General features: G+C 50.5%; 3 protein-coding genes and 1 pseudogene across 3 annotated transcripts; 2 read left to right on the top strand and 2 right to left on the bottom strand.

Moving 5' to 3' along the window:
- Positions 1-6,518: 6,518 nt before the first annotated feature.
- LOC131560188 (olfactory receptor 14A16-like) lies at positions 6,519-7,502 on the bottom strand. Its single transcript, XM_058808856.1, has one exon. The coding sequence runs from the start codon at positions 7,500-7,502 to the stop codon at positions 6,519-6,521; it is 984 nt and encodes a 327-aa protein (XP_058664839.1).
- Positions 7,503-26,645: 19,143 nt separating this feature from the next.
- Positions 26,646-27,578, top strand: LOC131560187 (olfactory receptor 14C36-like). Its single transcript, XM_058808854.1, has one exon. It carries the CDS (start codon positions 26,646-26,648, stop codon positions 27,576-27,578), a length of 933 nt encoding a protein of 310 aa, XP_058664837.1.
- Positions 27,579-41,528: 13,950 nt separating this feature from the next.
- LOC131560186 (zinc finger protein 239-like) lies at positions 41,529-46,475 on the bottom strand. Its single transcript, XM_058808853.1, has 2 exons — positions 46,344-46,475; positions 41,529-42,128 (listed from the first exon to the last, which is right to left on the bottom strand). Exons 1-2 carry the CDS (start codon positions 46,473-46,475, stop codon positions 41,529-41,531), a joined length of 732 nt encoding a protein of 243 aa, XP_058664836.1.
- Positions 46,476-48,007: 1,532 nt separating this feature from the next.
- LOC131560185 (zinc finger protein 239-like) lies at positions 48,008-49,085 on the top strand (annotated as a pseudogene).
- Positions 49,086-70,501: the final 21,416 nt, after the last annotated feature.

Here is a 70,501-nt window from a genome sequence, read left to right as displayed (position 1 = left end):
GCCTGTCCTAGACCTCTGGTGACTGCAGTTCAACAGACCCTGAGATAATGGGGCTCTGTGGTTTCCTTCCTGTGGTGCCACTGCAGGGAACCTGTGGAACCATGGAGACCATTGTGACACTGTGGGGCCTGGTGAAATGAAGGTGCCACTGTGACACTGTGAGGCCTTGTGGCACCAAGACCATCACTGTGGCTCTGTTGGCCAGCATGGTCCCAAGGGGCCAGTGTGAAGTAGCAGGGCTTTGTGGAATCAAGAGGCCATTGCTGCATTTCAGGGCCTCATGGAACCAAAGGGCCATTGTCACAGATATCTTTTGTGAAAAATCCTTTCTTCAGGATTTTTCCCTCTTCTGGGAAGCTGAGGCCCGAGAAAGAGAATGTAAACAATGGTTATCTGCTGCTGTGGAATGTAACAGGTGCACCTGTGATTGGCCCATGTTCCATGTTTACAATTAAGAGCCAATCAGGGGCCAAACTCTCTCTGGGACAGATCAGAGAGACCTCGTTGTTGATTCATTCTTTTTTCTATCCTTAGCATAGCAGCTTCTGAACTTTGCTCTCTATTCCTTTTAGTATCGTCTTAATGTAACATATATCATAAATTAATAAATCCAGCCTTCTGATCATGAAGTCAAGATTCTAGTCTCTCTCTTCACCCCTGAGGAACCCTTGCAAGCCTGGTAACAGGCCGTTGTGATCCTGCAGGGCACCGTGGATCCATGGAGAGCATTGTGGAATTGCAAGGCCCCATGGAATCATGGAGACCATTGTGACACTGGGGCCCCACGGAACCAAAGGGCCACTGTGACCCTACAGGGCCTCATGGGAGCACGAGGCCATTGTGACACTGCAGAAACAAGGAGAACATTGTGATACTGCAGAGCCTCCTGGAAACAAGGGGAGATCGAATAGATCTGGCCGGTTTGGCCTCCCAGGGGCCAGCTGATCTTGAAATATGGGGGGCTGATTCTCATCAGTTCTTGAAGAACTGAGGCTCTGTGCTTTCCTTCCTATGGAAAAGAACCATCAGTCTATCCAAGTGCCCAAGGCCAAAATTGATACTCCCCTTGAAAAATTCCCTATATGCAAGGGTTCTCCCAGACAAAAGCTGGCAGGACAGAGAGCTCTGGCTGACCTTGGCCTCTGGTGGTCACCTCTCATCTCAAGGAAGGCCTGAGGAAAGTATTTGAACAGGTTTGACTACTGCAACATCAATAGGTCTCTCATCCTCTGAAAAACTCAGATGCTGTTCTGATCATATGTGTCTTTTTTTCCTCAGTGTGTATTATGCATGAAATATTATTTTCAGCTAAATACTATTATTCTTCTCACTCTACCAGTATTATCTGAAACAAAACACCTCCTCTGCATATGGATCCATGTCACCTGTACAAGCAAACACAAGAAAGAATGCAGCAGGAATGATTTGTCCCTACTCCCATCTGTCCCATCTCCTCTGGAGCTGGAGGTGCAGCCCCAGCACTTGGCAGGGCTCAATGGCTCCCAAGATCAGCTCCCACCCATAGAACTTGCAGACCCTGGGGTGCTCTTCTTGGCCTCTGCACGCTTAGCCAGGCTGAGATGGACACTGATGGTTTCTGTGCCAGGCTCTCTGAGCCCAGCCCAGCTCTCTGCAAGCTCTGCCAGCTGCCCTGAGCTCTGGGCAGCACCAAGGGCCTCTCCCCAGCCCAGCCCAGCCGGCTCTGGCCCCACAGCTCTGCTCAAGCCCGGCTGCTCTGGGCACTGGCCCCACGGCCTCAGCCCCTGGCAAGGGCACAGCAGCAGCTGCAGCTGCCACAGGACTCAGCCCCAGCCATGGGTGAAGGTGCTTGACCAAGGCCAAAGGAGGCTCCCTGGCTGCCCTGTTCCACTCTGCCTGAGGTGCTGAGAGCTCTGCAGCCCCTGCTGCCATCCCATCTGCCCAGGGCAGCACAACAGCCCCGGCCTTGGGGCCCTCAAGAGCTGCTCCTGCTCCAGGCCCTGGGCCCATGCCAAAGCTGGGCCAGCCAGCTGTGCCCATTTCTGTTCATCCATGCTCTGATCAGGATGGATTCGCAGCCACTTACAGGTTGGTGATGAATTTTACTTTTCCAGAGGCCTCTTCTTTCTTGAGCTTCTCATTTGAGAAATTCAGTGACAAAGGCTCATAAAGATTTGTTCAAAACACCCAAACAACAAAAGCCTATGGGAATAATTCAAATCTTCAGTACTTCTCTGGTTAATTGGACAGATTTCAGAGTGTCTTCAAAGTGAATCTACTATATTGAAAACAATGAAAAGAGAATTCTTTTGTCCTTTATAGTTTCCCTGTTTATAGATCGATATCAGCAATCCCCAGTTGATATTGATCCCCAGCCCCTCCTCATGCAGTCTGAACAGATATGAAAATCAAGACCCTTCATGGCTGACAATCAGTCACACTTTGTCTCTACCCCCACCTCAGCATTTCCCTCATCCAACCCCTGGCACTCAGAGCAGCTGAGGAATGGAGTCACATCCAGGGTTGTCCCCAGGGCTCAGGATTGGGGCCAGATCAGTGAAATCTCTTTATTGCTGATCTGGACGAGGCCATCGAGGGCACCCTCAGTCACTTCCCAGGTGAGCCCAAGCTGGGTGGCAGTGTGGCTGTGCTGGAGGGCAGGAAGCTCTGCAGAGCTCTGCAGAAGCTCTGGGCCAGGCTGGAGCCATGGGACCAGGACAATGGGATGAGGTTCACCAAGGCCAAGGGCTGGGTCCTGCCCTGGGCTCACAACCACCCCAAATCCCTGGCTGTGCCCTGCCCCTGATCCCCACAGCCTGTCCTGTTTCTTTCATCCCTGCATTGCCAGGGACTCTCTGGGACAAGGGAGCTCTGCTCTGGGTGTGGAAGGAGGTGCAGGCGCCACCACTGGAGTGGGAACCAGAAATCACCAGGTTTGTGTCCTTTGGGCGTCAGGAACTGGTGGGACTCAGAGGCATAGGAAGTTTCTCTTCATGGCGAAGAGATTGTGGTTGAACCGGATATAATTCAATAACAACCACGCTCTTCCCTGAGCCATATGCAATGTCCCAGCAGTGTCTGACATGTCCACCATCCACAAGTGATTTCCATACTAAAATTAATTTTAAAAAAATATGGTTCTGTGATAGATATAAATAGAGTTAAGTTGTTGTATCAGGATGCTCGTCTGGAAGTGGGATAAAATAGCCTGAAAAATTCCTGATTTGCAAAGCTCTCAGTGGTGGATGGAGAAGGGGGTCAAACTGCTTTTAGTGTAGAGGAAATGCTGAAACCAGCCTGACTCATTTCATCTCCTCCTGTCCTGGCTTATCTCCTCTCTTTCCACTTCCACCCATTGGCTTTTGTCTCCCCCCAGGCCCCGGTGAAGATCCTGGCTCTGTGTTCTCCATCCCCTCCTCGCTGGCACTGCCAGGCTGGCATGAGGAGCCCCTCAGCCTTCCCTGCTCCAGGCTGGACAAGCCCAGCTCCCTCAGCCTCTGCTCACAGCCCAAGGGCTCCAGCCCCACTTTGGAGGCCCTTCCCAGACCCTGCTCCAGCTGCCAGACATCTTTCCTGTCCTGGGCAACCCAACCCAGGCCACAGTGACCTGGATAATCCACATCCTTGATGTCCTGGTCACACAGCCCTGGCCCCTTGTCCCCTGTCAGGCTCTGGGATGGATCCTGTGGAACATACTTTGGTGGAGTCTGTGGCTCCAGGTGGGCTGGGGGGATCCCCGGGGACAGGGACCCTTCTGGGCATGAACAGCTTTGGACTTGTTGGGAGAAACTGTGACGGGGAGCTGGGGCAGAGCGACCAACCCAGTGACCTGACACAGCCCTGCTGGGATGTCACACAGCCCCTCTGGGATGTCACAGTCTGCTCTGTGATGTCACAGCCCCTTCTCTAATGTCACAAAGCTGGTCTCTGATGTCCCACCAGAGTCTGTGATGTCATAGTCTGCACTGTGATGTCAGACCTCTGCCCTGTGATGTCACGCGTGGGTCTGTGATGTCACAGAGGCAGTCTATGATGCCATGGCTGCTCGATGACCTCACATAACCCACTCTGTGATGTCATAGCCCACTCTGTGATCTCATGCTACCAGATGATAAATTGTCTCCACCAGCTGAGGTGACACCTGGAGCTTGTTCTCCATAACCCCAGGCCTGTGGAAACCACACAATGCCCATTGTGTGAGAAGGGGAACTGGAAATCCGCGAGCCTCAGTGTCCTGCCAGCTCAGCCAGGCCCATGGGAACATTGGGGTCAACGAGCACCGGGGACCACCAGAGAGACCCCCAGGACAGAAGAAAGCATGGGTAAAGGGGAGGGGAAATCTTAATGATTTTGGAGAAATGATTATCACATGTGTGAAAAAGAATAGAAAATCACCAAATTTGCAGATGACACCAAGCTGGGTGTGAGTGTGGATCTGCTGGAGGGTAGGAGGGCTCTGCACATCGCCCTGGATAGGCTGGATCCTGGGCCAAAATCCAACAAGGTGAGGTTTAACAAGTCCAAGTGCCGGGTCCTGCACTTTGGCCACAACAACCCCTGCAGCATTACAGGCTGGGGACAGAGTGGCTGGACAGCAGCCAGGTAGAAAGGGACCTGCAGGGACTGATGGACAGCAGGCTGGACATGAGCCAGCAGTGTGCCCAGCTGGCCAAGAAGGCCAATGGCTCCTGGCCTGGATCAAGAATGGTGTGGCCAGCAGGAGCAGGGCAGGGATTCTTCCCCTGCACTCAGCCCTGGTGAGGCTACACCTCGAGTGCTGTGTCCAGTTCTGGGCCTCCAATTTAGGAAGGCCATGGAGGGGCTGGGGCGTGTCCAGAAAAGGGCAACAAGGCTGGGGAGGGGTCTGGAAGACAAGTCCTTGGAGGAGTGGCTGAGGGATCTGGGGTTGTTTATCCTGGAGAAGAGGAGGCTCAGGCGAGATAGGGCAGTGTCAGGGCACAGGGTGGACTTGATGATCTCCAAGGACTTTTCCAACATTGCTGATTCTGGGATTCTCTGGAACCACCCTTGGAGCACTGCAGGATGAGCCCTGGGTCTCCTCTTCAGAAGCTCCAGCAGCCCAGGTCCCTCAGCTTCTCCTGCCAGCCCCAAAGCCCATCCTGTCAGTCCTGCAGAGCCTCTGCAGCTCCTCCTCACTGCCCAGAACAGAGAGCACTAGAGCCAGACACAACAGCCCAGATGTGCCCCCCTGGCCTGGGATGCCTCTGGCAAGGGAGCAGCACCAGGCACTGCAGGAGCCTGCAGACAATTCCTGCAGCACATGTAGGATGATCCTGCTCCCCAAGGGACGTTCTCATGGTGCCAAGTCAGGAACTGCAATGGGGAGTGGGGCCAGAGAGTAAAGGGCAAACAGGGATGGGCTCCTTGGAGGGGAGGAAACAGGGATGGGCAAGAGGGAGAAATCTGGAACAAGAAAGAGGAGAGAAAGCAAAGGTGAAGCATAGGAAATGCTCAGGGCAGTTTGGGGGTGGCTGCCAGGCAGCCCTGGCTCTGACCAACAGCGTCTGCAGTGGGATAGGAAACTCCCAGCTGATGGGAACAAACTTTCTGGCTGACTGCAGAGGCCAGGACAAAGCTGAGTGGTTTCCCTGCTGTCCCCCAGCCCTTGCTGGCCCCAGGGGCTGATGGCATTTGTGCTCCCTCACGTTCATGTCCCCACACCAACAGCATAGGGATGCTCCTGCCTGCTCTGTGCAATGCAAACAGGGGCTGCTGAGCCAGTGCTGCTGTGTCTGTGCCTACAAGGATGGGGCACCTGTGTGAACTGGGGGAGAGGCCAGGGCTGCAGAGGGGGGATGTTGTTGGCAGCTCCATGAGGATGCTCTGGGACGCTGCCCTGGGCTGTCCAGCGCACTGGGGATGGATCAGCCCCTGCTCTGCTGCTCCTTCCCGTCTCCCCCAGGGCCCTTGCAGAGCACCAGCCATGCTGTTTGCGACCACCCTGTCCACGGCCAGCCTGGGGCTGCTCACGGGGGTTTTCTGTGCTGAGCATTGGCCTGGATGTGTTCTTTAGAGAGCCTGGGCAAGGAGCCTGGAGCCCCCAGGGCCTGGCCTGAGGTGTCAGTGCTGCACCAGCAGTGCCTATGGCCTGTCCCTGCTGCAGCCCCGGCACTGCCACCTCCAGGACTGTGCCCGGCCCCGAGAGCACTCAGGCCCTGCAGCAACACCAGGGCCACCAGGGCAGCGGGGCAGGGCCACGGCAGCAGCACTGGCAACACCAAGTGCTGCTGCTGCTGGGCACAGCTGCTGGGCCAGCACTGATCTGCCCCCAGCTCTGCACACAGACATTGCTGCTGCAGCTCCAGAGAAGGCAACAAAAGGGCATCTCTGCAGGAAACTCTGCTGGGAGATCCTGTAGAGGCACCAGGGATGCAGCCCCTCATTGATACAGTATGTGGCCACAGAGAAGGCAGAAAGAAACAAAATGAGAAATGGCACGAACAATGATATTTATCTGTAGACAATATGATGAAAGTAAAACAAAGGAAAAAACACCACAACCAAAGCAACAAAAAGTATCAAGGATGACTTTTATTACAAATGATTTCCAGAAAGTGGCCAGCATTTAAATGTTTTTGAAAGCATCCAGTTATCAGTGTCCACACTACAGCCTTGAGCTCCTGGTTCCTCAGGCTGTAGATGAGGGGGTTCAGGGCTGGAGACACCACCGAATATAGAACCGACAGGGCCAGATCCAGGGATGAGGAGGACATGGAAAAGCATTTCAGGTAGGCGAGCAATGCTGTGCTTACAAACAGAGAGACCACAGCCAGGTGAGGGAGGCAGGTGGAAAAGGCTTTGTGCCATCCCTGCTCAGAGGGGATTTTCAGCACAGCCCTGAAGATCTTCACATAGGAGAAAACAATGAACACAAAACAGCCAAATGCTAAAGAGGCACTAACAGCAATGAGTCCCAGCTTTCTGAGGGCGTTGGTGTGTGAGCAGGAGAGTTTGAGGATCGGGGGCACATCACAGAAGAACTGGCCCAGGGCATTGCCATGGCACAGGGGCAGGGAAAATGTATTGGCTGTGTGCAGCAGAGCATTGAGAAAGGCACTGGCCCAGGCAGCTGCTGCCATGTGGGCACAAGCTCTGCTGCCCAGGAGGGTCCCGTAGTGCAGGGGTTTGCAGATGGACACGTAGCGGTCATAGCACATGACGGTCAGGAGGAAAAACTCTGCTGAAATGAAGAAGAGAAAGAAAAAGACCTGAGCAGCACATCCTGAGTAGGAGATGTTCCTGGTGTCCCAGAGGGAATTGTGCATGGCTTTGGGGACAGTGGTGCAGATGGAGCCCAGGTCGCTGAGGGCCAGGTTGAGCAGGAAGAAGAACATGGGCATGTGCAGGTGGTGGCCGCAGGCAACGGCGCTGATGATGAGGCCGTTGCCCAGGAGGGCAGCCAGGGAGATGCCCAGTAAGAGACAGAAGTGCAGGAGCTGCAGCTGCCGTGTGTCTGCCAATGCCAACAGCAGGAAGTGGCTGATGGAGCTGCTGTTGGACATTTGCTGTGCCTGCACATGGGGACCTGTTCATGAAGAAAGGACAGGGATAAGTCAGGAGAGGGTGCTTTGAACCAAACCTGGGCCATTCCCTCTAGGCTGTCCCACTGGGACTCACCCAGCCTTGTTCCTGCTCTGGGAAAACCTTCACCCAGGTCCCTGCCGAAGCTCCAGCTGGGCTGGCTGAGTGTGCCAGGAGCAGCCAGGCCTGTGCATGGGGGCTCTCGAGGAGTCATCCTTGCCCCTCTGCCCTGGGTTTGTGGCCATGTGGCAGAGGGATAAAGCTGGATATTCAGGATTTGTCAGGGGAATCACTGCTAATGCAGAAAGGCTTTGTAGCATCTGCATTCACAGTCCTATAAGATACAAATGGCAGGAGTTTGTTTTAGGAATTGTTTTCCTACTCACACATCGTTCCTGGCTCTCTGAGGTCAGCAATCCCCAGCATTTCTGCTGCACTCAGAGTTTGCCACTGAGAGATGAGAGAGGCAAAGGATTCCCTGTCGCTGAGGGAAGGTGAGGGGCTGTATGGGCTTGTTCCCAGCTGCTCTGGCTTTGCACCTTAGGCTGCAATCAGAGCACAATCACACTCCTGGATCACCCTGGGATAAACAAGACCCTGCCCAGATCAGAGGATCCCTGAATGTCTCACACTCTCTAAAGGTCTCTGGGCAAGGTCTCCGCACCCCCTTGTGCCAAGGACACTCACAGCTCCCTGGGAAAACCCAACAGCATTTCCTCAGCTGAGGCAGCTCTGCCCTTCCCCAGGGGACATTCAGGGAACTCCCAGAGGCTCTGGCACAGATTTGCACCTGCCAGGAGGGCAGCTCAGAGCTTGGAAGGGCACAGCAAGGAGATCCCTGGCTGTGCCCATGATGGGATCTCAGGCAGGGGCTCAGCTCATTCCCCTTTCCCATGGACTGCTTTGCCCACAGCCCCACAGGTGCCAGTGAAGTTTGGACTAACCATTCTCATGGACACACCCCTGCCTGGCAGGAATGCCAAGGGCAGTGCCTGACTCAGCTGCTGCAAATCCCAGAGCCTCCCTGAGATCAGCAGATAACAGGGTCAATATCAGGGCAGGGCAGAACCAAGAGAAGATGTTGTGGTGCTGTGCCTGAGAGGGCAGGGCAGAGACAGCCAAGCACTCAGGACAGTGTTCCCGAGCCCAGCTGTGCCCGGTACCTCCCACACACCAACAGTGCCCTCATCCTGCCCCCAGCACTGCTCTCTTCAGCCCCCTCTCCTTCTCTGAGCATCTCCCTGGGCCTGGACATTCCCTCCTGAGAGGAGCCTTGTTCCTGCCAGCACTCACAGAGCCCATCCCAGCCTGTGTGCCCTGGCTGGGGCCCTACAGAAACCTGCCTGTGTGCAGGGCCCTGGCTGGGGCAGGCTCTGTGTGCAGCTGGGCAAGGGCAGCTCAGGAGAGCCCTGCTGGGCCCTGCAGAGGTGATGCTGGTGCTGCCCAGAGCTGAGGAGTGGCTGAGGGCCCTTTGGGAGGCTCCCAGCAGAGAGACTGACCACCCAAAGTTACAGTTCTGGAGTCTGTGTAAATGTTCAACCATTCCTTTGATGATCCTGTGTGTCCCTTTCAACTCAGAATGTTCTGTGATTCTGGGATTACAATTCCTGTTCTGCTTCTCTTATCCCCCTGTTGTCTATAACCCAAAGAGGAAAAAACCCCCTTGCAGCAGTGTTAGAACAGTAAAAATGAGACATGTTTTGGAAGCTTCCAGGTGTCCTAGTGAGGAAGGGGCAACCCAGGGCCTGATTTCAACAATTTATTAAGGTTGATTAATTAGGATATTTAACAGGAACCTCCAAAAGGAGATTCAGTTTCCCTAGTTACACATCCCTGGGTCAACCCATTGGAGTAGGTCCAAAGGCTTCTTTGCCTTCACTTTTTGTGACTGCTCATATTCTGCTCATTCTCAAAACCCAAAATGCTCCTATATGTCCAGTTCCTAGAAGACTATATAATATTTCAGGACTATATAAAAGAATAGGACTATACCGCCTTTTAGCAATATATTTAGACAGTCAGGTTATTAAGAGAAAGGTAAGGAAACATACTAGAGTTAATTCAGGATTAAAGCCATATAAGAATATAATAGTGGTTTAATACAGTTAAGAGTTTATAGAGTTAAGTAAGGATTATAGAATTGTAACTATATAATAGTAATTCAGAGAGCTATGAATATATAAAAATGTAAAAAACACAAAAATCTTTTTGTCACCACCCCAACATTCCCATCTTTGTCCAAGAAGGAAATTGAAACACTCTCAGGAAAGCTCCTGATCTTTACAGCAATCCCTGGCTTACCTTCTTTGGGAAGTGTCCTCCGGAGCTGTGCCCAGGCTGGTCTGGAGCTGGGAGCAGCCCTGCCCCACCCAGCCCCTCTCAGCAGCAGCCCCTGCCCTGCTCAGGGTGGCTCCTTCCCCCCACAGCTTCTCCCCAGTGCCAGGAGCAGCTGCCAGGGCTGGCTGAGAGCTGTCCCTGGCAGGCAGCAGAGTCCCTGCCCCAGCACAGCGCCCTGGGCTGCAGGACCCTGCTCTGCAGGACAGCCCTGGGCACCCCTGGCTGCAGCCCCGGCTGCTCGGCCCTGCAGCAGAGCCTGGCAACAGGAACTGCCTTGGGCTGTGCCTGGGCTGGGCAGCAGGGAAAGCCAGCCCTGCCCTAGGGCCACAGCCCTGCCCTGGAGCAGCTCTGAGAGTCCTCCTGAAAGGTCCTCAAAGCTGTGGGATGTGCCAGCTCCAGGAGATCCCTGCAGGAATGGCAGCTTCTCTTTCCACAGCCAGGGAATGACTGTTTCAAACCTAGGATGCTTCCTGCTCTGGTGAGCCCTGAGTGAGCTCTGCTCTGTGCTCCCAGCCCAGGCTGAGTTTAACCCCTCTGTGCTGTGCCCGGGGTGGCTGCAGGCACTACCCCAGCCCTGCTGGGCTGTGCACAGGAGCTGCTCCTGGCCAGAGCTGTATCTCTGCAGCGCTGCCCTTGCCAGGAGCTGCCTCTGTGCGGGAAGCCTCTCTGCAGGTTTTTCAAAGGACTTTGGGTTTTGCTTTTGTCTTGGAGTCTCTGAGAGGTTTGTGCAATCATGGCCTCCAATTATCTGCTGTAGTTAGTCCCTGGAGAGGCTTTGTCAGTAACAACACTCAGTGGGGCTCATTAATACTTCAGGATACTTCAGATTTTTTAAGGTACTTGGTGTTTCCCTTTTGATACAGACTCTGTGAGAGCTTTGTGGAATCATGGCCCAATTTTCTGCTTTAACGAGTCCCTTGAGAGCTTTGTACTGACACCCAGTAGTGCTCATTAATACTTTGAGATACTCAAGGTTTTTAAGGTACTTTGGATTTTCCTTTCTGCACTGACTCTCTGAGAGGATTTCGTGCCATCCTGGCCTCCAATTCTCTCCTCCAAGGAGTTCATGAGGAGACTGTGTTGGGGATGGACCTCAGAGGGACCCATTCATGCCTCAAGAAACTTTGGGGTTTTTGTCCATCTTTGACTCCTGGAAAGGCTTGTGCAATCTCCTCTCAGGCTCTGAGGTTCCAGGGCTCAGCTCCAAATGCACCATGAGGCTCATTATGATCAAGCACTCCTGACAAATCATGGTTTTGCTTTGATTTCCCTCAGCTGTAGTGCAGTTCACTAGGAAGTTCTTTTTCTATTGTTACAGAGAAATATTTCAAATAGCTTCTAATAAATCCACATTCCTGTTTTAAGGGTGTATGGTTCTCTTTAGAGAAGAAATGATAACAGCATTTTGTGACTGATAGACCCAGGGGCTTTCCTAAGGAGGTCTGGCCTGCTCTGAGAAGCTGTGTCTTGAGATCTGACCCAGTGTGGAGAGCCTTGCTCCACATTTCCAAACCCCATCCTGTCTCTCCTCACTCACCTGGGGTCAGCTTATCTTGGAGAACTGGCTGCAGTCAGGCAAAGAGGGGATTTTCTTCTTTTATTTTAGCAATCCAAAACTCCTAAGCTCCCTGTTGAAAACAGACACCCTCCTCAAGTGTGTGCCAAGCCCAAGCTGCCACCAAGACCACTCTAGACCTGCCCTGGGCCAGCTGTGAGGATGTGTGGAGGCCCAGAGCCCTGCCATCAGAGTCTCAATCCCCTAGACATGGAGGACTGGTTCCAGATAAGAGGAATAGGCTTTCAAGTTAGGGTGAGACACTTTCTTCTCCCATAGATCTTTGCATACACCTGAGTTATGTCACGTTATGTTATCCCATTGGCCCATTGGCCTAATCACCCTAGTTCAACTCCTATTGCTCATGTTTGTTTGGCCCTTAGAATGTTCTCTCTCTGTCCCTCAACTGGCCCTAGTTTGCTGCATTCCTCCACCCTTGTTTCCTATTGGCTGACCTGAGCTCTGACCCCTCCTCTGCACCATTTCCCCCCATATCCATTGGACTCTGACCCTCAGCTCCGCCCTCACAACCCCATATAAGTCCCCGTTCCCTCAGCCTACATTCTGTTTTCATCCCTGGACCGTGTTCAGCTGTGTACCCTGTTCCTGTACCAATAAACCCAGTTTGCTGGAGATCATATGAAGACCTATCCTGCCCATTCTGTCAGCTTTCTAAGGTAGCAGTGAGCTTTGGGCCCATGAGTCCTGGACGCTCCAAGGGCCTTAGTAGTACCACCTGGCACCCGAACAGGGACCTGATTCATTGAGGTCCCTGTGAGTGTCTCCAGTGGTGATCCTGCCAGTCAGACATCACTGGAAGCTGTACCCCTTCGGGTCAGCTGCAACACTGAAGTTAGACTCGAGTTTTATCGAATCTCACTGAAGAAGAAGTCGACAATCCCTTCAACATCTGTGGGACCAGGTTCTCTGACAGCCCCATAAACCCCACTTTGGCTGGAGATTGTGCCTGTGAGACTGAGAGTGAGTGACTGAGGGGCAGAGAGCTCCCAGGGGTTTGGGCTTTTGATTTTCTGTTCCTGTGGGTGGACATTCCCTCTTCTACTGGGGGGAGCTATAGGAAATAATCAGTCCCAAGCTGCAAAGGATGTTTTTGTTAAGTTTTGGAGAGTTTTAAATTTAGAGGGGAGTTCATTTTCTGAGGGGAGTTTAAAAGGTACTGTTCATGGTTATTTGAGGAGCTTCCTGATATCTCTGTTGCTTCTATCTATCAGTTACCATTTTGGGATGCTGTTGGGAAAAAGCTTTATATTTTACAAACACAAGGGGTTTTAAAAGCTGGGAAGGTTTTGCTGTTGTTTCATTCAATTTATGGGATCATGTAACGAGTTCATGGTTCCAACCCATTGTCCTGGTTTATTCAATCCTTCCCCCAAGTTCCTGAACCCATGTTCCCTGAGAACAGGATGGGAGATGTCTGTTTTCGGCACAGACAAGCCATCTGCCATCTGCCATCTGCCATCTGCCATCTGCCATCTGCCATCTGCCATCTCCCCTCCTTTTCTGTCCTCTTCTCAGGGTGGTAGTGGCCATGCTGCCCTGAGATATTCCCTCGCCCACATTCCTTCATCCCCTGATCCTAATCCCCCTTCCTATAAATCACAAGATGGCAATGCTCCTGTTAGAGAGACGGCCATTTTAGATTCCCTCCGGCCTTCATCCCCATTTCCTGCCTTTGCTCCAGGTACCTCCCCTGTGACAGGTCCCACTTTGACATTGAGTTCCACCCCCAGAACTGGAAATGGGGCCAACTGGAAGGAAGCCATTTTTGCTACCAAAGGCCTTCAACACAGAGTGTTGCCAGTCGGCCAAAGCCCTGTGCCTCTGCCAGCAGACCTTCTTCCTCTACAGAGGAAGAGAGCGATAGCTTATCCAAGAGTGAGAATGAGCCCAAAGGCAGAGGATGCAGAGAAAAGCCACAAAGGAGGGGGACTGGGAGGTGGTATCCAAGATTCAGGTGGCACATGTGCAGTATAAACAGGGGCCAAAACCTCAATGGGAATCTATTCCCCACAGGGAAATGAAGGATTTACTTAGGGATGCAAAGGATTATGGTAGAGTTTCTCCCTGTTTTAACCATTTGCTGGACACGACATTTTCTGCCCACCTGATGGTACCTAAAATTTAAAACAGTGTATGAAAATTATATTGTCACCTGCTGAGTTTATTTTGTGGAAAGGACTTTGGATAAATAAACTTAATGAATTTCCAAAAGGTTATGTTAAGGAAGAAGGGCGAAAACGCCTCACAGTGGACCACATTACCAGGGAAGGAGACTATACTAGACTGCAGTATCAGGCTCAAGTCCTCCCCTGGTCAATACTGGAAGATCTCAAAGGTGCTGCACGGTCCACCCTCCTCCAAACACCTGATGTTTCTACACCCCACACTGACTTCACTGACATTCGCCAATGCCTGGACAAGAGCTATATCAAGTTTATCGATCACCTTATGAAAGTGCTGGAAAAACAGGTAGATGATGAAAAGGTCTGGGATTATTTTATTAGGAAATTAGCTTTCTATAATGCCAGTATTGACTGCAGAAAGGTTCTGCACACCCTCCCCCTTACCCTGAGCCGACCATAGCTCAGATGGTTGACGCTTGCATTTGCCAAGCGGACTCAGACCGTGACTCCAGCCTGGCCAAGGCCACCGGCCAGGGTGCAATGGAAGCGCTGGTTGCAGCAAATATTCTTCCCCACAATACAAAATGTAATAAAGGCAGTGGAAACTGTTATAACTGCGGTGTTAGCATTCAAAAACACATAATCACGGAGCGATTATATGCGGTGTTTTTTATTAAGAGCTCTGGGAATCGGGGTATATTCAACCCAAATCTGACTCCAACCATACATCCGAAATGATCATGTTTTATACTCTATCGTTACATAACTTTCATGTTAATTATTAAACTTATATTGTTCTATTGTATACATAAATTTAGCCCCTCTCTGAATTTCCAACATAGTTTCTCGCTATTCTTCTTATGGTTATATAATAATTACATTTAATTACTAAATGATCATCACATCTAACAATTATATAATTTATCATACTGCTTACACAGGTGCAGTTGATCTGGGAAAGCACAAAGCCTAACATTTTAGACTCTATCTTTAACTTTTTCCAGGGTTCCACTATCAGCGGGAAAACTGGACATGTAGCAAAAGACTGTAAATACAAGTATAATAACTGTTCCCGTTTTTCACCAAGCCCTCAATCCCACCGCCATTGCCCAAACTGTTCCTCTAGCCAACAGCACTACCAGGCCATTTCTGTTTAATGGACCCACCCCATGACTCTCAGAATGATATCACTCCAGTGTGAGATGCTCTGCCCAGGGGGGGGAGCTAAGCATCCCCACCTGGATATAATCTGGGGTTTGGGATGGGATGGAACAAGCTGCCTTTCCACTAGATTTCCCAGAGGAACAGCTGCTCTTTCCACTGGATTTTCAGAGAAAGACTACAGCCTTCTACAGGATCACTGCTCCAAAAGAACCACATCTGCCACTCCAGGAGGACTGCAGCCACCATTCCAACTGGACTGCTAACAACACTGACCGACAGGGTATCAGGTTGTATTCTGACTGTCAGTGGTATTTCTATTGTATTATGGCATGTATTTTGTTTTTGTTTTTTTCCTAATAAATTGTATTTCTGACTTGGAGTCTCTCACTGGTTTTGCCTTCAAACCAGAACATAAATTTTGGCACCCAAGGGGAGGCAGGAGGTACTGAGAAAGGTCAGAATTAAAATTTTGTATTGTAGAAGCCACCTTTTCGCTATGATGCTCAACATGCTTACATGGGTCTTATACCTAGCTCTCTGTATTTTTCTGCACATGGGGAATTACCTGCTGATTGTAATGCTCCTGTGTAAACCAGGGTATGGTTTACACAGCAAGAAAAATTGCTCTATTGGTCTATTATGTCTATTGCATGATAACCTCCAAGGCAATGAACGTAATTTGGAATATGTACTCAATTTTGTTTGATTGTCCTAATCTAGGCTGCTATGCCTGGGCCCTCATCAATCACACACCCAGCTCCTGGGGGGAGGGGTAAATAATTACTTTTTCCAGCCTTTCAGGTTTGACACAGCACTTCCTGAAAATATTGAATTCCTCTGGATGCCTAGGAGAGCAGTCTTGTTTTTCTACTTTGTCTTCTCTGCACAGCCTGCAACATGCTTAGAAACAAAACACTACATGGGATGGTGCAGCGTTTTCTTGAGGAAGAGGAAAGGAGAAGCAAAGCAACGGCGTCTGTGTCTCCACAGAATGCCACAGAGGAGGAAAGAACCAATGCCAAGCAATGGCATCTATGTCTACACAGACTGTCACAGAGGAGGAAGAAACCAAAAGCAAAGCAGCAGTGTCTGTGTCTATATAGACTGTCACAGAGGAGGAAGGAACCAAAGTGCCATCAGCATCGCCACACACCATCACCGAACCAGAACAGCCTGAACCAGCAGCAGTTGCCCCCATTCAGAAGAAGAGATCAAAGAGCAAATGAGTCCACATAGTGACTGATGAGGATGTGGCAGGACCCTCACACCCAGTGGAAGAGACAGAGCCAGAAATCATCACTCGCTCTCTATCCCTGGGTGAGCTGCGCGTCCTGCAGAGGGAATTCACCCGCCAGACGGATAAGTCCATCCTGACTTGGCTGCTCCACATTTGGGATGCTGTAGCCAATGACGCCATTCTGGATGGAAGTGAGACCAGGCAACTGGGATTTCTGTCCCGGGATGTGATCATTGACCAAGGGATCGGGAGAACCCAAGAAACTCTCAGCCTCTGGCAGCGACTGCTGACGAGTGTGAGGGACAGATGCCTTTGTAAAGAAGACCTCTAGGTGCACCATGGAAAATGGATCACAATGGAACAAGGTGTCTGATGCCTGAGGGAATTGGCTGTGCTGGAGATAATTTTCTCAGAAGACGAGAGATTTCCTAAAAGCCCAGATTGTGTACAGTGCACATGGCAAATGTGATTGAGATTTACATGGCTTGGACCAGAGATGTACTCCCATTACCTGGCACCACTACAATGGAGGGAAGGCAAGGATAGGGTGGGTGTCTTGGCCAATAAGCTAAGAATTTACGAAGACACTGTCACCACCCCATTTCGTACCCATGTCTTGCCTGTGGAAACAAGGCAGGCTGGGCGAGTCTGGAGCTTGGTTGAAGAGGGCCATCAGAAACTAAAAAAGGAACTTAAGGAAGAAGTCTACCACATCTAGACAGAACCAACCACAGTCTCTGCCATTAGAAGCCAGCATCCCTCAGCCAAGGAGAGAGGATACACTCCATGAGGTAACCTCTGTTTTTTTCTTCAGGAACATGGAGAAGACATGAGGAAGTGGAATGGAAAACCCACCTCCTCCTTAGCAGCCTGGGTACATGAACTGAAAAGAGTTCACCTTTTCAAGGTGAACACCTAACGCAAGAAGCTCATCTAGAGTCAATGCTGCTCCAGTCTCTCGCACACAGAATTCCAGACAATCTATGAATGGTGATATGACTGATCCTCTTGAAGGAACCTCAGGAACCTATTGACAGGAAGAGAGCAAAGTGTGCCACGACCAGGAATAGAGGGGCCCTGCCTCTAGCCAGGTAGAGGAAAGGGACAATCGAATCTATTGGACTGTGTGGATTTGATGGCCTGGCACATCTGACCCACAAAAATATATGGCTTTTGTTGACACTGGTGCCCAATGTACCCTGATGCCATCAAGGTACGTAGGAGTAGAATCCATTTCTATTTCTGGGGTAACAGAAGGATCCCAGCAGCTGACTGTATTGGAGACCAAAGTGATTTTAACTGGGAATGGGTGGCAGAAACACCCCATTGTGACTGGCCCAGAGGCCCCATGCATCCTTGGCATAGACTATCTCAGAAATGCTTATTTCAAAGATCCAAAAGGACATCGTTGGGCTTTCAGGATAGCTGCGGTAGAGACAGAAGACATCAGAAAACTGAATACCTTGCCTGATCTCTCAGACGACTCCTCTGCTGTAGAACTGCTGAGAGTTGAAGAACAACAGGTACGAACAGCAACAGTACACCGTCGGCAATATTGTACCAACAGAGACTCTGTGATTCTCATTCATGAGATGATTTGTAAACTGGAGAGCCAAGGGGTGGTCAGCGAGGCTCATTCACCTTTCAACAGCCCTATATGGCCAGTGCGTAAGTCCAGTGGAGAATGGAGACTGACGGTAGATTACTGTGGCCTGAATGAGGTCACACCACCACTGAGTGCTGCCATGTAAGACATGTTGGAGCTTCAGTTCAAGCTGGAGTCCAAGGCAGCAAAGTGGTACATGACCATCAATATTGCCAATGCCTTCTTCTCCGTTCCTTTGGCAGCAGAATGCCTCAGTTTTCCTTCACCTGGAAGGGAATGCAGTACACCTGAAACTGACTGCCCTGGGGGTGGAAGCACAACCCCACCATCTGCCAAGGACTGATCCAGACTGCACTGGAAAAAGGCAAGCCTCTCAAACGTCAACAGTATATTGATGACATCATTGTATGAAGGAGCACAGCAGGGGAATCTTTGAAAAAGGAGAGAAGATTATCCAGATTCTGCTGAAAGCTGCTTTTGCCATTAAGTGAAGCAAGGTTATGGGACCAGCTCAAGAAATTCAGGTTCTAAGATTCAAGTGGCAAGATAAACGTTGTCAGATCGACAGAGGTAATCAACAAAATCACCACGATGTCTCCACCAACTAGCAAGAGGGAAACACAAGCTTTCCTAGGTGCCATAGGCTTTTGGAGAATGCACATTCTTGAGTACAGTCAGATCGTGAGCCCTCTTTACCTGGTCACCTGCAAGAAGAACAATTTCCACTGGGACCCTTAGCAGCAACAAGCCTTTGCCCAGATCAGGAGATTGCTCATGCAGTAGCCCTTGGCCCAGTCAGGATGGGACCAGAGGTGAAGAATGTGCTCTACTCTGCAGCCGGGAACCATGGCTTGTCCTGGAGCCTTTGACGGAAGGTGCCAGGTGAGACTTGGGGTCAACCACTGGGATTTTGGAGCCACAGCTACAGAGGCTCTGAAGCAAACTACACTCCCACAGAGAAGGAAATCTTGGCTGCCTATGAAGGACTTCAAGCTGCCTCAAAAGTAATTGGCACCAAAACACAGCTGCTTCTAGCCCCTTGGCACCCACCAGTGCTGGGGTGGATGTTTAAAGGAAAGGTTCCTTCCCCACATCACGCCACCAACACCAGATGGAGCAAATGGATTGCCCTCATCACCCAGCACACCCGTATTGGAAATTCAGATGACCCTGGGATTCTGGAAATTATAACGAACTGGCCTGAAGTGGAATCTTTTGAATTATCTTCTGAAGAAGTAGAGGAGCAAGTGGCACGTGCCAAGGAAGCCCCATCATATAATGAGCTACTGGAGCCTGACAGACGATATGCCCTCTTCACTGATGGTTCCTGCCAAATTGTTGGCACTGACCATAAATGGAAAGCTACAGTGTGGAGCCCCACATGACGAGTTCCACAAGCTAGTAGGGGACAAGGAGGATCGAGTCATGTTGCAGAGCTTAAAGCTGTCCAGCTGGCTTTGGATACTGCCAAACAAAATAAGTGGCCGAGGCTCTATCTCTACACCGACTCATGGATTGTAGCTAATGCTCTGTGGGGATGGCTGAATCGCTGGAAAAAGACCAACTGGCAGCACAGAGGGAAAACCATCTGGGCCGCCGAGACTTGGCAAGACATTGCCACCAGAATAGAGAGGCTGACTGTAAAGATTCGACATGTGGTTGTGCACATACCCAAGAGTTGGGCTAATGAAGAGCATCACAACAACGAGCAGGTGGACCAAGCTGCCAAGGTGAAAGTATCACAGGTGGATCTAGACTGGCAGGACAAGGGAGAATCATTCCTAGCTCATTGGGCCCATGATGCCTCTGGTCATCAGGAGAGAGAGGCAACATACCGATAGGCCCCTGACCGAGGAGTGGACCTTACTATGGATAGCATGTCACAGGTCATCCACGACTGCAAGATGTGTGCTGCAATCAAACAGGCCAAGTGAATGAAGCCTCTGTGGTATGGTGTGTGATGGTTAAAGTACAGGTATGGAAAAGCCTGGCAAATTGACTACATCACGCTTCCCTGAACCCAAGGCAAGCACTACATACTGACCATAGTGGAAGCAGCCACAGGATGGTTGGGAACCTACCCTGTGCCTTATGCCACTGCCTGGAACACCATCCTGGGCCTAGAAAAGCAAATCCTGTGGAGACATGGCACCCCTGAGAGAAATGAGTCAGACAACGGGACTCATTTCAAGAACAGTCTTATCAACATCTGGTCCAGAGAACATGGTATTGAATGGATTTATCATATCCCTTACCATGCATCAGCTGCCGGGATAGTTGAATGGTGGAACAGATTACTTAAGATGACCCTGAAGACAGTTGGTGGGGGAACTTTTAGAAATTGAGAAATGAACTTAGCAAAAGCCACCTGGATGGTCATCACCCAAGGGTCCATCAGTCAAGCTGGTCCTGCCCAGTCTGAACCCTTGCATACAGTGGATGGAGATAAACTCCCTGTGGTTCATATGAAAGGTATTTTAGGAAAGACTGTTTGGATTACTCCCACCTCAGGAAAAGACAAACCCATCCATGGGATTGTTACTGCTCAAGGACCTGGTTATACTTGGTGGGTAATGCAGAAAGATGGAGAAAGCTGTTGTGTACCACAGGGAAACCTAGTCATAAGTGAGAACTGTGTGTAAGGTTTTTCTGTGATGCAGATGGAAATAGAATAAGGGGTGGATAATGTCCTGGATTGTAAGGCAATGTGTTTGTTCTGTTCCCATCTGTTAGAGGTGTGGAAGTTATCTTCTGTTAATTGGGCAGTTTTCTTTATCTCTTCCACAAATCAATCCTCCCTCTTGAGAGACATTTGCTGTTAATGGGCTATTGAGTGTCACTGCATGACTGATCAAAATTACATTATCCCATTGTGAGATGCTCCACCCAGAGGGAGGAGCCAAGCATTCCATCCTGGATATAATCTGAGATTTTGGGACACCAGTACAGCCTTTTCACTGGACTCCCAGAGGAGCAGCCTTTTCCACATTGGATTTCCAGAGGAAGACCAGGCCCATCTATACCACCACTGGGTCTTCAGAGGAAAACTCCACCCTTCTAGAGAATCCTTGCTCCAACAGAACCACATCTGTCACTGCAGGACCATGGCAGCCACCATTCATTTCGCTTTCCTGAGAGCCTCTTAATTTCAAAATTAAAATAATTCAGAGGGAGGGAATTTACATTTTCCATTTCAAGGGAGGCTCCTGACTTCCTTAGCAGACACCTGTGTTTTCAAACCAAGACATTAACGTTTAGGGGAAATTTGAAAATATACACTCCACAGTCAGTTAGAAGTATCCTAAGCCAAAAGGCTGAGAAATGGCTCAAAGTTCCCTGTATGTTAAATTATGAAGTGATCTTAATAGATAATGATTTAGAGCTAATTGTGAGTAACCAACTCAACCCTGCCAAGTTCTTGTATAAAGAACCAGATGAGGAATTAATACATAATTGCCTAGAGGTTATAAACTATCAAACAAAAGTAAGAGAGGACCTAACAGATCAACTACTCCAAGGTGGAAAGTGATTGTACATCGATGGATCTTCATGGGTAATAAAGGGGCACAGGGTATTGGGGTACGCTATATTGCATGAAGGGTTAGAGGCCATAGAAAAGAGAAAGTTACCTTCCAACTGGTCAGCCCAAGGTGTGAGTTGTGTGCCCTAAAAAGAGCTCTGGAAATATTAGCATGGAAAAGGGGAACAATATATACAGGACTCAAAATACACTTTTGGACTAGTGCATATCTTTGAAAACATTTGGGAAGAGAGGCGGCTATTAAATTCAAAGGCAAAGGGGCTGATTCACGAAAGATTTGTTTTAGAAGAGTTAGAAACCTTACAACTACCAGAGGAAGTAGCAGTGGTATATTTTAAAGGACATAAAAAGGGGCAACTCAGGAGGCATGAGGGATTATTTTAGCCAATGTAGAAGGTAAAAATGCAACTGAGTCAGAGACAGAAAAACTAATAATAGTATTAGTACACATGAGAGAAATGCAAAAATTCCTGATATTCAGTGGGACAGAAGAGGAAGAACAACTTAAAATAGGAGCCAAGAAAGATAACAAAATGTAGTAGAGATTAGCAGATGGGAGGCAAATGATGAATAAACCCCTTGCCAGGAAAATGTTAGAAGGCATACAAGGAACAACACATTGGGGTAAAAAAGCGGTAAGTGATCAGTTTCTAAGGGATTGGGGCTGCATAGGAATTTTCAGAATAGCTAAGCAAGTAACTGAACAGAGTGTGATATGTCAAAAAGTGAATAAGAAAATCGTGAGGAAAACACCCAGGGGAGAGTGAGAACTACCCTTAAGGCCCTTTCAAAAAATCCAAATAGACTTTACTGAGCTTCCCAGGTACAACAGTGGAAGTTTGTGCCAGTGATAGTAGGTCACTGACTCATTGGGGAGAGGTGGTACCCACTGTGAAAGCCAATGCCAGTGTTGGGAGTAAAACACTTCTAGAATCAATCATTCCCCTGATATGAGATGGTAAATAAGATTGATTCAGAGGGGGGAATTCATTTCACATTGAAGATATTGCAGAAAGTTGTTCAGGCCCTGGGAGTAAAATGGGAATTACACACTCCATAGTATCCACAGAGTTCTTTCAGGTTGAGAGAATGATCAAACATTTAAAAGAGCTCGAATTAAGCTAATGATTAAAACCCAAATGTCATAAATAAAATGTCTCCCTTTGGCCTTATTAAGAATTAGAACCCAACCCCTGTCAGATCTGGGGGTGTCACCCTATGAAATGATGTTTGGGTTACCCTTCCTGACCTCACCCCAGAAGGTTGCCGCCTATGAGGAAGGGGAAGCCAATGCCAGAAATATGTAATGTCTATAGCACAAACCTTAGATGGGCTAAGACATAAAGAGGCAATATTACAGCAACCTAAGTGGGTTGCTGGAGGTGAGAGAGAGACGAGAATCTTGTTTCTTGATCAGAAGGCTGGATTTATTGATATATGATATATAATACATTATAGCTATACTAAATAGAATAAAGAGAGAAGTTTGCAGAGGCTGCTAAGCTAAGAATAGAAAGAAAAAGAATCTATAACAAAGTTGTGTCCAGGGACTCTGTCCCCAGCTTGTTCCTGTGATTGGCCCTTAATTATAAACATGGGAACATGAACCAATGACAGGTCAAAATAGGTGCATCCTATTGCATTCCACAGCAGCTGATAACAATTGTTTACATTCTCTTTCTGAGGCCCTTGCTTCCCAGAAAATGCAGAAATCTGAAAGAAAGGATTTCTGTGAAAAAATGTCTGCGACAGGGGCAATTCCTCAAACTACCACCCTGGATTTCAGAATCCATAATATTAATTCCGGGAATTGGGTGATGATTAAATCATGGAGAGATCAGCCTCTAACTTCTCAGTGGGAAGGTCCCTTTCAGGTACTGCTCACCACTGAATCGGCCGTGCAAACTGCAGAGCGGGGATGGACTCATGGCAACAGAGTCAAAGGCCCAGTAGAAGTACCCAAAGAGTGGATTGTAACATCCAGGCTGGGTGAAACAAAATTGACTCTCAAGCAGAGACTGAAAGACAATCAGAAAAAAACACCAAGACACCAAAAAGTAGAGTCAAGCTCCCACAGACCAGCTCGAGAACTGTCTTCCTGTTTTCATGGGTGAGAATTACCAGTATCTGTTGAGGGGAAGTACACATGGAGCTGTAAAAAGTATTGGGACAGCTTCCTTAAGAAAATAAGACAAAGGAAGGAGAGCAAGCCCAGGCTAGCCCTTTTGTTTGCTACCAAGAAGGCTCCATAACCCTGCTGTGGGCAGCAACCCCATAGGCATGGTAAGGCAGGGACAAAAGGCAATACCTGACCTCTGTCATTTCTCAGTTGTCTTTTAATTCAACAGGGACTGAAGGGCTGGACCGAGTTGCCCTTTGTACTCAGCCCTAAGATACACTGATTCTGGGTAGCAGCCACACAGGCACGGTAGATGGGAGTCAAAGCCATACTGGACCTCTGGGATGCCCTTTTGTCCATTCCAAATAAGTGTGTATAAGGAAAGCCTGAGATTTTTTCTCCTCTTCCCACTGTCCTTGGCCATATCAACAGATGCTGGTATGACTCATTCAAGAGACACAGAAAGTTTTACACCTAATTGTTCAAGCAAAATGACTTATAGTAAAAGAAAAATGGGTTTGTTATAGATGAGTAATCCTATGGTTGACTCTCACAATTAAGGGTTGAATATTAAATATATGTTAAGAGAAGTTCTGTAGATGTATAGTTATCCTTCCTGTCCCCTTGCACTGTTATCACAGGATGGCCTCAGTAGTTGGGGTATTTGGGAGGGTCGGCTTGTTACTATGGCAGCACCTGATCTCCAATCAAGGTGTAAGGCAGTGATCTCCACCACTGGACAGAGAAGAAGGGGTTGATTACCAAGACTTTGGGAGGGGCTAGAGGTATAAAAGACAGAACATCCATTATTTAGATGAGCACACAGTGACTGAATCCTTTGCTCCAAGTGCTGTATCTTTTTCTTTATTCAGTCTTCTGCTGTATTTTGATAAGGTCTTAAAAATCCATTTGAATTTTGGAAGTGAAAATAGTTTCTCACATAGGATTGGGGAATGTGGGGCAAGGTTGTCCACACTGGGTCAGCTCCAAGGTACAACTTCACTGACCTGGCCAGCTCCTCAGGAGCTGCCCTACATCACTATCAATCACAGAATGCTGCAATCACCTCCTATATAATAAGAACAGCAAAAAACCACACCCTCTAATAAAGGAATACATATTACTTAGAAGCTCTTTGAAATATTTCACCATTAACTGTAAAATGAAAACTTCCTAATGAACTGCATTAGAGCAGAAGGAAATCAAGGCAGAGCCGTGGTTTGTCAGGACTTGCTTGATCCGGATGAGCCCTGTGGTGCATTTGGAACTAAACCCTGGAACCTCAAGCCTTGAGAAGAGATTGCACAAACCTTTCCAGGAGCCAGTCAGACGAAAACTCCATAGTGTCTCAAAGCATGAATGGGACCCACTGAGGTCCATCCCCAACACAGGATCCTCCTGGACTCCTTGGAGGAGAGAATTGAAAGCCAGGATGGCAAAAAAAAAACTTCTCAGAGACTCTGAGTAGAAAGGAAAATCCAAAGTACCTTAAAAACCTTGAGTATCTCAAAGTATTAATGAGCCCAACTGAGTGTCAGTACAAAGCTCTCAAGGGACTTGTTAAAGCAGATAATTCGGGCCATGATTGCACAAACCTCTCACAGAGTCTGGATCAAAAGGGAAACACCAAGTACCTTAAAATAACTAAGTACCTTGAAGCATTAATGGGCCCCACTGAGTGTCATTACTGAAAAGGCTCTCAAGGGACTAATTATAGCAGATAATTGCAGGCCATGATTACACAAACCTCTCAGATACTCCTAGGCAAAAGCCAAATCCAAAGTCTTTGAAAAACCTGCAATCCCTGCAGGGAGAATGAAGGAGCCCCCAGGGCCATTCCTGAGCAAGGCTCCCCAGGGACTCCTTCCAGCAGATCCTTGAGGCCACTGGGATGTGGGCTAGGGGGGGGATGCTGATGGCAGGACAAGGAGCTGACAGTGCCCGGCCTGGCTGGGGCTGTGCCAGGAGGCCCCAGGGCCTCAGGACAAGGTGTCTCCTCACAGCCCTTGGTGGCACAGACCCTGCTGCTGTGCCCCAGGGCACCAAGTCTTGGCTTCTCTTTGTCTCCACCTGTATCACTGCCTGCAGTTCTCTGCCCTGCCTGGGGCCTGGGGAAACTTTCTCAGTTGTGTCCCTCAATGAGACCCATTAAAAGTCCAAGAAACTTTGGAGTGTGATTCTGCCTTGGAGCTCTGGAGAGGTTTTTTCAGCTCCCTCTCAGGGACTGATGTTCAGGGCCTGAGCACAAAGCCCCAGAGGCTCATTAATGTCCTCGTGCTGTGTCTGTGCTGCTGAGCTGGGCTGGGCTCCTGGCACAGAGGCAGCTCCTGGTAACCAAGAAGAGCTTCAAAAGCACATTTCTCTTGATGAGCAGCTCTTCTGCCAGCCCAGCAGGGCTGGGGCACTGCCTGCAGCCACCCCGGGCACAGCACAGAGGCACAGAGAGCTTCAATCTGTCAGGGCTGGGAAGGTGCTGAGAAGTGCCTGGGGCACAATCACTGCCAGCCCTTGGCACAGGAACCTCTGGCTGCAGGAAAATGCAGCTGCAGCTCCTGGAGCCATCTCCTAAAGCTGGAACATCCCAATGCCTACAGACTCTGTGAGTACATTCTCTGATTTTCTCTTGTGCAGAGCAGCCAGGGGTGCCCAGGGCTGTCCTGCAGAGCAGGGTCCTGCAGCCCAGGGCGCTGTGCTGGGGCAGGGACTCTGCTGCCTGCCAGGGACAGCTCTCAGCCAGCTCTGGCAGCTGCTGCCAGTACTGGGGGACAAGATCTGGGTGGGAGGACACAGCTGGTAAGGCTTTGAAGTGTTCTCCTTGAGTGGGGAGGATGCTGCATTGTACAGGACTGCTCCCAGCATGGCATTTAACTGCAGAACATTTCAAAGTAGATTATACAGGAAGCACAGCAAGGTAGGGGCTGCATAAAAGGGAAAATCCTGCTTTTTCAATCCACTGCTCTGGGTTGCCACGATGGGAAATTGCACATCAATATTTATCTCCCAGATCAGGGTGAGAATTTTTTTTTTCCTCAAATTTTATGAGACCAGGCAGTGACAGAACTCAGCACAGGGCCCCTCCCAGGCAAAATCAGTGTCACTTTTCCAGGCTCCTCAGGGTTGCTCTGACGTCGCCATCAGAGCCTGCAGAGCCAGAGCTGCCCCTGGGCAGTGCCAGAGTTGGGAGGGGTCTGCAGGGCAGAGCTGAGCCCCCAGGGCTGGGCTGGGCTCTGGCAGCACTGGCAGGGCCCAGCCCTGGGCACAGGGAAGCAACTGCTGGCAGGGACAGCTCCAGACAGCAGAGCCCTGGGCAGGCAGTGGGGGGAAAGTGCCCCTAGATTGTGGTGGGATATTTAAAGTCCTCTCCAAACCCAACTATTCCATGATTACTTTTTTCACAGGTCCTCTTGCCAATACACAGCCAATGTCTAACAGCAGCTCCATCAGCCACTTCCTTCTGCTGGCATTGGCAGACACGTGGCAGCTGCAGCTTCTGCACTTCTGCCTCTTGCTGGGCATCTCCCTGGCTGCCCTCCTGGGCAATGGCCTCATCATCAGTGCCGTAGCCTGCGGCCACCACCTGCACACGCCCATGTTCTTCTTCCTGCTCAACCTGGCCCTCAGCGACCTGGGCTCCATCTGCACCACTGTCCCCAAAGCCATGCACAATTCCCTCTGGGACACCAGGACCATCTCCTACAAAGGATGTGCTGCTCAGCTCTTTCTGAATTTCTTCTTCATCTCAGCAGAGTATTTTCTCCTGACCATCATGTGCTATGACCGCTACGTGTCCATCTGCAAACCCCTGCACTATGAGACCCTCCTGGGCAGCAGAGCTTGTGCCCACATGGCAGCAGCTGCCTGGGCCAGTGCTTTTCTCTATTCACTTCTGCACACAGCTAATACACTTTCCCTTCCCCTTTGCAAAGGCAATGCCCTGGGCCAGTTCTTCTGTGAAATCCCACAGATCCTCAAGCTCACCTGTGCCAAATCCTACCTCAGGGAATTTGGGCTCCTTGCTGTCAGTGCCTGTTTAGGTTTTGGTTGTTTTGTGTTCATTGTTTTCTCCTATGTGCAGATCTTCAGGGCTGTGCTGAGGATGCCCTCTGAGCAGGGACGGCACAAAGCCTTTTTCACCTGCCTCCCTCACCTGGCTGTGCTCTCCCTGTTCCTCAGCACTGCAGTGTTTGCCTACCTGAAACCCGCTTCGATCTCTTCCCCATCCCTGGATCTGATCCTGTCAGTTCTGTACTCAGTGGTGCCTCCTGCCCTGAACCCCCTCATCTACAGCCTGAGGAACCAGGAGCTCAAGGCGGCAGTGTGGAGTCTGATGACTGGACGGTTTCAGAAACATTAAACTGCTGACCAAGTTCTTCAACTTCTTCTTACTCTTGTAATAAAATTTATCTTTAATACTTCTTGTTCCATTCTGGAGGTTCTTTTTCCTTCTTTTACTTTAATAATTTTGTCTGATACTGTTAGGCTGGATGTGACCTACACACATGTCATTAGGGTCAAAGAAGAAAAAGTGTTTATTTTGCATGTTCCCCAGCTTACATACTTTATAAAAAACGTGATCTTAAATCATTAATTATATCAAAACAACTTATTATATAAATTATTGCAAAGTTATTAGCATCAATATAATTGGCAAAAGTTTTACAGGAAATTTATAAGGTCTGTATATACTTTTAATTATGCACATAGTCTAGCTTTAAAAATTTTTCATGTACCTTTGTTGGAAAAGAAATGAAATTTAGCAAAATATTTAATTATAGTGAGTTGTGTGTGAACTGGTTTGTTAAAAAGTAGTTTTGTAGCCGTTGAAAGTGTGTTGGGTTTTGTGTGTAACCTAGCAGGTAGTCTTAGGGATTTAATAAATAATTAAACTAGTGCAGGAAAGTAAGAATGCTAACCTGTCTAGAGGCAGCATACAATGCTCTTAGAATAAGATAAGCAGAAGATTAATGATCTTGTTGTGAACCAAGGAATGTATCACAAGGGGTCTGTGACCAGGCAAGGGGAACAGAGGACTGTTTTTTTTTAGAGACTAGGCAAGGGGAACAGGGAACTGTTTCTTGGAAACTTTGTTGTGAATCGCATGTATAAGAGGGAAGCACCCATACGCGAATTTGGGGGCTCGGACTTTGGGACGTGAGTCCCCCAGTTCCCCGGGCCCTTAATAAAGCACCCACAAAATTTATCCGAGTTTTGTGTCATTTATCAATCGGGCAACACCTTTACTAATCTGTTCCCATGCTGACCACCTTGTTTTCTTCCTTGCTATGGATAAACTCTAAAATAATCAATTGTTACTTCTTCAATTAACTCTGCTTTGCTTCCAAGCTAGCTGTAAAGCCCTTCTTATTGTCCACAGTGAAAGGTCATTGTTTGTGCCATTCCTCATTTAGTTTCCCTCCACCTACCCTGTGACCACAGACTGTGTCAGTGAGGGGCTGTGCTGTCCATGGCTTCAAAGAAACTAATAGATCTCCCAGCAGAGTTTTCTGCAGAGATGCCCTTTGGTTGCCTTCTCTAGAGCCACAGTAGCAATGTCTGTGTGCAGAGCTGGGGGCAGATCAGTGCTGGTCCAGCAGCTGTGCCCAGCAGCAGCAGCAGCACTTGGTGTTGCCAGTGCTGCTACCGTGGCCCTGCCCTGCTGCCCTGGTGGCCCTGGTGTTGCTGTAGGGCCTGAGTGCTCTCGGGGCCGGGCACAGTCCTGGGGGTGGCAGTGCCAGGGCTGCAGCAGGGACAGGCCATGGGCACTGCTGTGGCAGTGCTGATACCTCAGGCCAGGCCCTGGGGGCTCCAGGCTCCTTGCCCAGGCTCTCTCAAGAACACACACAGGCCAATGCTCAGCACAGAAAACCCCCGTGAGCAGCCCCAAGTTGACCGTGGGCAGGCTGGGGGCAAACAGCATGGCTGGGGCTCTGCAAGGGCCCTGGGGGAGACGGAAAGGAGCAGCAGAGCAGGGGCTGATCCATCCCCACTGCGCTGCACAGCCCAGGGCAGCGTCTCAGAGCGTCCTGATGGAGCTGCCAACAACATCCCCCCTCTGCAGCCTTGGCTTCTCCCCCAGCTCACACAGGTGCCCCATTCTTGCAAGCACAGACACAGCAGCTGTGGCTCAGGAGCCCCTGTTTGCATTTTACAGAGCAGGCAGGAGCACCCCCATGCTGTTGGTGTGGGGACATGAACCTGAGGGAGCACAAATGCCATCAGCCCCTGGGGCCAGCAAGGGCTGGGGCACACCAGGGAAACCACTCAGCTTTGTCCTGGCCTCTGCAGTCAGCCAGAAAGTTTGTTCCCATCAGCTGGGAGTTTCCTGTCCCACTGCAGACGCTGTTGCTCAGAGCCAGGGCTGCCTGGCAGCCACCCCCAAACTGCCCTGAGCATTTCCTTGGCTTCATCTTTGCTTTCTATGCTTTTTCCTGCTATAAATTTCTTCCTCTTGCCGACCCCTGTTCCCTGCCCTGCAAACAGCCCATCCCTTTTTGCCCTTTGCTCTCTGGCCCCACTCCCCATTGCAGTTCCTGACTTGGCACCATGGGAACGTCCCTTGGGGAGAAGGATCATCCTACAAGTGCTGCAGGAATTGTCTGCAGGCTCCTGCAGTGCCTGGTGCTGCTCCCTTGCAAGAGGCACCCCAGGCCAGGGGGGCACATCTGGGCTGCTGTGTCTGGCTCTGGGGCTCCCTGTTCTGGGCTATGAGGAGGAGCTGCAGAGGCTCTGCAGGACTGACAGGATGGGCTTTGGGGCTGGCAGGAGAAGCTGAGGGACCTGGGCTGCTGGAGCTTCTGAAGAGGAGGCCCAGGGTTCATCCTGCAACTGCTCCAAGGGTGTCTTCAGAGAATCCCAGAATCAGCAAGGTTGGAAAAGACCTTGGAGATTATCAAGTCCAACCTGTTCCCTGGCACTGCCTGGTCTCCCCTGAGCCTCCTCTTCTCCAGGATAAATAACTCCAGCTCCCTCAGCCACTCCTCACAGGACTTGTGTTCCAGACCCCTCCAAAGTCTTGTTGACCTTCTCTGGACACGCTCCAGCCCCTCCATGTACTTCCTAAATTGGAGGGCCCAGAACTGGACACAGGACTGAAGGTGCTACCAAACCAGAGCTGTGCACAGGGGAAGAATCACTGCCCTCCTCCTGCTGGCAACACTATTCCTGATCCATAGGAGTGCCAGGGGTTGGATGAGGGGAATGGTGGGGAGGGGGTGGGGACAAAGTTTTATTGATTGGCAGCCATGAAGGGTCTTGATTTTCATATCTAGTGAGACTGCATTAGAAGGAACTGGGGGCCAATATCAACTGTGGATTGCTGATACCAACCAATAAACAGGAAAAGAAAACAGGACAAAACAGTTCTCTCTGCATTGTTTTCAGTATAGTATATTAACTTTAAATACACTTTTGTAATCTGTCTAATTAATAGAAGAATAAATATCTTGCATTATTTTCAGAGAATTTTCTTTTTTGGGAGATTTGAACAAATGTTTATGAGCTTTTCCTATTGAATTCCTGAACAGAACATCTCTAGAGAGAAGAGGCCTCTGGAGTAAGAAAATTCGTTACCAAACTCCAAGTGGCTGAGGATCCATCCCCATCCGAGCAGCAATGAACAGAAATGGGCACAGCTTTGTGGCTGCCCCAGCTCTGGCATGGGCCTTGTGCCTGGAGCAGGAGCAGCTCTTGAGGGCCACAAGGCCAGGGCTCTTGTGCTGCCCTGGGCAGATGGGATGGCAGCAGGGGCTGCAGAGCTCTCAGCACCTCAGGCAGAGGGAAGCAGGGCAGCCAGGGAGCCTCCTTTGGCCTTGGCCAAGCACCTTCCCCCATGGCTGGGGCTGAGTCCTGTGGCAGCTGCAGCTGCTGCTGTGCCCTTGCAAGGGGCTGAGGCTGTGGGGCAGTGCCCAGAGCAGCCTGGCCTGAGCAGAGCTGTGGGGCCAGAGCCGGCTGGGCAGGTGAGACCCTTGGTGCTGCCCAGAGCTCAGGGCAGCTGGCAGAGCTTGCAGGGAGCTGGGCTGGGCTCAGAGAGCCTGGCCCAGAAACCCTCAGTATCCATCTCAGCCTGGCTGAGCGTGCAGGGGCAGGACTCAGGCCAGGCCTTGTGGGGCAGGGCCAGCGCCTGTGCAAGGCATTGCAAACAGGCAAGTGGCCCACAGAGGAGGCTGCTCTGTGCCCTTGGTGGCATGGACAGAGCAGGGAGGGGGCCCAGGACATTTGTCAGTGCCAGCCTCTGTGCCCAGCCCTTGGCAGCCCTGGCTGCTGAGCCCAGCTTTGGCCTGGGCTGAATTTGGCTGTGGCCCAGTTCCATCCTCCTGTGGGGCTCAGAGCCTGTTCCCAGCCATGGCCAGCCCTGGCTGCCTCTCTGCTGGCCCAGAGGCCGGCAGAGCCCAGGGCAGGGCTGTCTCTGAAGCTCCACAGGTGCCATGGGCTCTGAAGGAGCTGGCAGAGGCTGCCCAGCAGGGAGGCCATGGGGCACAGAGCCCCAAGGGTGATGTGGGCACCGCAGCATAGGAGCCGTTCCCAGCCGCAATGGTCCTGGCCTGGGCTGGGCCTGCACAGGGGCTGGGCCACCATGGCTGGGCCAGCACAGGCCACAAAGGGGCCACGCAGCCGCTGCTGGGGCTGACAGCAAGGCCACACACACAGAAGCAATTGCTGAGCATGGCCTGCACTGGCCAGGCCTGACTGTGCCAAAGGCAGAGCTCAGCTGCCCTTGGGGGCTGCAGGAACAGTCCAGAGCTCAAAGAGCCTCCATGGCTGTGCTGGAGACCAAGGCTGCAGGAGGGAAATGCAGGGCTGCTGCAGGGTAGGGACGGCATTTAATTCCAGCACACACCTCAGCTCTCTGATGATGCCGGCACCAATGCTGGGCCTTGTTTCAGACTGGAGAAGTGCAGACTGGGGACATGTCAGATGCTGCTGGGACATCCCAGAGAGCTGAGGGAAGAGCTGTTATGGATTTTAAACTGTTCAAATGTTTAACTTGTGTTTGTTGGCAAGAAACCTTTCTGTGCCTCTGAGTGTCACCAGGCCCTGAGCCCAAAGGACACAAACATGATGAGTTGTGGCTCCCACTGCAGGGGCACTTGGACCTTGGCTCTGCACCGGAGACCTCTTCATCCCATTTCTCTCTTTTCTCCCTCTGGGCATGGAGGGAGGTCCTGACTTCAGCCTATGACTCGTGTGTGTAAAGAGCAATTCCGGTAAGAATTGGGGCAGGAAGGTTTTCGGGGACCTTGGCATCTATGCTGGGCACAGAAGGTGTTTTCCTTTGCTCTGAGACTGTCTGCTGTGGGAAGTAGATTTAATATCCAGCAGAGGAATCACTTTTGCATTTGATGGAGCTGTGCCTTCCCTTGGCTTTGTTGGCTGACAATAAATGAACATCCCTCTGTGTCTCGGGCAGCTACTTCTCCAAGGAAAGCAGGTGGCAGTTGGAGCCAAGGAGCTGAAAGCCGCAGGTGCAGCCCGGGCTGGAGGGAGCTCAGATTTGTACAAGGCTGCTCTGAGTGCCAGGGCTTGGATGAGGGAAATGGTGGGCTGGGGACAGGGACAGAGCCTGATTGATTGTCAGTGATAAAGGGTCTTGATTTTCATATCTATTCAAATTACATGAGGAGGTTCTTGGATTCAGTGTCAATTGGAGACTGCACATATCAATAAATCAACAGGAAACTAAACTAAACTTGACCTAAAAAAATATTTTCTCTCTGTCTTTTCAAATATCATGTATTCACTTTGAATACATGACTAAGAGCTACTTAACTACAAAATATTTTGTAACTTTAATCAAAATATTCCCAATGGCTTGGCTTGTTAAGGTGTTCTGCATGGTAATGAGCCCTGGGAAACTGAATACCTGAAGTGAAGAGCTGAAGGCTGAACAAGCCTCTGAAGCAGGAAAATTCAGCAGCAGCCTCCAAGGTGCTGAGGATGTCAGCAGCCCCCACTGAGGCCATCCCTGCCCAGAGACCATGGGGGAATGGGCAGACAAGGAGAGTGTCCCTGGGGCCAGGGCAGAACAACTCAGAGGCACCAGCGGCTCCAGCTGGGAAATGGAGTGTGGAATGTGGCTGGGGAAGCCCTGCCTGGGCTGTGCCAAGCAGGACAGACAAGCCCTGACTGCCATCCCCCAAACAACTCTCTCAAGGAGACATTTAAAAGGAATTACTGTTGTTTGTGTACTCTGAGTTGGACGCACTAGAGAAATACCAACAAGAGATTCTCAGGAACTCAAAACAATAAACCAGCCTTTACTGTTAATCTGGAAAATCAAGAAAATTTTTGCAAAATGTTCAATACGACAAAGAATCAACAGAAACACTTCTCAAAGCAATACCTTGGCTCATCCAATTCCACAAATTGTAATCCTGTTCTTGTTTATGTCAATTAAAATTTACAAGAGAACGAAATTAGAAGAAGACACAGAAAGAGAGAAAGACAAAACAGATACAGAGAAGCATATACAGAGCTACCAACTCATGGGTTCCAATGGTGTTAAAATAAACAGAAATTCTAAGAGGAGGTAGGGTCAAGACGTGTGCTTTCCTTGTGGTCAGCCTTCAATACCCCTTGGTCTTCCTGTACCCTTCCCCCAGGTGGGACTTGGGTTCATTTGGTCCCTCAGGAGCTGGGCTGGGGGCTGCAGAGGTGGCTGTGGAGCATTGCCTGTGCTGTGCCAGGGACTGGCAGACACTGTTGGGCTGGGATAGAGGCTCTGGGGGGATTTGGGTCACAGGGCAGGGCAGTGCTTGACCTGCCCCTTCCTCCCCCACACACAACATGTTTTGATCCAACAATCTTCTCCAGTCTGTCACAACAGGCAATTCTGGAGGTGAAATCCCATTCTGGCCATGGGCACCTGGCCTAGATAGGAAGGAAAGCACAGAGCCCGAGTGTTTGGAAGGTGGGTGAGAGACTCACTGGGCCAAGGCCAGCCAGATTTGTCAGTAATGGCAGATTTTGTCTGGGACCAGTCTTTGGATATAGGCAATTTTGGAGGTGGAAACCCAATCTCAGCCATGGGCATCTCGAGAAGCAGGACAGTTCTTTCCCATAGGAAGGAAAGCACAGAGCCTTGACAAGTGTTTTGGGGTCAGATGGGAGGTGACCCTTGTGAGACCATTGCCAGCCAGACTTGTCCTGGCAATATTCCTATGGGAACAATCCCTGGATATAAGGAAATTTGGAGGTGAAACTCCAATTCTGGCCAAGCATGCCTGGAGGAGAAGAACAGATCATTTCCATAGGAAGGAAAGCATGGAGCCCCATTGTTTCAATAGCAGATGAGACCCTAAATATGTCAGGGTCAGTTGGACCAGTCATGTGGCTCCTGGGAGGCCAAACCAGACAGATGTGTTCTTTGTTCCCTTGGTTTTATGGTGTCACATAGTGTCACAAGGACTTGTTGATTACAGGAAGATCTGCAGTTGGATCCAATGGACCCCTAGTTCATTGGAGTCCCACAATGTCACAATGGCCCCTAGGTTCCAGAAGGCCTTGAAGTGTCACAATAGTCCCACTGATTCCATGTGCCCTTGCAGTGTCACAATGGTCTCCATGGTTCCATAGGTCCCACAATGTAATGTGAGTCCTCTATTCCATGAGTCCTGCAATTTCACAATGGACCTTTGGATCCTGGGCGTTTGCAGTGTCACAATGGTCTCCTTTGGCTCCACAGTGTCACAATGAACCATTGATGACAAGAGGCCCCTCTGTATCACAATGGACTTTTGGTTCCATGCAGCCCTGCAGTGTCACAATGGTCTGCTTTGACTCTCCAGTGTCACAATGGAACAGTGATGACACAAGGCCCTGCAATATCACAATGGACCTATGGTCCATGCAGGCCTGCAGTGTCACAAAGGCCTCTTGGTTTCACCAGGCCCCACAGTATCACCATGGTCCTCTTGGTTCTGTGGGGACCTCCAGGGTCACAATGGTCCCACTGGTTTCATGAGGCCTCACAGTGTCACAATGCTTTGCTTATTCCATGGGGCCTCATAGTGTCACAAAGGTCTCCATGATCCCATGAGTCCACTCAGTGTCACAATGGCCCCTTGGTTCCATGGTGCCCCAGTGTCACAATGGCCTCTTGGGTCCATGAGGCTGTGAAGTGTCTTAGTGGTTTCTTCATGATTCCATGAGGCCTTGCAAAGTCACAATGGATGTCTGGCTCCATGGGGTCTCACAGTGTCACAATGGCCCCTTGGTTCCATGATACCCCAAAGTGTCACAATGGTCTCCACAGTTCCATGTGGCCCCACAGTGTCACAATGGACCCTTGGTTTCATGGGGCCTCACAGTGTCACAAAGATCCCTACATTCCATGAGGTCACACAGCATCAGTACAGTCCCCTTGGTTCCATGAGGCCCAGCAATGTCACAGTGCTCTCCATGATTCCATGATGCCCCACAGTGTCACAATGGTCCTTTGGTCTCACAGGGCCCCACAGTGTCACAATGGTCCCTTGGTTCCATGGGCCCTGTGCTGCTACATTCCCCCCTCCCCTTCTCAGGCTGCCCTGCCAGCTGACAAATGCTCCTTGGGCCTCGGCCTTGGCCAACAGCCCCTGGGCTCAGCTCCTCTGCAGCTCATCACAAACACTGTCTGCTCCAGCCACTGCTGCTGCCCAACCAGCTCCTGGTTTCTGTAGGAACAGCTCTGGGAACTGTTTTTGTTCCCTCAGTGGCACAACATCCCTGTTCTCACACTGCCAAAGAAAGGTGTCGGTGTCAAGTGTGGCCAGGATGAACCATTGCTGGGACTGCAGCCCCTCTCTTGGGGCCCTGCAAACAGCGCTCCAAAAGGAGCCCTTGGAGCTCTCCTGGGCCAGCGACTCCCTCTCAGTGGGGCCTCTCCCAGCCGGGAACTCTCCCGTTTGCTGCACTCAGGGATTCCCAAAAACGACAGAGCCTGGACCGATCCCCCCGCTCCTCCAGGCTCAACCCTTTGCCCTTTGCTGGGGAGATGCCAAAGCATCCACAGGGAGCATTTCCTGCCCTCAGGGGAATTTCTCACAGGTGCCTTGCACTGACTGTTTGTGTCTGTGTGGACACAGGAAGGCCTGTGCTTGGGAAATGTGGCATAAATGCTGCTCTCTGAGAGGTTGGAATGCCCCTTGGATAGCTGAATCAGTCAGGCCTGTAAGTGAGGTTAAATCCCAAGGTCTAAGCTAAGTTAAATGATGCTAAGAGTTGTTTTGCTAAGTTGTTAAGTTTAATTTAAGTTATTAGCTAAGTTAAATATTGTTGCGTTATTCCTCTTTTAAATTGCTAAATCAAAAGTTTTAAGTAAGGTTAAATACTGTTAAGCTCTGTTCTTTTGCTAAATTGTGAAGTTGAAAGTGTCAGTAAAGGTAAAGGTGGAGGTTAAGTCCTGTGAAATTTGAGCTCTGTTAGGCTTTTAGGCCGTATTCCTTTCATCCTTGCCCTCACTGTCCTTGTGTCACACACTGACAAGGAGAGTTCTCTGATGATTTCTGGATTGATTGCCTGGAATTTGTTTGGTTTTGTTGTTGCTTTGTTTCCTTGGTGTGCCTGAAGTATCCAGTCAGGAGCAGAGTGGTTCTTGCTGAGGAATTCTGTGGTGCTGTCACTTAATATTAAATCTGGTTTTTGCTGATCCCTTGCCAGGGGATTTTTCAGTGCTCTCAAGCCCTCGCTTGTACAGAGTGAAGGACCCCTGGCCCAGGCTCTGGCCCTGGGGGACACGGGGACGCTGCCGGGGGGTCCCTGTCCCCCTGTGCCACCGCCAGGGCCCCTGTCCCCCGTCCCCGTGTCAGGCTCTGGGGTCGATCTCATGGAACATCCTCTGGGGGAGGCTGCGGGGCTGGGGGGACCTGGGGGGACAGGGGACCCCGCTGTGCATGAGAAAGGTTGGACTGCTCTGGGGGGAACTGTGGGGGGGGCTGGGGCAGAGTGACCTCCCCAGTAACCTCATGTAGCCCCTGTGATGTCATTCTGCCCTTGTGATGTCACACAGCCCCTGTAATGTCACACAGTCCCTGTGATGTCACACTGCCTCCTATGATGTCACAGATCTAACTCTGGGATGTAACCCTGGAATGTCATGCAGCTGAATGTGATGTCACAAAACCATCCTGTGATGTCATTGTCTGTTCTGTGACATCACAGCCTGCTCTATGAATTTACACAGCCAATTGGTGATGTCACAACCCACTCTCTGATGTCACAGAGCCACCCTCTATGATGGCAGGATCTGCTCAATGGCCACACACTCTACCGTATGATGTCACAGGCAGCTCTGTGCACAGGAGTTGCTCCTGGCCAGAGCTGTCTCTCTGTAGCGCTGCCCTTGCCAGGAGCTGCCTCTGTGACAGGACCCTGGCCCAGTTCAGCAGCACAGACACAGTACAAGGACTTTATGACCCTTGGGATCTTTGGTGCTCTTTGCATCAGGCCCAGTCCCTCAGAGAGGGCTCAAAAATTTCTCAAGAACTCAAAAAGAGATTGAAACACTGAAGTTTCTCATACTTTAAATAGCTCCATCTGTGCAACACAACTGAGAGAGTGTCCCCAGGTTCCAGGTAGAGCAGAACACTGGAGGCAGTGATGAACGGTGGGGACAAACAAGGCAAAGGTGTCTCTGGTGCTGAGCAAACCTGGATGTTTTTCAGGAATGCAAAGGGCCAAGGCCTGAGCCCCAGCCCCTGGCCAGGAAGATCCTGTCCCTCCCTCCTTGCTCAGGGCTCTTCCTGGGATGGGCACTGGCATGTGGGGATGTGCAATGGCAAGGGCAGGAGCATGGGGCGGCCCCTGCCAGGCTGCTGAGCAGGGGACAAGGAGGCAATGAGGCCCCAGGCCTGCAAGGGTCACTTGTCCCCTTGTGGCCTCAGGCCCAGGCCCAGCAGCCATGGCCAAAATGCTGCCCAAGTTGGCTCTGGCAGGGCTGTCTTGCAGCTGCTGCCCATCCCTGTGCCCTGCGCAGCCCAGGCTGTGCTAGGGTGTCCCTGCTGCCCTGCGCCTCTGTCCCTGAAGGCTGTCGGCATCCCCCGGCTGCCCCACCTGGCTGGGCCCTTCCTTTGCTGACAGCTCTGCCTCCTGCCTGCCTCTGCCTGCCCACACAAAGCCTTGGGCTGCTCCAGGCTCCTGCTGGGGACATGCTGCACCACAGCCCTGCCCTGGCAGGGAAATTCCTTTCTCCTGGTGCCAGTCTGGGCCTCCCCAGCTGTACTTGTGCCATTATTTCCTTCTCATGGTTATATCCTCTATGAAGAAAAGCTCCAGCCCCTCAGAAACCACCCTCCAATCCCTCCCAAGCTACTCCTGTTCTGTCCTCAGTCTCCACATCAGAGCCCAGAGCCATCAGACTTGCCCTGCTGGTTTTGTGATGAGGCCTCCAAACCCCGTCTTGGGAGATTTTTAGTTCTTCTCCAAGGTCTGTGAAAATAGAAAAAGAGTGGTCAAAGTTATTTTTTGCTAAATCTTGCAGTGACAGAAGAAAGGTCAATACCTCTAAACAGAAGGAGGGTGGATTTACATTTGATAGAAGGAGGAAACATTTTAGACTTATGAGAGTGTCACAAAATTGCAGCTTTTTTTCCAGAGAATTGGATGCCACATCCCAGGCATTGCCCAAGATCGGGAGCTTTGTGCAGCCTGACCCAATGAAACCCTCTCATTCCCAAGGACAGAATTCCTGTTGTGTGGGTTCTCTGATGTGCTGGGTGCCCTCACAAGGCTTCTGGCCAGAATGTCTGCTGAGGGCAGCCAGGTCACTGCAGGGGCAGTGACCTCAGAGCCATCACCATGGCAGCCCTGTCCCCTGGGCCTGGCTCTGCCCTTTCCTCTGCCCCTGCCTTGGCTCTGCTGGCATGAAGAGTTTTGTCATTAATATCTTGTCCCCAAGCTGCTGGGGCCAATGGCTTCCCAGTCAGGCTCCTGGAGCAGAAGTGGCTTTTCAGAGCCCAGCCAGGAATGAGCCCTGAGGTAGCAGCTCTGCAGTGGTGGCCACCAGGCCGGGCTGCCAAGGGAGGCTTCTGGCCATGGCCTGCAAGCAGCTGCTGCTGCCAAGGTGCCTTTGGTGCCTCAGGCTCTCCCTGGCACAGCTCCCAGCACGGCACTCTGCCCTTGTGCCCGAGCCCTTCCCTGAGCTGGGCTGGCCTGGGGCTTTTCCTGCAGTGGGCCCTGCCCTGCTGATGGCACAGGAGAGGCAGTTCCTGCTGGAGCAGGAGGCTCTGCCTGCAATGGGCTCCAACAACTTCAGCAAGGCCCTGTTTGCAAAGCCCCCAGTGGGAAATGAAGGAGGGGGGGTCACACTGCTTTGGGGGTGAATAATGCTGAAACCAGCCTGACTCCTCCATCTCAAAGTTCAACATCCTCAGAGGGAGCTGAAGCTGTGGCAGAGCTGGAAAAATCCCCAGAGAAAGGAACAACCAAGTGACACCACTGAGAGCTTCTGCAGCGCTGCTGAGCTGGCCCAGCCTGGGCACACCTGACTGACAGGGCAGCACCTCAGACTAGAAAAGCCCCATCCCATATTTTAATGGCAGCATCTCCTGACATTTCCCTTCTTGAGGGGTGTGGGGATTCCTCCCAGCGGTGGGGACATCCTCAAGGTCACTGCTCCAGGCTGAGCCAAAGGGAATTGCCCATGGTCATTGGTCGGGGGGAGTGACATCAATCTCTGCTTAATTACAGGTTTTGATTAATACAGTTGCTTTGAAATAATTTCCTAGTGCTCTGTATAATATATTTTACGTCTCTTACATCCTGGCATAAATATTTCTGATTAAGGCAGTTTTGTCTAATCATTACCATAATAGAGAATACATATTTATATAAATATATCTGCCCATGACAGGAACCCCGTGAGTGTCTAGGACATCCCAGCTCTTTGGCAGCCTGGGGACTCCTGAGATGTCACCATGGAGCCCCCGTGAGTGCCTGTGACAGATCGGTGCCTTTGCAGAACAAGGTCCCCTGGGATGTCACCATGGAATGGCTGTGACTGCCTCTGACCACACGGCTCATTACCATCCCCAGAAAGCCCTGGGAGGTCTCCATGGAGCCCCTGTCTGTGCCTGTGACATTCCAGCTCTGGAACAGCTTGGAGACTCTTGGAAAGTGCCTAAGGAACCCCTCTGAGGGCCTGTGACAAATCTGATCCTTAGCAGGCAAACATCACCAGCATTCTTTTGCTATGGTCAGTTTCCATGGCAACCATCACCAAGCCCCTCTTGCTATGGTCAGTTTCCATGGCAACCATCACCAGCTCCCTGTTGCTATGGTCAGTCCCTCGGCAGCTCCATGGAGACCTCATGCCAGGGGTGGTTGCCATGGACACCAGCTCAGGCCTGCAGCCACAGCCCTCTTCCATGGCAACCATTGCCAGTCCCATCCCCTGGCTCATGGGATCCCAGAACCACAGAATTGGCTGAGCTGGGAGGGACCCATCGGGATCCTCCAGTCCAACTGCTGGCCCTGCACAGGACACCCCAACAATGCCAGCCTGGGCCTGGCAGCACTGGCCAAACGCTGCTGGAGCTCAGAGAGCCCTGGAGCTGGGACCCTTCCCTGGGGAGCCTGGGCAGGGCCCCAGCAGCCTCTGGGCAAAAACCTTTTCCTGACATCCAACCTGAGCCTGCCCTGACTCAGCTGCAGCCGTTCCCTCCACTCCTGTCCCTGGGCACCAGAGGGAAGAGGTTCCCACAGCCCCAGCCAGGGACCCACTCCCAAGGCTGCTGCCATGGCCACCAGGGCTGGGACCAGTGGGATGCTCAGTTTCCATGGGCCGGGGTTCAGGAATGGGATTCCCCAATTTCCTGCCCCTGCTAAAACCACGCTGCCCTTGCTGCCCTCCCACCTCCCATGGAAAGCACAAAAGGCAAAGGTCCCAGGCTGGGATAAGAACAATTTATTATGAACAACAATGAGATAAGGAACAAACAGAAACAGAAATTATATTGATAACAGAAGGGATAAATAAACAGTTTACTGGGAAAACTAATACATTAACAACAGTCTCTTCCTGGCCACAACTTCCCCTGTCTGGAAAGGACACCCTTCTCCTCAGGGAGAGAGAGAGAGTCCCTTTCCTGCCCCTGGCAATGTTCTGAGGTGCAAGTGAATGTAATGACACGGCCATGGCCAGACCCTCATGTTCTTCTGTCCCACATCATGTCTTTGGCAAGGGCAGGAAAAGGGACAGGTGTCTTCCCAGCATAGACCACAAGGAAACTGGATCACCAGGGTTCTTCCCAATGTGGGCCCTCTAATGGGGGATGAAGCTGGAGTGGTGCATGACGCTGTTCCTACATTTTTGGCATTTGCAGGGCTTCCCTTACTGGTCGCTCCGTTGGTGTCTGGTAAAGTGAGAGCTACTGGTGAAGCTTTTCTCACACTGGGGACACTCATAGGGTCTGTCCCCTGTGTGGATGCGTTGGTGGGTGATGAGGGTGGAGTTGTGCTTGAAGCCCTTCCCACAGTCGGGGCAGTGGAAGGGCCTCTCATCCGTGTGAATCCGCTCACGCAGGAGGAGATGGGAGCTTGTCTGAAACCTCTTCCCACATGTGGCGCACTGGTAGGGCCTCTCCCCAGTGTGGATGCGCCAGTGCTTGATGAGGTTGGAGTTGTGCTTGAAGCCCTTCCCACACTCAGGGCAGAGGAAGGGCCTCTCCTCGGTGTGAATCCGCTGGTGCTGGAGGAGATTGGAGCTGCTCTGAAACCTCTTCTGACACTGGGGACACTCGTAGCGCTTCTCCCTGGTGTGGAGACGTTGGTGGGTCACAAGGTTGGATCTGTAGCTGAAGCCCTTCCCACACTCCCCAAACTCGTAGGGCCATTCCCCAGTGTGGATCATCTGGTGGCTGATCAGGTGGGAGCTCCACCTAAAGTTCTTCCCACACTGCAAGCACTTGTGGGCCTTCTCCCCATCATGAAGCTGCTCATGGACCACCAGCTCTGAACTCTGGCTGAAGCTCTGCCCACCTTCCTGGCTCAGGGTGGCTCTTTCTTCTTCAGAGCACCCTGGGCTGGGTTTGGAGCCCCTCCTCATGGGGGATTCCTGAGGTTTTTCTTCCCTGTTGGATTCCTGTGCGCTAGAATCACTCAAAACGGCCTCTTTCATGAGGTTCTGCCATGCAGATTTTTCCTCCCTGGTCTCCATCCTCAGTTCCTTCCCTGGGGAAGGAAGGACAAGGACAGGATGGGATTTGGCTCCATGCCAGAGGGAAGGGGAAGGAGATCCCTCCAGTACATCCCTGGCAGGACAGGGCTGGCAGCAGAGTTGTCCTGCAGCTGGGGCCTGTGCTGGGCTGGGAGATAGAGCAGGAGAGAGGGGGAAATAGGAACTGACTTCCTCTTCACCTATCTGGGTGTCCCGGGGCTCCTTCCTCTTCCTCACAGCCTCCTTCTCCATCCAATCAAGGTTTGGGAATGGGAAATCCTGGTTTGGGAAGAAAACAAAGGGTGCGCACATTGTCTTTTGTACTGGTTTGAAGGCAAACCTGGGGAGCGTCTTAACCAGAATTACAATTTAAAAGAAAACTAAGATCAAGGCAATGATACAGAAACACTGCCTTAAACTGACAAAGTCTGGATATAACCTGACACCCTGTTGGTCAGGGTGATGGCAGCAGTCCCATTAAATGGTGACTGCAGTCCTGTTGGAGAGATGAAGGTGATTCTGTCAAAGCAGTGATCGTGCAGAAGGGTCTGGTCTTCCTCTGAAGGTCCAGTGGTGGTTATGGAGCCCTTGTCCTCTGGCAATCCAGTAGGCAAGCTGCTCCTGGTGTTGCAAGCCTCAGCTTATATCCAGGTAGGAATGCTTGGATCCTCCCCCTGGGCAGAGCATCCCACAATGGGATGATGGAATTTTATCAGTCCTGCAGTGACACTCAATGGCCCATTCACAGAAGATATCTCCCCTGGAGGGCGTTATCAGGGGTGAGTCATGGAAGAGATAAAGAACACTGCCCCACCTGTTGATAGCAGTTGCTGAAGGTGGGGATTGAAAACATGCATTTGGTTACATCTTGCATGGCAACCTGAAACAGTGGGGTAATCCCCGCTCAGGGGCTGAACACCACCCCCCTTACCCAAACTGGCTCAGCTGTAAAACCCCCACCCTGGGAAGGGCACACACAGGAGACAATGTCACACTTACCCTGCCCCAGGGGAGGGCTCTTTTTCCTGTCATTCCCTTCCTGTCCTCCTTTTTCTATCCCATTTACTGTTCAATAAAATTCATTTTGGGTTTGGTCTCATTATCACCTTAATTGGGGCAGAGGAATCTAACACATTTCTTAACCAGACTCACCAGACTGTGAAATTATTTTGGCACAGTGAGTTTAGGCACTGTTCTCTGACCCCAAGTGCCTTTGACAACAGCATGGTTCCCTCCTCTGAGGAGGTTGTGGTTCTCTCTGGAGGAACTCTTGGAAACTGGGCTGCAGCTTCCTCTGAGTGACTTATGGGAGAATTGATGAGGTAAATCGCCTTTGTGGGCCCGGAACGTAAAGAAAATATTTTGTTGTCCTTCTATTACAGCGACCTGATGAAGGTCTTCAGGGTGAGAGAAGTGGACGAGAACCTTGGTTCATGATCAGAAGGCTGGATTTATTGATATATGATATATAATACATTATAACTATACTAAAAGGAATAAAGAGAAAAGTTGCAGAGGCTTGCTAAGCTAAGAATAGAAAGAAAAGAATGAATAACAAAGTTCTGTGTCCAGCAGAAAGCATGGACCAACTCTCCCGTGAGTGGTCAGCAAATCCAAACACTCACAGAAGACCAATCACAGATGCTCCTGTTACATTCCACATCAGCAGATAATTATTGTTTGCATTTTTCTTCTGGGGCCCCAGCTTCCCAGAAAGGAAAAATCCTAAAAGAGAGGATTTTATGAAAAAATGTCTGCGACATCCTTCCTTGAAATGTTTTTTAAAATCACAGGAGGAAAGGGAGCAAATGATACCAGCGAGACTGACAAGGTTCATTCACCCCATGGTGAGGAACATAACGCTGCTAAAAGTCCTACAAGAAGCTCAGCTCAAGTAGCTAAATTCCCAAATAACTCCTGAATTCCCAGGCTTGAGTGCTTTGCAAAATGTGAGAATCATTTTTCTCTTCATCCCCGTCTCCTTTGTGACAGCTACAAAGAGTTTCCTTTCCTTTTTATGATATCTGTCTTGGGCTGAATTTACACTTTTATCAGAATGTGCTAGCAGCTGAGCTGGAGCTGTGCAGGAACCAGTAGAACTTGGAATTGTCACAAAATTGCTTGTACTGTCAGTTTATTAATGTTTGGGATTTGTTTCAATTTCATCACATCTGACTTGTGGGAAAATCAAATATTCATCAAAGTGATTTATGCAGAGTCAAGTTTGATTTCTGCCAAATTATTTTGTCCAGTGCCCAGGGGATGCCCGAGGGGTCTCTGTGCCTCTCGCCCTGGGGGATGCTTGGCAGGGGTTTGGGGGGGTTGTCCCTGTCCCTGTCACCCCAGGCCATTCCACAGGGGGTCACCATTGTTCTCACCCCAGGGAATGCCTGGGGGGTCTCCCTCCCTCTCACCCCTGTGCCAGGATGTGCTCGGGGCAGTGTCTGTCTCTCTCAGCACAGGGGATGCTCGGGGGTCTCTGTCCCCTCACCCTAGGGGATGCTTGGGGAGGTCTCCATCCCTCTGGCCTCAGGCAATGCCTGTGCAGGGCTGGGGACCAGGGGCTCTGTGTCCCTCTCACCGCTGAGGGTGCTCGGGGCTGGGGGGGCTCTCCGATCTTCTCACACCTGGGGAGGCCGGGGGGGTCTCTGTCCCTCTCAGCTCTGCTGTGACCCCACCCAAACATCATTGGGGTCAGAGGGACAGAGACACCCCCAAACCCCCAGAAGGGCTGAACCTGGGATTTGGTTTGGGGCTGAGGATTTAGGAAGAGGCTGGAATTGGGGCTGGGTTGGAGTTGGGGCTGAGATTGGATTAGAGCTGGGATTGGGGTTAAGGGTAGACGTGGGATTAACTTTCGGGCTGGGGTTGGGATAGATGAGTTTGGGATTGGGATGAGAATAATACAGAACTGTGAGTGTGTCTAAACATGGAGTGAGACTGGGACCAGGACTGGGGTCAGGTTTGGGATTGAGCTCACCCAGAGCGGGACAGGGGGGATGTCACGGTGGGAAGGTTTGGGGAAAATCCTGGTTTGGGGAAAAAACAAGGTGTGAATGCCTTGGGTTGGGGATTCCTCCCATCCACATCTATTTCTAGAAGTCACCTGATGTCCAAAAATCAAGAGTGAATCAAAAAAAAGCCACCAGGAGTTTCCCATTTCCAGTCTCATCCCTCTTGGGTTATGGTTGGTCCCCCATCTCCGGGCTGGTGGGGATTCCTGCAGCCCTGGGGATCCCTCCTCTCCAGGGTCCTGCTTATGGATTCTGGGAGGTCCTGGGGTCCCAAGGTCCCCCTCTCCAGCCTCCCCTCAATCCAGCCACTTGGGGTTCCCTCTTCTTTCTACCACCCTGTCCTGGTTTAGGGCAAATTTGGTTGGAACCCTCCAAAAGGAGTTTCCTCTAGAATGCCAATTCAGCAGCTCCACCCTCAGCCAGTCCAGAAAAATATTTCTGGGGAGAAAAGTCTAAAAAAACTCTTTTTTACAGGCAAAGCATTCACCAGCACAAAAATTGAACAATATTAGGCAATAAAACTTCCTGCTGCTCCAAAATAGATGACAAACTCCGAAAGTCCCTCCTTGGGTTGTAGTTCCCTGCACTCAGTGTCTTATCAGTGCCTTATCAGTCTCTTATCAGTTAATTATCAGTCTCTTATCAGTCTGACCAGCTCTGGAAATGCCTAGGCCCAGGCTTATCCCGATGGGCCTCAGGGAAGAGCTGCTGGTGGTATTCTGGTTGTTCAGTCCAGAGAAGATTTAAACAGCTCCAAAGAAAAAGAAAAATCAAAGTCCAGGGAACTTCTCTGCCTCAGAGACCTAAAACCTGATTAAAAGCAAAGGAGAGCTCTGTCCTGCTGTCTGTCCATCCAGAAGCCGGAATGTGGAGAAGCGAGTGCAGTTTCTGAAAACAAACGGCAGCTTCTTCCTCCTCCTCCTCGCTCTCAGAACCAGACCTAAAGGTGCAGAACTCATTCCTGGGCTAAACGGACCATTGGGGGTATGAGCATCATGAAGTCACCCCAGGACATGCCCCTCTCAGGGTCAGAGGGTCCCGTCCCCGCCTCATCTCCAGGCTGCTGGGGGTCCCCCAGCTCTGGTATCGCCCCTTCCACTCTCCCCATCCCGGGGGTCCCCTGTTCCACAGCCCCGGCTCTCACAGGGATCCCCAAAACCAATGTCCCGCCCCATCGGTACTGGGCTGTCCCCACGTGGACCCCCCGGGACCCTCCCGAGGGGCAATCGCGGCTCCTCTCCCCCTGAAAAAGCTCCTCTCAGGGAGCCCGGAAATATCTGGGGCTCAAGTCCGGGATCTGCCGGCTCCGAACACTCTCCAAAACATCCTACTGGAGACCCCTGGCTGGAGTTATTTGGGAATTTAGCTACTTGAGCTGGGCTTCTTCTGGGACTTTCAGCAGCCTTGTGTTTTTCATGTTGGAGTGAACGAACCTTTTCAATCTCGCTGCTATCATTTGCTCCCTCTCGTCCAGTGATTTTAACAAACTTTTCAAGGAAGGACAACAAAATATTTTCTTTACAATCCAGACCCACAACAGCCGTTTTCCTCATCAGTTCTTCAATAAGTGACTCAGAAGAAGCTGCGTCCAAGTTCCAAGAGTTGTTCCAGAGAGAACCACAACCTCCTCAGAGGAGGGAACCATGCTGTTGTCAAAGGCACTTGGGGTCAGACAACAGTGCCCTGAACTCACTGTGCCAAAAGAATGTCTCAATCTGGTTAAGAAAATTACTAGAGAGATGCCTCTGCCCCAATTAAGGTGCTAATGAGACCATATCCAAGGTGGATTTTATTCAACAGTAAATGTGAGGTAGAGAGAGTTAAAAGAAAGAGGAAAGCGGGACATGTCAAGGGAGTGACAGGGACAGAGACCTCCCCTGGAGCAGGGGAAGTGTGACGTCGTCCCCTGTGTGTGTGTGGCCTTCCCAGGGTGGGGGTTTTACACCTGAGCCAGTTTGGGTAAGGGGGGTGGTGTTCAGCCCCTGAGCGGGGATTACCCCACTGTTTCAGGTTGCCATGCAAGATGTAACCAAATGCATGTTTTCAATCCCCATCTTCATCAAGTGCTATAAACAGGTGGGACAGGGTTCTTTATCTCTTCCATGACTCACCCCTGATAACGCCTTCCAGGGGAGATATCTTCTGTGAATGGGCCATTGAGTGTCACTGCAGGACTGATAAAATTCCATCATCCCATTGTGGGATGCTCTGCCCAGGGGGAGGATCCAAGCATTCCTACCTGGATATAAGCTGAGGCTTGCAACACCAGGAGCAGCTTGCCTACTGGATTGCCAGAGGACAAGGGCTCCATAACCACCACTGGACCTCTAGAGGAAGACCAGACCCTTCTACAGGATTACTGCTCTGACAGAATCACGTTCATTTCTCCCACAGGACTGTAGCCACAATTTAATAGGACTGAAGCCATCACCCTGACCGACAGGGTGTCAGGTTATATCCAGACTTTGTCAGTTTAAGGCAGTGTTTCTATATCGTTGCCTTGATCTTCATTTTCCTCTTAAATTGTGATTCTGGCTTAGACCCTTTCTCAGGTTTGCCTTCAAACCAGTACAAAACTCAATGTGGCCATCCCTTGTTATTCTCCCAAAACAGGATTTCCCATCCCCAAACCTTTGCCAGATGGAAAAGGAGGCTGTGAGGAACAGGAAGGATCCCCAGGACACCCGGGCAGGTGAGGAAGAAGTCAGTGCCCCTTTCCCCCTCTCTCCTGCCCCATCTCCCAGCCCAGCATGGCCCCTGGCTGCAGGACAACCCTGCTGCCAACACCGTCCTACCAGGGATGCACTGAGGGGATCTCCTTCCCCTTCCCTCTGGCACAGAGGCAAATCCCATCCTCTCCTTGTCCTTTCTCCCTCAGACAAGAAGATGAGGATGGAGACCAGGGAGGAAAATTCCCTGTGGAAGAACCTGGAGGAAGAGGCCGTTATGAGTGACTCCAGAGCACAGGAATCCAACGGGGAGGAAAATCCCCAGAGATCCCACAGGAGGAGGGGCTGCAAACCCAGCCCAGTGTGCTCTGAGGATGAAAGACCCTCCCTGAGCCAGGAAGGTTGACAGAGCTTCAGACAGAGCTCAAAGCTGGTGGTCCATGAGCAGCTTAATGATGGGGAAAAGCGCTACAAGTGCTTGGAGTGTGGGAAGAGCTTCAGGTAGAGCAGCACCCTGATCCACCACCAGATTATCCACACCGGGGAATGGGCCTACAAGTGTGGGGAGTGTGGGAAGGGCTTCAGCTACTGGTCAGAACTCATCAGGCACCAACGCATCCACACTGGGGAGAGGCCCTACGAGTGTCCCCAGTGTCAGAAGAGGTTTTGGACCAGCTCCAGTCTCCTCCAACACCAGCAGATTCACACAGAGCAGAGGCCTTTTCTGCTGCCCTGAGTGTAGGAAGGGCTTCAAGAACAACTCCCACCTCAACAGGCACCGGTGCACCCACTCTGGGGAGAGGCCCTACAAGTGCCCCACCTGTGGGAAGAGGTTTCAGAGCAGCTCCAATCTCCTCCAGCATGAGCGGATTCACACGGATGAGAGGCCCTTCCGCTGCCCTGAGTGCAGGAAGGGCTTCAAGCAAAACTCCCATCTCATCACCCACCAACGCATCCACACCAGGGAGAGGCCCTATGAGTGTCCCCAGTGTGGGAAGAGCTTTACCCAGAGGTCTCACTTGACCAGTCACGAACGGAGGTACCACTAAGGGAAGGCCTCCAATTCCCCAAGTGCAGGAGGATTTTGTGCACTGCCCCAACTCCAATCGTTGGAGTATCCATGTTAGGAAGAGCCCTGATGATCCATGTTCTCCATGATCCATGCTGGGAAGACACCTGTACCTTTTCCTGTCCCTACCAATGAAATTATGTGGGATGGAAGAACATGAGGGTCTGGCCATGGCCCTTTCATTACATTCACTCCCACCTCAGGTAAAGGCCAGGGGCAGGAAAGAGACTGTCTCTCTCTCTCTCTCTCGCTCCCTGAGGAGAAGGGTGTCATATCAAGGCAGGTGAAATTGTGGCCAGGAAGACCCAGTGAGTTGTGTTTTAGTTTACCCTGTCAAGAGTTTTATTTATCCCTTCTGTTAAAAATACTGTTTCTGTTCTTGTTTGTTCCTTATCTCGTTGCTGTTCCCATAAATTGTTCTTATCCTTGCCTTTTGTGCTTTCCATGGGAGGTGGGAGGGCAGTGAGGGCAGTATGGTTTTAGCGGTAGCAGGAATTTGGGCAATCCCATTCCTGAACCCCGGCCTCTGGAAACCGAGCATCCCAGCTGGTGCCAGCCCTGGTGGCCATGGCAACAGCCTTTGGAGCAGGTCCCTGGCTGGGGCTGTGGGAACCTCTTCCCTCTGGTGCCCAGGGACAGGAGTGGAGGCAATGGCTGCAGCTGAGTCGGGTCAGGCTCAGGTTGGATGTCAGGAAAAGGTTTTTGCCCAGAGGCTGCTGGGGCCCTGCCCAGGCTCCCCAGGGAAGGGTCCCAGCTCCAGGGCTCTCTGAGCTCCAGCAGCGTTTGGCCAGCGCTGCCAGGCCCAGGCTGGCATTGTTGGGGTGTCCTGTGCAGGGCCAGCAGTTGGACTGGAGGATCCCGATGGGTCCCTCCCAGCTCAGCCAATTCTGTGGTTCTGGGATCCCATGAGCCAGGGGATGGGACTGGCAATGGTTGCCATGGAAGAGGGCTGTGGCTGCAGGCCTGAGCTGGTGTCCATGGCAACCACCCCTGGCATGAGGTCTCCATGGAGCTGCCGAGGGACTGACCATAGCAACAGGGAGCTGGTGATGGTTGCCATGGAAACTGACCATAGCAAGAGGGGCTTGGTGATGGTTGCCATGGAAACTGACCATAGCAAAAGAATGCTGGTGATGTTTGCCTGCTAAGGATCAGATTTGTCACAGGCCTTCAGACGGGTTCCATGGGGACTTTCCAATAGTTTCCAGGCTGTTCTAGAGCTGGAATGTCACAGGCAGAGACAGGGGCTCCATGGAGACCTGCCAGGGCTTTCTGGGGATGCTCAAGGGCCCTGTGGTCAGAGGCAGTCACAGCCATTCCATGGTTACATCCCAGGGGACCTTGGGCTGCAAAGGCACCGACCTGTCACAGGCGCTCACGGGGGCTCCACGGTGACATCCCAGGAGTTCCCAGGCTGCCAAAGAGCCGGGATGTCCCAGACACTCACAGGAGTTCCTGTCATGGGCAGAGTAGGAGCTTCAGGCAAAAGCTTTGTTTACTTCTTGGAGAAACTCCTGCTGAGTCAAGGGGTGGAGAAATGGCACACAGCAGCCACCATAGGACCCATAAAACCCTGCACGACCCCTAGACTTCTAAAATTCCATTTCAGAGAGGAGACTAGGAGTGGCTGGATCCAATCCCAGCCCCAGACTTTGACAAAAGTGCAAAAGATTGGACAGGTAGAATTGAACTTTAATGTAATTTGTCCCGCAGGATTAATGATGGAATACCTGATAAATTTCTAGAAATACAGCTGTGATTGAGTCTTGTCATGATTAGAGAGAAAGATCTTGATCACAGTTATTTCCTCCACAGCATTGGAGCTCTAACAATTAGAAGATTCTGCTCTAGGAAGCAATTTTGAAGTCAATAGGGCCTGTCTGGAGTTGTTGGAGCCCATTGCAGGCAGAGCCTCCTGCTCCAGCAGGAACTGCCTCTCCTGTGCCATCAGCAGGGCAGGGCCCGCTGCAGGAAAAGCCCCAGGCCAGCCCCAGCTCAGGGAAGGGCTCGGGCACAAGGGCAGAGTGCCGTGCTGGGAGCTGTGCCAGGGAGAGCCTGAGGCACCAAAGGCACCTTGGCAGCAGCAGCTGCTTGCAGGCCATGGCCAGAAGCCTCCCTTGGCAGCCCGGCCTGGTGGCCACCACTGCAGAGCTGCTGCCTCAGGGCTCATTCCTGGCTGGGCTCTGAAAAGCCACTTCTGCTCCAGGAGCCTGACTAGGAAGCTGTTGGCCCCAGCACCTTGGGGAAAAGATATGAATGACAAAACTCTTCATGCCCGCAGAGCCAAGGCAGGGGCAGAGGAAAGGAGAGAGCCAGGCCCAGGGGACAGGGCTGCCATGGTGATGGCTCTGAGGTCACTGCCCCTGCAGTGACCTGGCTGCCCTCAGCAGACATTCTGGCCAGAAGCCTTGTGAGGGCACCCAGCACATCAGAGAACCCACACAACAGGAATTCTGTCCATGGGGACGAGACGGTTTCACTGGGTCAGGCTGCACAAAGCTCCTGCTCTTGGACAATTCCTGGGATGGGGCATCCAATTTCCTGGAAAAACAGTTGCAGTTTCATGCCACTTTCATAATGGTAAAATATTTCCTCTTCTAACAAATGTAAATCCACCCTCATTCAATTTAGAGATATTGACCCTTTTTCTGTCACTGCAAGATTTGGGAGAAAATACCTTTGACCACTATTTTTCCATGTTCACAGATGTTGGAGAGGACCCAAAAATCTCCCAGGATGGGGTTTGGAGGCCTCATCCCATGACCAGCAGGGAGAGGCTGAGGTCCTGGGCTCAGTGGTATGGAGACTGAGGACAGAACAGGAGTAACCTGGGAGGGGCTGAAGGGTGGTTTCAGCGAGGCTGGAGCTTTTCTTCATAGAGGATATAAGCATGAGAAGGAAACAATGGCACCAAAGGCATCTGGGGAGGCCCAGGCTGGACATCAGGAGAAAGGAATTTCCCTGCCACGGCAGTGCTGTGGTGCAGTATGTCCCCCAGAAGGAGCCTGGAGCAGCCCAATGCAGTCTCACTTCCGTGGCCACTTGAGCTCACCAGCCAGCTAGCCACTCCCAGAGTCACCAGTGGAGACTACAGATCCCACTACTCCCTGGTTCTCTACAAGAACCCTGAGTAGTGGCTGCGTCTGCGGCGTGGTGACGCAGGCGAGACCAGGACTGTGAAGAACTGAGGTAAAGGAATGAAGGAGTGGACATGCATGCAGATGCCAAAGCACTTAATTTGACCCAGGCGGGGCCAGTGACGGTGTCAGTCATTGTAACCGTCCCCTTTCATTTTGAGAGTCTTCTGTGTCAATCATCCCTCACCTAACATATGATTTGTCCTCTGAGCCTTTTCCCTCCCCTGGGCCCTTCCTATTGGTTCAGTTGTGTCCCTCGCTCCTCCCCTGGGCTTCGTTCATTGGTCCCTCGTGTCTCCTTCCGTTAGCCCCTTCCCCTTTTAAAGTGCCTCCCTAACGGAGGGTACAAAAAGGACTCCTTTCCTCTTGATGAACTGAGAACTGATTATATAAAGGGTTGTGATGGACCAAGAGTTGGTGATTTGGGGGATGGATATATTGGAATTTGGTGAGGGGAGGAGGAAATGTTTTTGGAAGGTCTTCATTTTCTCTATGTGTTTCTTTTTACTTAGAGTTGTAGTTTAGTTAATAAAGTTTTCTTGATTTTTAAGTGGGGGCCCGCTTTGTTTATTCTTGGTCACATCTCACAGCAGAAACCAGGGAGAATGTATTTTTGTGGGGGGCCCTGGCATTGTGCCAGCATCAAACGATGACGTTTTTGGTTTCCCCTGACTGGGAAAATGAATTTCAGGAGAGTGATAAGATAAAGCTGTGAGATGGGATCAAAGAGGAATAAGAACAAAGCATGTACTAAATTAAGGTTGATGGATAGTGAAATCTAGGGATAGAGGTTTTATTGTTTTGTAGAAGTGTATTGCATGTAATTTTGATAATAATTTTAGAATGTGTGTTCTCAGAGGAAAAGGGTGGAAAAAGTAAAATGTCTGTGAGGGGCCTTCAGGGGCTGTGACAGCCATGAGGAGCTGTGAGGGGACATAAGGGGCTGTGAGGGGCAATGAGGGTCTCTGAGGGGCTGTGAGGGGCTGTAAGAGGCATTGAGGGGCTATAAAGAGTCTGCAAGGAGCTATGGGAGGCCAGCCACTGTTACGTGGGATTATTGGTGGGAGACAGGGATGACACAAGCTCTCAGAGATCCAGGTGACAACATGTTTCATTTTTCAGACCCACCTTATAAAAGGGCTTGGGATCTCCCAGGCTTAGAGCTGATGGGTTGGGATCCTACTTTGCCCGGATCTCTGGCCAGTGTTGTGCCTGCATCTAATCTTGAATAGTGTTGGCTTTGGGTCCCCTATATAGGTTTGAATCCAGCCTATCCAGGGACTTGTTACTGTGACAAAGCACCTCATGGAACCAAGGGTCCATTGTGACAATGAAGAACCAAGGAGATCATTGTTGACAGTGCAGAATCTCATGGAACCAAGGGGCCATTGTGGCACAGCAACACCTTGTGGAACCAAAAGGACCAAGGGGACACTATGGAACCTCGTGGTACCACAGGTCCATTGTTACACAGCAGCCACATCAGGGCCAGAGAACCAAGGAGATCATTGTGACACTGCACAACCTCATGGAATCAAGGTGTCCATGTTACGCTACTGAACCTCATGAATCCAAGGGTCCATTGTGACACTATGGAACCAAGGAGACTGTTGTTGGCAGTATGAAATCTCATGGAACAAAAAGTCCATTGTGACATTGTGGGGCATCATGAACCATGGAGACCATTGTGAACCAGTGGGGGAACCTGCTGAGATTGTTGTGACACTTCAAGGGCCGTTGTGGAACTGCAGGGCCTCGAGGAATGAGTGAGACCATTGTGACATGGCACAGCCTCATGGGAGCAAGGGGACATTGTGACACTATGGGGCGTTGTAGAACTGAGGGACCCTTGTGACCCTGTGTGGCACCATGGAACCAAGGAGAGCACTGTGACACAGCAGGGCTCTGTGGAACTGAGACCTTGTGTGGTAGTGTGGAGCCCAATGGAACGAAGGGGCCATTCCGTACTTCAGGGCTTCACGGAACCAAGGTGCCACTATGATACTGCAGAACCAAAAGAGACCACTGTGACGCTGAGGGGCTTCATGGAACCAATGAGAACATTCTGACACTCCGAGTCCTCATGGAACCAAGGGGCCATCGTGACACCACAGGGCCTCAGAGAACCAAGGCAGCCACTGTGGCACTGCAAGGTTTCATGGAAGCAAGGGGCCATTGTGACACATCTAGGCCCAGTAGAACCAAGGGGCTATTGTGATCCTGGGGAACCCAATAGATCCAAGGGGGCATTTTGATACTCTGTGACCTCATGGAACCAATAGGCCATTGTGGCATTGTGCAGTCCAATAGAAACAAGGAAACTATTTTGACACTGAAAGGCCTTGTGGAAGCAAGGGGCCATTGTGCCACTGTGGAGCCAAGGAGACCATTGTTACATCATTGGGCCTCATGGAAACAAGGATCTGTTGTGAACCTACAGGGCCTCGTGGAACCAAGGGGCTGTTGTGGTGCTGCAGGGCCCCAAGGAGGCAAAAACATCGGACAGGTCTGGCTGGCTGGGCCTCCTGGGGGCTGCCTGACTGGCCCAGCTGACCTTGGCACGTTGAGGGCTACTTCTCATCAGCCTCTGGAGTTCTGTGCTTTTCCTCGTGTGGGAAAGAATTTTCCTTCTCCTTTGAAATGGGAGGAGGTTCATGGCCGAAATTGGGATTCCTCCTCCAAATTTAATTATATTCCCTTATGAAACCTGCAAGTACAGACAGCTCTGGCTGGCCTTGGCCTCTTGGGGGCCACCTCTCGTCTGCCTTCAAAGCACTGGGGACCGGTGATTTTCTTCCCATGGAAAAATATGTCTTTCAAGTCCAGGCATCCATGGCCAAATCTGAGAATCCGCCACCAAAATTCCTTATATCCAAGGATAACTCACAGACAAAAGCTGCCAGGACTATCTCGGTTTGTTGTCTTATATATTACAACAGTTCTATTATCATTAGGGTGCAAAGATTCGATAGCCTCCGAAGTGCATATCTCCTCAATGTTTCTCGCAGTCAACTCCTCTAAGCACTCACTGTTCTTGGTCCTTACAGGAGCCATCTGACTCCTCTCCCCACCAATGCACTCTTTTATGTCACTAGTTCTTATTGCTTCTTAATTCTATTGATTACAGGTGTTGCCTGTTATCATCCGGCCTGCTCCTAATCTTTAGTAATACGGTCCAGCTGTAACTCATTGGGGGATAAGATTACATTCTACATTACCTTCATTTACCCATATTGGGTCCACCTACACTGACCCGGCAGGGCCTTGTGGAACCATGCAGAGCATTGTGACAGAGCAGGACCTGGTGTCATGATGGGGCCATTGTGACGCTGCAGAGCCCCATGGAACAAAGGGGCCAGTGCTGCACCTCAGGGATTGCTGGAATGAAAGAAAAAAGGTTTGACACCATGGTGGCCCTTGGAACCAAAAGGCCATTGTGACACTCTGGGACTATGGAGAGCATTGCTGCACTGCCAGACCTCATGAAACCAAGGGACATTGTGACACTGCGGGGCCCAAGGATCCAAGTGACTTTGTGAAACCAAGGGGTCCCATGAAACCAAAGGGACATTGTGACAATGAAAGGCCTCATGGAATCATGGGCACCATTGTGACACTCTGGGGCCTCATGGAACTGTGGTGACACCAAGTTGGCTTTGAGTGTGGATCTGCTGGAAGGTAGGAAGGCTCTGCACCGGGTCCTGGACGGGCTGGATCCAGGGCACCAAATCCAACAAGGTGAGGTTTAAGAACTGGAAGTGCCGGATCCTGCACTTCAGTGACAAAAACCCCTGCAGCACTAGAGGCTTGAGACAGAGAGGCTGGACATCAGCCAGGCAGAAAGGGACTTGTGTGGACTGATGGACAGAAAGCTGGACATGAGCCAGCAGTGTGCCCAGGTGGGCAAGAAGGCCAACAGCTGCTGGCCTGGATCAGGAATGGTGTAGCCAGCAGGAGCAGGGACATGAATCTTCCCCTGTGCTCAGCACTGCTCGGCCAGCACCTCGAGTGCTGTTTGCAGTTCTGGGCCCCCCAGTTTAGGAAGGACATGGAGGGACTGGAGCGTGTCCAGAGAAACGCAACAAGACTGGGGAGGGGTCTGGAGCACAAGTCCTGTGAAGAGTGGCTGAGGGAGATGGGGTTGTTTATCCTGGAGAACAGGAGGCTCAGGGGAGAAAGGACAGTGTCAGGGCACAGGTTGGACTTGATGATCTCCAAAGACTTTTCCATCCTTGCTGATTCTGTTATTCTCTGAAACCACCCTTGGAGTAGTTACAGAATGAGCCCTGGGCCTACTCTTCAGGAGCTCCAGCAGCCCAGGTCCCTCAGCTTCTCCCGGCAGCCCCAAAGCCCATCCTGTCAGTCCTGCAGAGCCTCTGCAGCTCCTCCTCACTGCCCAGAACAGGGAGCCCCAGAGCCAGACACAGCAGACCAGATGTGTGCCCCTGGCCTGGGGTGCCTCTTGCAAGGGAGCAGAACCAGGCACTACAGGAGCCTGCAGACAATTCCTGCAGCACTTTTGGGATGAACCTGCTCCCCAAGGGACGTTCCCATGGTGCCAAGTCAGGAACTGCAATGGGGAGTGGGGCCAGAGAGGAAAGGGCAAATAAGGATGGGCTGTTTGAAGGGCAGGGAACAGGGATGGGCACTAGGAAGAAATTTGTGCCAGGGAAGAGTAAAGAAAGCAAAGGTGAAGCCAAGGAACTGGTCAGACAACTTTTGGGGTGGCTGGCTGGCAGGCAGCCCTGGCTCTGAGCAAACAGCATCTGCAGTGGGACAGGAAACTCCCAGCTGATGGGAACAAAATTTCTGGCTGACTGCAGAGGCCAGGACAAAGCTGAGAGGTTTCCCTGATGTCCCCCAGCCCTTGCTGGCCCCAGGGTCTGATGGCATTTGTGCTCCCTCAGTTTCCTGTCCCCACACAACCAGCATGGGGGTGCTCCCGCCTGCTGTGTGCAATGCAAACAGGAGCTGCTGAGCTGGTGCTGCCGTGTCTGTGCCTGCAAGGATGGGTCACCTGTGTGAGCTGGGGGAGAGGCCAGGGCTGCAGAGGGGAGATGTTGTTGCAGCTCCATGAGGACGCTGTGTCTGTTGCCCTGGGCTGTGCAGCGCACTGGGGATGGATCAGCCCCTGCTCTGCTGCTCCTTCCCATCTCCCCCAGGGCCCTTGCAGAGCCCCAGCCATGCTGGTTGCCCCCAGCCTCCCCACGGCCAGGCTGGGGCTGCTCATGGGGCTTTTCAGTGCTGAGCACTGGCCTGGCCGTGTTCTTGAGAGAGTCTGGGCATGGAGCCTGGAGCCCCTAGGCCTTGACCTGAGGTGTCAGCGCTGTCCCAGCAGTGCCCATGGCCTGTCCCTGCTGCAGCCCTGGCACTGCCAGCCCCAGGGCTGTGCCTGGTCCTGAGAGCACTCAGGCCCTGCAGCAACACCAGGCCACCAGGGCAGCGGGGCAGGGCCACAGCAGCAGCACTGGCAACACCAAGTGCTGCTGCTTCTGCTGGGCACAGCTGCTGTGCCAGCACTGATCTGCCCCCAGCTCTGCACACAGACATTGCTGCTGCAGCTCCAGAGAAGGCAACAAAAGGGCATCTCTGCAGAAAATTTTTGCTAGGAGGTCCTTTGGTTCCTTTAAAGCCACCAAGTGTGCAGCCCCTCATTGACACTGTCTGTGGCCACAGGGAATATGGGGAGAAACAAAATGAGAAGTGGAACAGACATTGATATTTTTTGTAGTGAAGATAAAGGAAAGTAAAAAAATGCACAACCAAGTCAACAAGAAGTATCAAAGCTCACTTTTATTAAAATTGATCTGCAGAAATTAGCCAGCATTTTAATATTTCTGAAATCATCCAGTCATCAGTCTCCACACTACAGCCTTTAGATCCTGGTTCCTCAGGCTGTAGATGAGGGGGTTCAGGGCTGAAGGCACCACCGAGTACAGAACTGACAGGGCCATATCCAGGAATGGGGAGGACAGGAAGGGGGGCTTCAAGTACAAAGAAGTACCAGTGCTGATGAACATGGTGACCACAGCCGGGTGAGGGAGGCAGGTGGAAAAGGCTTTGTGCCGTCCCTGCTCTAAGGGGACCCTCAGCACAGCCCTGAAGATCTGCACATAGGAGAAAACCATGAACACAAAACCGCCAAATGATAAGCAGGCACTAATAACAATGAGCCCAAATTCCCTGAGGTAGGATTTGGAGAAGGAGAGCTTGAGGATCTGTGGGGTTTCATAGAAGAACTGGCCCAGGGCATTGTCATGGCACAGAGGCAGGGAAAATGTATTGGCTGTGAGCAGAAGAGCAGTGAAAAAGCCACTGGCCCAGGCAGCTGCTGCCATGTGGGCACAAGCTCTGCTGCCCAGGAGGGTCCCATAGTGCAGGGGTTTGCAGATGGACATGTAGCGGTCATAGCACATGATGGTCAGGAGATAAAACTCTACTGAGATGAAGCACAGAAAGAAAAAGGTCTGAGCAGCGCATCCTGTGTAGGAGATTTTCCTGGTGTTCCAGAGGGAATTGTGCATGGCTTTGGGGACAGTGGTGCAGATGGAGCCCAGGTCGCTGAGGGCCAGATTGAGCAGGAAGAAGAACATGGGTGTGTGCAGGTGGTGGCTGCAGTCTACGGCGCTGATGATGAGGCCGTTGCCCAGGAGGGCAGCCAGGGAGATGCCCAGCAAGAGGCAGAAGTGCAGGAGCTGCAGCTGCTGCGTGTCTGCCAATGCCAGCAGGAGGAAGTGCCTGATGGAGCTGCTGTTGGACATTTGTGCTGTCTTTGCATGGGGATCTGTAAAACAAGTAATCATGGAATAGTTTGGTTTAGAGAGGACTTTAAATATCTCAGCACAGCCTGAGGGCACTTTACCCCCTATGCCCCTTTAGGCCCGGGCTCTGCTGCCTGGAGCTGTCCCTGCCAGCAGCTCCTTCCCTGTGCCCAGGGCTGTGTCCTGCCAGTGCTGCCAGAGCCCAGCCCAGCCCTAGGGGCTCAGGCCCTGCAGAACCCTGCAGTGCCTCCAGCTCTGGCACTGCCCAGGGGCTGCTCTGGCACTGCAGGCTCTGATGGGAATGTCAGAGCAACCCTGAGGAGGCGGGAAAAGTGACATTGATGCTGCTTCTAAGGGGCTTGGTGCTGATTTCTGTCACTGCCTGGTTTATTCAGATTTCAGAGAAATATATTTTTTCTCAACCTGAACTGAGAGATGACCATCTATTAGCAATTTCTCACCAAGGCAACCCAGAGCAGTAGATTAAAAAAACAGATTTTTCCATGTTAAGCAGTCCCTGCCTTGCTATGCTCCCTGTATAATCTACTTGGAAATGTTCTGCAGTTAAATGCCATGCTGGGAGAAGTCCTGAACAATGCAGCATCCTCCCCACACAAGAACGCTTCCAAGCCTTACCAGCTGTCTCCTCCAACCCAGATCTTGTCCCCCCGCACTGGGAGCAGCTGCCAAGACTGGCTGAGAGCTGTCCCTAGCAGGCAGCAGAGTCCCTGCCCCAGCACAGCGCCCTGGGCTGCAGGACCCTGCTCTGCAGGACAGCCCTGGGCACTCCTGGCTGCTCTGCACAAGAGACAATCAGGGAATGTACTCACAGAGTCTGTAGGCATTGGGATATTCCAGCTTTAGGAGACGGCTCCAGGAGCTGCAGCTGCATTGTCCTGTAGCCAGAGGATCCTGTGCCAAGGGGTAGAGAGTGATTGTGCCCCAGACACTTTTCAGCACCTTCCCAGCCCTGACTGATTGAAGCTCTCTGTGCCTCTGTGCTGTGCCCGGGGTGGCTGCAGGCAGTTTCCCAGCCCTGCTGGGCTGGCAGAAGAGCTGCTCATCAAAAGAAATGTGCTTTTGAAGCTCTTCTTGGTTACCAGGAGCTGCCTCTGTGCCAGGAGCCCAGCCCAGCTCAGCAGCACAGACACAGCACAAGGACTTTAATGAGCCTCTGGGCCTCTGTGGCCCTGACCATCAGTCCCTGAGAGGGAGCTGAAGAAACCTCTCCAGAACTCCAAGTCAGAATCCAACACCAAAGTTTCTTGGACTTTTAATGGGTCCCACTGAGGGACATGATTGAGAAGGTGCCCCCAGGCCCCAGGCAGAGCAGAGAACTGCAGGTAGTGATGACAGCTGGGGACAAAGAGAAGCCAAGTCCTGGTGCCCTGGGGCACAGCAGGGTCTGTGCCACCAAGGGCTGGGGGGAGACACCTTGTCCTGAGGCACTGGGGCCTCCTGGCACAGCCCCAGCCAGGCTGGGCACTGTCAACCCCTTGTCCTGCCCTCAGCATCCCCCCTAGCCCACATCCCAGTGGCCTCAAGGATCTGCAGGAAGGAGTCCCTGGGGAGCCTTGCTCAGGAATGGCCCTGGGGGCTCCTGAATGCTCTCAGGGACTGCAGCTTTTTCAAAGGATTTTGTTTTGTTTTGCTTTTTTTTTGCCTTGGAGTCTCTGAGAGATTTGTGCAATCATGGCCTCCAATTATCTGCTGTAATTAATCCCTGGAGAGGCTTTGTCAGTAACAACACTCAGTGGGGCTTATTAGTTCTTCAGGGTACGTCAGTTTTTAAAGTGTTTGGTGTTTCCCTTTTGATACAGACCCTGTGAGAAAGATTGTGCAGTCACAGCCTCCTATTATCTGCTGTAATTAGTCCCTGGAGAGGCTTTATAGGCAATGGCACTCAGTGGTCTCATTAATGCTTCAAGGTACTACAGTTATTTTAAGGTATTTGGTTTTTCCCTTTTGATGCAGACTCTGTGAGAGGTTTGTGCAATCATGGCCCCAATTATCTGCCTTAACCAGTCCCTTGAGAGCTTTGTACTGACACTCAGTGGGGCTCATTAATACTTTGAGGTACTCAAGGTTTTTAAGGTACTTTGGATTTTTCTTTCCACACTGAATATCTGAGAGATTTGTTGTGCAATCCTGGCCTCCAATACTCTCCTCCAAGGAGTCCATGAGGAGCCTGCATTGGGGATGGCACCTCAGTGCGACCCTTTCATGCTTTGAGACATTTTGTGGTTTTTGTCTGACTTTGACTCCTGGAAAGGCTTGTGCAATCTCCTCTCAGGCCCTGAGGTTCCAGGGCTCAGCTCCAAATGCACCACAGGGCTCATTAGGATCAAGCAAGTCCTGACAAACCATGGCTCTGCCTTGATTTTCCTCTGCTCTTGTGCAGTTAAGAAGGAAGATTTCCTTATACAATTATGGAGAAATTTTTCAAAGAGCTTCTAAGAAATGTATAATCTTATTTTAAAGAGTGTATTTTATTACTGTTCTCTTTAGAGAAGAAGTGATTTCAGCATGCTGTGATTGATATTGGTCCAGGGTCTCTCCTAAGGAGGTCTGGCCATGTCAGAGAAGTTTTACCTTGAGAGCTGACCCAGTGTGAACATCCTTGCCTCACATTCCCCAACCCCATGTGAGAAACAAGTTTTACTTTAAAAAAAAAATGCTTTATTAAGACCTTATCAAAATACAGCAGAATACTGAATAAAGAAAAGGATACAGCGCCAGGAGCAAAGGATTCAGTCGTCATGTGGTTTTCCACAAAACGGATGCTCTGTCTTTTACACCTCTAGCCCCTCCCAAAGTCTTGTCAATCGACTACTTCTTTACTGTCCAGTGGTGGAGATCATTGTCTTACACCTTGATTGGAGGTCAGGTGCTGCCATAGTAACAAGCCGACCCTCCCAAATGCCCCAACTACTGAGGCCATCCTGTGATAACAATGCAAGGGGGAGGGGAAGGATAACTATACATCCACAAAACTTCTCTTCACATATATTTAATATTCACTCCTTAATTGTGAGAACCAGCCCTAGGATTTCTCATCTATAACAAACCCCACTTTTTTTCTAGAAGTAATTTTTATTGAAAAATCAAGTAAAAAATTTTCTCTTTCTCTTGAATGAGTCATACCAGCATCTGTTGATGTGAGTAAGGACGGTGGGAAAAGGAGAAAAAAATCTCAGCTTCTCCTTAGACACACTTAATTGGAGTGGAAAGAAGGGCATCACAGAGGTCCAGTATGGCTTTGACTCCCATCTAATGTGCCTATGTGGCTGCTCCCCATAGTTGGTGTATCTTAGGGGTGAGTACAGAGGCCAACTCGGTCCTGCCCTCCAGTCCCTGTTGAATTAAAAGACAAATGAGAAATTATAGAGGTCTGGCATGGCCTTTTGTCCCTGCCTTACCATGCCTAAGGGGTTGCTATCCACAGCAGGGCTATGGAGCTTCTTTCTTGGTAGCAAACAAAGGGGACAACTTGGTCTTGCCCTCCTTCTTTTGTCTTATTTACTTAAAGAAGTTGTCCCATTACCTTTTTCAGTTCCTTTTTGTACTTCCCCTCAACAGATGCTGGTAATTCTCACCCATTAAATCAGGTGGACAGTTCTTGAGCTGGTTGGTGGAAGCTCGACTCTACTTTTTGGGCGTCTTGGTTTTTTTCTGGTTGTCTTCCAGTCTCTGCTTGAGAGTCAATCTTGCTTCATCTGGCCTGGGTGTTACAGTCCACTCTTTGGGTTCTTCTAGTGGGCCTTTAAATCTGCTGGCATGAGTCCATCCCCGCTCTGCAGTTCACACGGCCGATTTGGTGGTGAGCAGTACCTGAAAGGGACTTTCCCACTGGGGAGTTAGAGGCTCATCTCTCCATGACTTGATCATCATTCAATCCTTGGTATTAATATTAATGATTCTGGAATCCAGGGTGGTAGTTTGAGGAATTGCCCCTTTATGTCCTAATCCTTCTAAGGTTTGTGCTATAGACGTAACTTATTTCTTGGCATTGGCTTCCCCGTCCTCATTGGTGGCCATCTTCTGAGGTGAAGTCAGGAAGGGTAACCCAAACATCATTTCATAGGGTGACACCCCAAGATCTGACTGGGGTTGTGTTCTAATTCTTAATAAGGCCAAAGGGAGACATTTTATCCATGACATTTGGGTTTCAATCGTTAACTTAACTAGAGCTCTTTTAAGAATTTGATTCATTCTCTCAACCTGACCAGAACTCTGTGGATGCCATGGAGTGTGTAATTCCCATTTTACACCCAGGGCTTGAACAACATTCTGCAATATCTTCAATGTGAAATGAGTTCCCCGGTCTGAATCAATCTTGTTTGCCATCTCATATTGGGGAATGATTCATTCTAGAAGAGTTTTACTCACAACACTGGCACTGGCTTTCACAGTGGATACCACCTCTACCCAATGAGTCAAGTGATCTACTATCACTGGCAAAAACTTCCACTGTTGTACCTGGGAAAGCTCAGTAAAGTCTATTTGGATGTTTTGAAAGGGCCTTAAGGCTAGTTCTCACTCTCCCCTGGGTGTTTTCCTCACGATTTTCTTTTTCACTTTCTGACATACCACACACTGTTCAGTTACTTGCTTAGCTATTCTGAAAATTCCTATGCAGCCCCAATCCCTTAGAAACTGATCACTTAGCAGTTGTGTACACCAATATGTTGTTCCACGTATGCCTTGTAACGTTTTCCTGGCAAAGGGTTTATTCAATATTTGCCTCCCATCTGCTCATCTCCACTTCCCTTTGTTATCCTTCTTGGTTCCTATTTTAAGGAGTTCTTCCTCTTCTGTCCCACTGAATATGGGGACTTTTGCATTTCTCTCATGGATATTAATACCATTATTAATTTATCTGTCTCTGATTCAGTTGCATTTTTAGCTTCAAAATCAGCTAAGTTGTTCCCTCGTGCCTCCTGAGTTGCCTCTTTTTTATGCCCTTTCACATACACCACTGCTACTTCTTCTGGCAATTGTAAGGTTTCTAACTCTTCTAAGACAAAAGTTTTGTGAATCAGTCCCTTTCCTTTTGAATTTAATAGCCCCCTCTCTTCCTAAATTTTTCCAAAGTTATGCACTATTCCAAAAGTGTATTTTGAGTCCTGTATATATTTTTCCCCTTTCTGTGCTAATGTTTCCAGACCTCGTTTTAGGGCACACAACTTACACACTTGTGCTGACCAGTTGGAAGGTAACTTTCTCTTTTCTATGGCCTCTAACCCTTCATGCACTATAGCGTACCCCAATACTCTGTGCCCCTTTATTACTCTGAAGATCCATTGAGGTACAATCATTTCCAACCTTGGAGTGTTTTATCTGTTAGGTCTTCTCTTACTCTAGTTTGATAGTTTATAACCTCTAGGTAATTATGTATTAGTTCCTCATCTGGTTCTCCATATAAAAACTGGGCAGGGTTGAGTTGGGTACCCACTATTAGCTCTAAACCCTTATCTGTTAAGATGGCTTCATACTTTAGCACTCAAGAATCAGTGAGCCATTTGTCAGCCTTTTGGCTCAGGATACTACTTACTGAGTTAAGGATATATATCTTCAAGTTTCCCCCAAAATGTTAATTTTTTGCTTTCTGCTATGAGTAGGGCAGTCACTGCCACAGCCTGAATGCAGGTCAGCCACTCCCGGCTCACTGGGTCTTGCAGTTTTGATAAATAGGCCACTGGCTTCCTGGATCATCCCCAGTCCTTGGCTAGTTCTCCATGTCCTACCCCTCTTTCTACATCTACAAACAGATAAAAAGGTTTAAGGTGGGAAGACGCAGTGCCACTGCACTGACTAATTTTTGCTTTAAAGCTTCAAACTTTTGTTTGTCATCTTTTTCCCACCTAATCTCTTCTTCTACTAGCTTTTTATACAAGAACTAGATGGCCTGTGTGTATCCTTCAATACATAGCCTACAATATCCCAACAGGCCTAAAAACCTTCTGACTTCCCTCTTAGTTTTTGGTCATGGGAGTGAGACTATCCCCGTAATTCTCTCAGGGTTCAGCCACCAGCTCCCTTGATTAATCACATGTCCTAGGAATTTTTCTTCCCACTCTACAAATTGGAGTTTCCCTTTTGATACCTGAAGTCTTTGGTCCCCCAGAAAATTTAACAACGCTGTGGTGGATTCCCAAACGTCTTTTTCTTCCTGTCTTGAGAGAAGCAAATAATTTACATATTGGATGAGCTTTATCTTAGGTTTGATGCAGAAGAGTTGTGTTCTCCTAGGGTTTGGCCAAACAGGTTTGGGGATTCAGAAAACCCTTGGGGTAACCTAGTCCACCGAAGCTGTTGCTTCCTCCCAGAATCGGGGTCCTCCCATTCAAAGGTAAATACATCCCACTTTCTCCTGCCAGTGGACACACCCAAAAAGCATCTTTTAGTTCTATCACACTAAACCACTGGTGTCATGGGGGGATAATACTCAGTAGTGTATAGGGGTTAGTCACTACTGGGTACTGTTTCACTGTTCTTTTGTTCACTTCTCTTAATCTTGGACAAGCCTGTAAGTCCCATAGTACCATCTGACTTCTTTACTGGCAATAGGGTGTATTATGGGGGGACATACATGGTCCTAAGGTCCTGTCCTCAAGTAGGTCCTGGATCAGTGGCTGCAGTCCTTGTTTCCCTTCCAGGGAGAGTGGATATTGCTGTACCCAACTGGATGGTTCTCATTAACTATTTTTATTACTATAGGTTTCATGTTTAATTTACCTCATGTTTTTGGATTTGTCAACACCATCTCAAGAATTTTCTCCTCATTTTCTTCCCTTAATTGGAGAATTTTAATTACTATTTTACCTTTCTCTGGGAGCACTCCAATGTCAAACTGCACCTATAAATCCTGTCCTAATAAATTTCCCTCTGGTTCTGGAACTAATGGAGCATCCCCAATTCCTATTTTATTTGTTCTTTCAAACTTTATTTGCATTATAACTGAGGCTTTCAAACTTTCCCCTTGTCTTGGTTTGAAAAGACAGGTGTCTGCTAATGAAAGCAGGTGCCGCCCCAAAATGGAAAATGTAAAACCCCTCCCTCCGAATTGTTATAATTTTGAAATTAAGGGAGCTCAGATATGGGAGCAGGAATAACAGTTGTTTATTAGGGAAGAAAAAAAATAAACAATGCAGTAATAAAAAAGAACTCTGACAGAGTCTGAAAATGACCTGACACTGTATGGGTCAGGGTGTTGCTAGCAGTGCAATGAAAATAGTGGCTGCAGTCTTCCTGCAGACAGGTGTGGTTCTGTTGAAGCAGCGATCCTGTAGAAGTGTCTAGTTTTCCTCTGAATATCCAGGGGTGGTGTAGATAGGCCTGGTCTACCTCTGGGAATCCTGTGGAAAAGGCTGCTGCTCCTCTGAGAATCCAGTGGAAAGGCTGTTCTGGCATCCCAAAATCTCAGATTATATCCAGTTAGGAATGCTTGGTTCCTCCCTCTGGGGCAGAGCATCTCACAGTGGGATGATGCAATTGTTATCAGTCTTGCAGTGATATTTAATAGCCCATTAACAGCAGATGTCTTCCCAGATGGAGGACTGGTTTGTGGAAGAGATACACTGCCCAATTAACAGAAGATAACTGCCACACTTGTAACAGAAGGGAATAGAACACACACCTTACCTTGCAGTCCAGGACATTATCCACACCTAATTCTATTTCCATCTGCATCACAATGAAACCTTTCACACAGTTCTCACTTAAGACTAAGTTTCCCTGTGGTACACGATGGCTTTCTCCATCTTTCTGCATTACCTACCAAGTGTAACCAGGTCCTTAAACAAAAACAATCCCACAGATGGATTTGTCTTTGCCTGAGGTGATATTAATCCAAACAGTCTTTCCCAAAATACCTTTAATGTGTACACCAGGGAGTTTATCTCCATCCACTGTGTGCAAGGGTCCAGACTGGGCAGGACCAGCTCGACAGATGGACCCTCAGGTGTTGGCCATCCAGGTGGCTTTTGCTAAGTTCACTTCCCACTTTCTGAAAGTTTCCTCTCCCAAGTACCTTCAGGTTTGTCTTAAGTAGTCCATTGCACTGTTCAACTTTCCCAGCAGCTGGTGCATGGAAGGCGATATGATATATCCATCCAATACCATGTTCCCTGGCCCAGGTGTTAATAAGGGTGTTCTTGAAATGGGTCCCATTGTCCGACTCAATTCTCTCAGGGGTGCCATGACTCCACAGAACTTGCTTTTCCAGGCCCAGGAGGATGTTCTGGCCAGTGGTGTGAGACACAGGGTGGGTCTCCAACCATCCAGTGGTGGCTTCCACCATGGTCAGCACGTAGTGCTTGCTTTGGCATGTCTGGGGCAGTGTGATGGAGTCAATCTGCCAGGCCTCCCCATACTTGTACTTGGACCACCGCCCACCGTACCACAGGGGCTTCACTCGCTTGGCCTGTTTGATGGCAGCACACGTCTCACAGTCATGGATAGCCTGAGAAATACTGTCCATGGTTAGATCCAGTCCTTGGTCTCGTGCACACTTATAGGTGGTATCTCTGCCCTGATGGTCTGAGGCATCATGGGCCCATCGAGCTAGGAATAACTCTCCCTTGTGTTCCCAATCTAGATCTATCTTGGACACCCCTATCTTTGCAGCCTGGTCTACCTGTTCATTGTTGTGGTGTTCCTCATTAGCCTGACTCTTGGGGACATGGGCATCTACATGGCGAACTTTCACGGGTAGCTTCTCCAACTGAATGGCAATGTCTTCCATTCATCAGCAGCCCAGACTGGCTTTCCTCTACACTGCCAGTTGGTCTTTTTCCACCTCTCCAGCCAGCCCCACAGAGCATTGGCTACCATCCATGAATCAGTATAAAAATAGAGCTTTGGGAACTACTCTCTCTCAGCAATGTCCAGGATCAGCTGTACAGCTTTGAGTTCAGCAAATTGACTTGATCTACCTTCTCCTTCGGTAGCTTATGCAACCTGTTGTGTGGGGCTCTGTACAGCTGCTTTCCACTTCCAGTTCATCCCTACAATACAACAGGAACCACCAGTGAAAAAAGTGTAGCGTGTTTCTTCTGCTGGTAGATAGTTGTATGGTGGTGCTTCTTCAGCCCATGCTCTTGTTCCTCTTCATCAGTGAAACCAAAGTTTTCCCCTTCTGGCCAGCTTGTAATTATCTCTAAAATCCCAAAGTGATTCAGGTTTCCAATACAGGCGTGCTTTGTGATCAGAGCAATCCACTTGCTCCATGTAGCATCGGTGGTGTGGTGGGTAGCGGGAACCTTTCCTTTAAAAATCCACCCCAGCACTGGTAAGTCGGGGAGCCAGGAGGAGTTGTGCTTCCATGCCAATCACCTCCAAGGCGGCTTGAACTCCTTCACAGGCAGCCAAGATTTCGTTCTCTGTTGGAATATAGTTGGCTTTGGACCCTCTGTAGCTTTGACTCCAAAATCCTAAAGGTCAGCCTTGAGTCTCCCCAGGCAGCTTCTGCCAAAGGCTCCAGGACAAGCCATTGTTCCCAGCTGCAGAATAGAGCATGTTCTTTAACTCTGGTCCAGTCCTGACTGGGCCAAGGGCTACTGCATGAGTGATCTCCTGCCTAATCTGGGTGAAGGCTGGTTGTTGCTTAGGGCCTCAGTGGAAAGTGTTCTTTTTGCGTGTGACCAGGTAAAGACGGCTCACAATCTGGCTGTACTTCAAGATGCGCATTCTCCAAAAGCCTATGGCGCCTTGGAAAGCTTGTGTCTCCTTCTTGCCGGATGGTGGAGACATAGCTGTGATTTTGTTGATGACATCAGGGGCAATCTGATGCTGTCCATCTTGCCACTTTACTCCCAGGAACTGGATCTCTCGGGCAGGTCCCTTGACTTTTCCCTTCTTGATGGCACAACCGGCTTCTAGCAGAATCTGAATAATCCTCTCTCCTTTCTCAAATACTTCTGTTGCCATGTTTGCCCACACAATGATGTAATCAATATATTGCAGATGTTCTGGAGCCTCACTTTTTCCAGTGCAGCCTGGATCAGTCCATGGCGGTTGGTGGGGCTGTGCTTCCACCCCTGGGGCAGTTGGTTCCAGATGTACTGCACACCACTCCAGGTGAAAGCAAACTGAGGCCTGCATTCTGCTGCCAGAGGAATGGAGAAAAACACATTAGCAATGTCTATAGTGGCGTACCACTTCGCTGCCTTGGACTCCAGCTCATACTGGAGTTCCAGCATGTCCGGCACAGCAGCGCTCAGCAGTGGAGTCACTTCATTCAATGCACAATAGTCCACAGTCAATCTCCATTCTCTGTCGGACTTGCGCACAGGCCAGATGGGGCTGTTGAAGGGTGAGTGGGTCTTGCTGACCACCCCTTGGCTCTCCAGCTCATGGATCATTTTGTAGATGGGGATCACAGCATCTCGATTCGTCCGATACTGCCAGCAGTGCACTGTTGAGGTTGCAACTGGCACTCGTTGCTCTTCCACCTTCAGGAGGCCTATTGCAGATGGGTTTTCTGACAGTCCAGGTAAGGTATTCAACTGCTTGATGTTTTCTGCCTCTACAGCAGCTATGCCTAAAGCCCATCTGAGTCCCTTTGGGTCTTTGTAATAGCCATTCTGGAGGAAATCTATGCCCAGAATACACGGGGCCTCTGGGCCAGTCACAATAGGATGTTTCTGCCACTCTTTTCCAGCCAGGCTCACCTCAGCTTCCAACAGGGTCAATTGCTGTGATCCTTCGTCACCCCCTCAATGGCAACAGGTTCCGCCCCCACATGTCCCAATGGCTTTAGGGTACACTGCACACCACTATTAACTAAAGCATCATATTTGTGTAGTTCTGTTGTACCAGGCCATCTCATCAACACCCTCCAGAAGATCCAGTTTTCCCATGCCTCTCCCTGGCTAGAGGCAGGGCCCCTCTAACCCTGGGCATACATGGTAGAGGTACCTTCCAGGGGATCTGAGAGATCTCAGAAGCTCGGTCATGGGAGGCTGAGGCTACCTTCACTTTACTAGTGTTCCCTTGGTTATTGTTTCCCTCCTTGAGTTGATGCACCCATGCTGCCAGGACAGAAGTGGGTTTTCCATCCCATCTTCCCCATGGTCATGTAGAAAAAACCACAGATCAGCCCATGGGGTGTACCCTCTCTCTGTAGCTGGGGAACGTTGGACTCTGACTCCAGGGCCTGTGACTTGCACTGGTGCAATGAGGGTACTGTTCCTCCTCACCTCCTCCCTCATCTCCCTCATCTCCTCTCTGAGTTCTTGGACCATGGCACAAAGACATGAGCTTGCATCAGGCCATTGATCATACTTTCATAATTCCTAAGCTTGTTGGCCACAGAGCCCACTGGCTCTTGGTTGGTATCGGCATTAATCGTTGCAATAAAGGTGGTGTATTGAGATGGCCCCAGATTTGCCAGGCTCCACAACATTTGCCCTGTGCACCTGACTTTTTCAGGGTCATTATCATGCTGTCCATCCCTCCCAAAGAGTCCCTCCAATACTGCCACTTCTCTCAGCTGT

Source organism: Ammospiza caudacuta, chromosome 7, assembly GCF_027887145.1.
Source record: "Ammospiza caudacuta isolate bAmmCau1 chromosome 7, bAmmCau1.pri, whole genome shotgun sequence".
NCBI lineage: Eukaryota > Metazoa > Chordata > Aves > Passeriformes > Passerellidae > Ammospiza > Ammospiza caudacuta.
The sequence above is the reverse complement of the archived record's forward strand: the minus strand, read 5'-3'. Positions and strand labels throughout refer to the sequence as shown.

Coding starts and splice junctions, on each gene's coding strand:
- LOC131560188 (XM_058808856.1), bottom strand. CDS start 7,502: ATGTCCAACAGCAGCTCCATCAGCCACTTCCTGCTGTTGGCATTGGCA.
- LOC131560187 (XM_058808854.1), top strand. CDS start 26,646: ATGTCTAACAGCAGCTCCATCAGCCACTTCCTTCTGCTGGCATTGGCA.
- LOC131560186 (XM_058808853.1), bottom strand. CDS start 46,475: ATGGGGAGAGTGGAAGGGGCGATACCAGAGCTGGGGGACCCCCAGCAG. Junction 42,129..46,343: donor TGATGCTCATACCCCCAATG/GTCCGTTTAGCC, acceptor GTCCATGAGCAG/CTTCATGATGGGGAGAAGGC.